Source organism: Physcomitrium patens, chromosome 18, assembly GCF_059467195.1.
Source record: "Physcomitrium patens ecotype Gransden chromosome 18, ASM5946719v1, whole genome shotgun sequence".
Taxonomy (NCBI): Eukaryota; Viridiplantae; Streptophyta; class Bryopsida; order Funariales; family Funariaceae; genus Physcomitrium; species Physcomitrium patens.
This window is the reverse complement of record NC_143427.1, coordinates 11291947-11364035: the sequence shown is the minus strand read 5'-3', so window position 1 is coordinate 11364035 and position 72089 is coordinate 11291947. Positions and strand designations below refer to the sequence as shown.

The 72089-nt window shown below is 34.4% G+C and overlaps 4 protein-coding genes and 1 long non-coding RNA gene across 12 annotated transcripts; 3 read left to right on the top strand and 2 right to left on the bottom strand.

Moving 5' to 3' along the window:
- The first annotated feature begins 26458 nt into the window (after nt 1-26458).
- LOC112295522 (palmitoyl-acyl carrier protein thioesterase, chloroplastic) lies at nt 26459-30071 on the top strand. Its single transcript, XM_024547247.3, has 7 exons — nt 26459-26762; nt 26950-28002; nt 28173-28306; nt 28554-28667; nt 28840-29014; nt 29147-29215; nt 29361-30071. The coding sequence occupies exons 2-7, from the start codon at nt 27412-27414 to the stop codon at nt 29715-29717; spliced, it is 1440 nt and encodes a 479-aa protein (XP_024403015.1). The 5' UTR covers nt 26459-26762; nt 26950-27411; the 3' UTR covers nt 29718-30071.
- A 502-nt stretch (nt 30072-30573) lies between these two features.
- On the bottom strand, nt 30574-33664 carry LOC112295523 (UPF0235 protein At5g63440). 7 transcript variants are annotated; one of them, XR_016498176.1, is made up of 8 exons: nt 33291-33633; nt 32664-32775; nt 32376-32529; nt 32123-32219; nt 31883-31971; nt 31584-31689; nt 31257-31319; nt 30574-30963 (listed from the first exon to the last, which is right to left on the bottom strand). XR_016498176.1 is itself a non-coding variant. In XM_024547248.3 (8 exons), the coding sequence occupies exons 1-7, from the start codon at nt 33403-33405 to the stop codon at nt 31260-31262; spliced, it is 696 nt and encodes a 231-aa protein (XP_024403016.1). In that variant the 5' UTR covers nt 33406-33664; the 3' UTR covers nt 30574-30963; nt 31257-31259. The 7 variants fall into 7 exon arrangements, 4 of the variants coding, with proteins under 4 accessions (XP_024403016.1, XP_024403018.1, XP_024403019.1 ...); XR_002973665.3 differs by having other exon boundaries at nt 31180-31319; nt 31584-31652; XM_024547248.3 differs by having other exon boundaries at nt 31584-31652; nt 33291-33664.
- On the top strand, nt 33638-39237 carry LOC112295521 (ubiquitin carboxyl-terminal hydrolase 2). Its single transcript, XM_024547246.3, has 3 exons — nt 33638-34284; nt 34930-38288; nt 38561-39237. Exons 2-3 carry the CDS (start codon nt 34951-34953, stop codon nt 38811-38813), a joined length of 3591 nt encoding a protein of 1196 aa, XP_024403014.1. The 5' UTR covers nt 33638-34284; nt 34930-34950; the 3' UTR covers nt 38814-39237.
- A 12375-nt stretch (nt 39238-51612) lies between these two features.
- Nucleotides 51613-54814, top strand: LOC112295406 (putative BOI-related E3 ubiquitin-protein ligase 2). Its single transcript, XM_024546944.3, has 4 exons — nt 51613-52895; nt 53041-53177; nt 53297-53691; nt 53862-54814. The coding sequence occupies exons 1-4, from the start codon at nt 52840-52842 to the stop codon at nt 54411-54413; spliced, it is 1140 nt and encodes a 379-aa protein (XP_024402712.1). The 5' UTR covers nt 51613-52839; the 3' UTR covers nt 54414-54814.
- Nucleotides 54815-61761: 6947 nt separating this feature from the next.
- LOC149987468 (uncharacterized) lies at nt 61762-64057 on the bottom strand. Of its 2 annotated transcripts, none has more exons than XR_016498289.1 (2): nt 62385-64057; nt 61762-62189 (listed from the first exon to the last, which is right to left on the bottom strand). It is a non-coding gene; the product is annotated as an uncharacterized LOC149987468 (long non-coding RNA). The 2 variants fall into 2 exon arrangements; XR_016498290.1 differs by having other exon boundaries at nt 62651-64057.
- Between the last annotated feature and the right edge of the window lie 8032 nt (nt 64058-72089).

The following is a 72089-nucleotide window of genomic DNA, read 5'->3' as shown; positions in this document are numbered from 1 at the left end:
TGTCAGATGATTGTATAAAATCTATTATCTTAGTAGCAGGCTTGATAGTCTCTGTGTAGGACTCGCATACATCGGCTATGAACTTATACATTCCTGTGAGGATCTCCTTCATCATCGATGCTTTAGAGCTCTTTAGAGCCCACTTCTTGGTGTCAAAAAAAAAAAAAAAAAAAAAAAATTATCTTGTCAAAGTTAGAGCATACAAACTTATCATTGTATATCACACAAAATATCTTTGAAGTGATAAGCTCAAGATTTTTAGGACATATGCATATTAAGTCCCTTACAACCTCTTTCTTTCTACCCTCTGAGCATTGTATACTGTAGATGTCGTAGGGCCATGTACGTGATATCTTCGCATACATATCTTTCTTGCCTCTCTCTTCAAGTTCTATAATCCATGTGGAATAAGCTTCTACCATCGTGCTGTAGTGCTTGCTCTTGTTACAGCTTAGACCAAGATATTGTACAGCATTATCAGCATCATCACAAGGGAAGCAGAACACTGCTTCTTCAACAACATAAGATTCGTTGGTTGAGAATACGGCACTAGAGCTATTGGAAGTAATAGTTGCTAATGATGATATCACCTTGTAGTCTGTAGGTACTATTGGAAAGAAGTAGACATAGGTGTTCTCTTCTGATGCTTTAAAGGCTACACACATCCTGTATACATCTTCTACAATATACTTTCCATTGTAGGCATCAAGAAACTATAACATTGGATCTTTAAGTTGACCTTGGAGAAGCCCAGAAAGCTTTATAAAGATTGATGCCATCGTGCTAGTACTGCAGTATCACGTACAACTGCGATTGAAAAGATATCACTTCCGCGATCGCCAGGTATTATTGCCTATACATTGCGACGTTGAATACCTGTGAAGATGACAAAGATGTATAAAGGAAAGATGTTCTATAGTACAATAAAAACAGGTCCGTTAAGTAATATCTTAATAGACAAGGATAGATGTATAGTTCAACAAGTAGATGATGATGATAGAAGGTACTTTGCTTTCTTTGAGAGCTGGGAGTACTTCTTACTATGGTACAAAAGACTGCTCCCTAGTGAGAGGAAGTTCTCAGAGGTCATAAGAGAAGGTCCTCAAAAGTTCAGTCTCGGCATAGATTGTCCTGCTGATAAGTAGAACGTGGAAACAAATGTTTTTATAGAACATATAACTTCTATCCTAGAAAAAATATTAAGAGAAAGAATAGATGTTCTTGTATATCAAAGTGTTGTCAATAGTAATACGAAAGTATCTTTTCATGTTGTTGTTTTGAATTTGTACTTTGTCTCATCGCAACAATGCTTAGCAGTTGCTTGCACTGTATGTAGTGCTATACACTTTGGTGACTTTATAGATATGAGAGTTTATAAAAGTTTACAATGCTTTAGACTTGAAGGTAGTACTAAGCAAAGGTCTGATAGATTTAAATACTTGGTTGGTGCATGTAACATATCAGAGAGATTTTTCAATGGTGTTATAAGCAACGTTAGCAGTTGTTCTTGCTCTATACTATATCATGTTCTTACTAAGCCCAGTGTACCCTATAGTTGCTACGGGAGTAAAGATAGCACAAACATACAAGTACGCTGTCGTATGGTGTGATTTACTATCTGGGAATACATTGGGTATCTAGCTATAGAGAGTGTACCTTAAACCTTTATATGATTCTTTTCTTGGCTTCCAAAACTCCTTTATTTTTGTATAAAACTCCAAATTTAACAAAATCCCTTCAAAACATATTTTTTCCGCGAAGGGTTTTCTCGCCTCGAACTTTAGAAATTCATAACTATTGATCTAACCGTTCAGTTTGTTTCAAATTTACAAAATAGGTAGAATTTACCCTTAACTTGTACCATAAAAAAAACCAACCGCAAATTCACTCCCGATCTTCTGGCATCTAAGAAACCCTAGCAGACACTCCAAACCCTAATTTACAAGCACCCGAAAACTATTTTCCTTATATCTCAAAAACCCGAACTTTAAATGTCATAAAACTTATGCACAAAGTTTACCAACATGAAATTACACATTCCTTGAAATTTTGAGCCAAAAACTCACAAAATTGCTCAAGATATAGCTCAAGAGACAAACACTAGTAAATCGGTTTACTTACTACCCTTAGATTGCATGTGCTGACTTCAAAATCCAATAACTCCTTTATCCCAACTTGGAATCCAGTAAGCAGTATGTGAAAAGTATAGCCGCAAAAGTGCTCTTTCCAGTCACGGTCGCCGATCCTCAATTGCCATTCGTACGCGTGCGTTATGCTCAAAAGAGTGACAGTAGGTCCAAAACTAACACCTTAACTTTGAGCGCCTATAACTTCTTTATAAAAACCCCAAATGACACAAAACTTGCACCAAAACCTTAACCAAAAACCTAAAACTTTTGACCCTAGCCTTCAAAGTTCGAATGGCCTCCAGAAACTAACCCTAATCCCTAATATGGCCTCAGGTAGCCTCCTCAAAGCCCATTGGTCATGATTTTTGACCAATAGGAATGGAGATTTTCATCATTCATCTCCATTCATCTATATTGGTGCCCTAATTACTCCCTTTGCTACCAAAATCCTTCTTCAATCCTTTTTCTTATAAGATTTACATAATGTATGTTCTAAACACCAAATAAAAGAACCAAAATAAGTTTTTAAATGTCACCAATGTCTAACAAAGGTGACTCTAAATATTTAGAAGTTACTATCAACCAAAACCAATCTTAAAAGCCACTATCAAAAGAAATTAAAGTTATAAAAATTTTATAGTAATCTTTTTAAACAACCTCTTCTCAAAGTAATAATCAAATTATATCCTACAACCAACTAAAATCTACTAACATGGCTCTTACCATGTTACTTAATAAATTATATATTAAGTACATAATTACATTATTTTCATATAGTAGCCGAACCACAACATGACAACGCTCTCTTAGCTAAAAAAAGATTATTACTACATTGTGACTGTATAGTAATCTTTTTTTTACTCAAAAAATAGTCCTGTTAGTTTCTTCAACACCCACTGGAGCGGATTATCCATATTGTGCACAAGCGTTTCTACCGCATACTTGATAAGATATTTAAGAGTTATTGCTACATGAATCCACAACTGCTTTGCACTCATGCGCAAAATTGCTGAATGCACTTCTGTGACTCCATATCCTTTCAGTTTATTCTTAAGATGTTTGAGCGACTTTGCTCTAAGTCCTTTATTAGATTATTTTCTTTCCTTATCTTCTTCAGATATAGAAGGAAAGTCCACAGCTATGAACCTCTCACACCCATCGTACTCACTCTTAATCTCTGTTATGTGGGTGTTAATCCAACGCTCAGTCGAGTTTGTGAATACCACAATGAAGTTTCTTTCACCACCCTCAAACACCTTCTTGAAGAGTTGCCATGTTAGCTTATGATGATGCTGCATCCTCTCTTGTTTGGCTACATAGATAATGTATGTGTAACCAGACTTCACATTAGTTAGAAACGAGTAAAGTTTTTCATTGGCTTTTTCAGTGGGCACGTTACCTGTCACTGGTTCTTCGAAGCCAATGGTGTCAGTCACCACCCATCTGTTATGTACCTTTATACTTACATCGCATGTGACTCCTATGAACCCGTCTCCTATTGGAAACCCTCCCGGAGGATCAGGTTGACCGAATAGCAAGATGTTACCCAATGTTGATTTTTCAGACCCGGTTAGACCAAACAGTATGATTTTTTCTATATTTGTAATAGCTTAGTCTGTACAACAAAGGTACAATAATGTACGAAAATTTGTTCATAATGAAAACAATACTATCTATAAACTTTCAATTGTTATCTTGATATGATCAAGCAACGTTCTTTGTTCTGTATTAGTCATCAGCAAACATAACAATTGTGCATATTTTTTGTATATATTTTTTTTCTATATAGTAAAAAATATTAATATACTAAATTTACTTAATGAAAATAAAAATATTTTTTTTACATATTATCTTTCTCATCTTTTATCTTTAATAAGTTCATATCCAGTGATGGAGTAGCTTTGTCTAGTAACTCCACTATAGCTTCTGAAAGCTTACACTATAGGGAAGCCCTACTACCAGACCAGAAGTACAAAGAGTCAAAGAGTAAAGCAGGATACATTTGACAATGAGTTCCTTCTAGAGACTTAGAGTCCACCTTGTTCTGTTTTGTATCGTAGAAGGTAGTCCATACCTTTGAATCTTTGTTACTTACAATAAGCTTTGCATACATTCGCATTGTTGTGATACCAACCTTTGTAAACTCTTTCAACGGATGCTTGAACATATCATCTATTGTATCCTTTGACACTTTGATACCAACATCCTTGGGATGCTTCATGATATATTCTTTACAGGGATCGTATATTGTATGGACATTGGTACAAAACACATTTTCATTGGTATCTTTATTATCTTCTACACTTATGCTAATGCACATACTCTTGCTTTCCTTGCTATTAGATCTTGAAAAAGAATCATCTTATATTCCAAATGAGTAGAACATACATCCTTTTGGTGCTAGTATCAAAGGATACTCTATTCCATTCTCTGCTTTGTATGATATACCAACTCTTTTTTCAGCAGATGGAATTGCGGACTTTTCTTTTGATCCAAAAGATTGGAATGTGTTTGTTATAGGTGTGAACATTATATTCAAAGGGTTCAAATCATATATAACTCTTCTTTTAGAGGCCATGATTGGTTGATGTTGATAATATATACTATAAGGTCGTACTATTTATCAGTTGATTATATACATATCATTCTTTGTTAAGATCTTAATCATGATATTTGCAAGTTCTTTTTTAGTTCTTGTAATTATCCATCCATATAATTTCTGTTTTACATTGCGAGGAAGTAGTAGCAGACTATCATACTTTAAATCTGTAAATGCTTTTATAGCATGTGTCTTCTTGATACTTATGAGATTTTCTTAATCTGAAAAATTATAGAATGTAGGTCCTACGATATCCATAATGCTTTCCTGCTTAGTTTCATATGTAAGCAAGTACAACAGTATGTCCATCATCATAGATCCGCTATGTGAATCTATGCATCTACCTCTATTGATGCTTCTTAGATCCTTAAGCGAACTTTCTTTATTCTCAAATAAAGAGTTACGTATTCTAAATCTATTATCTCCATTAGAGAATATAGCATATATCTTATGCTTTGTTTCCATTCTCTCTCTAGAGTGCTTTGACTTTGATATTATCTTTTGTATTATGTCAAGCTCATCTTCTGCGCTTACTGTTGTCTAAGTACCATCTAACATCCTTGTTTTCATACATGCTTTGAAAGATTCCAAAGATAAAGAGTATGAGTAATTATCTTCCGCTGTTCTATACGACAGTATGTGATAGTACTTGTCATTGATACAATCGAAGGAATTCTCAAAGAACAAACTAACATTCATGTTACCACTTAGTATTGCTGATTCAAGTAGATGTACCTTCTGCGACATCGCTATTGATGACACAATGTATATAAGATCTTTCTTGTCTTCATATATTACTTTCGTAAAGTAATTAATGCTTACATTAACACGTTGCTTGAAACTTGATAAGTGTGTATCTCTATTCGAAGTAGTAACAGGGTCTAAGTATATCATACCTTTTATCTCTTTAACTCTTGTTCTATTATCGAGACTAATGCCTTTTCTAATTAAAGCTTTTACTACGCTTTTCTTGGTGTTCAACAATGCACTTATAGTGCCTATCGAAGAACATCCATTGATCTAGTGACAATCTCTCGTATAGAAGCTTCTATATGATTGCAGTACCATAAGAGATATGTTGATATATCATCACCAAATCTACTTCTTATCGTTGTAGTATCAACATTCAAATAATAATCAACGCAGCAACTTCTTATAACGTTCTCTACATCTTCTATACGCTTTGATTTTTCTTCCGAGATCAAGTACTTGTACATGTCTATGCTTACAGATGGTACACACTTGTTACTCTTATGTGTAAGAGCCACATGTCTGTAAACATGTATTGACTTTTCTTCGATCTTCAAAAGATCATGTGATTGTCTTCTTACTACTCTTCCAATTGCTTGCACTATTGTCGACTTATTCCAATGAGGAGTAACAATATGAACTTATCTTACATTAGTTAAGCTTACACTCTCTCCACTAATTCTGCTACCAAATAATATCTTAACATACTCTCCATATTTGTTCTTTGGGGATCTAAACCCATCTAGTATCTTTTTTGGATTAGAGCAAGCAACCGTATCTCCTGTATATAACGTGTATCGCAAACCCTTCTCGATCTCATCGATGTTTTTACCATCGTAAAATTGGTATCCAAAGAGTTCAAATATACAACTCATCATGATCAATCCAGTCCCTTTAACTTCCTCACAAAATACAAATGCTAGCATGTCTTTGTTGCTTTCTATTATGTCTAGCATTTTTAAGTACTTGCAAGAGTACAAGTACAAATTGTCTCCTCTTAATTTCTGTATGACTTCTTTATTGAGTGTATACTTTACCTTATTATCTTGTTTGATTCTTACAATCTTTGTAAATGCTTCAGTACCATATATTCCATCCCAGAAGGTCATTAAAGAGTAGTATATGGAATTTCTGTACACATTGTCATCGAGATTATTAATATCTATTTTCTTATATGCTTCAAGCTGATATCCATCCATGTAAGATGGAACAACCTTGACTGAACAACCTTCTACAGTTACTCCTTCTTCTATTACTTTTGCCATATGTTGGTTATTGTTGAGATATGATATTCTACCCATTATGCTTTTTCTAAAGTCATCTTCGGTAGGAAAGAATGATGTATCAAATTGATGATTAACATCAAGTATTAAGTTAAGAATAGATAGGATCTCTTCAGCTTTGTCTATCATAGGAGTTGCACTTAAAAGAAGTATCTTACAGTTCCTAGCAAGGTGAGATAATCTCCACATTTGACCATATACAGTCTCTGCATCAAGGTCTGACATAGAATGCTTTAAATTATGAATTTCATCCATTATCATTATCCTATTACTGAAGCTTGACATTACTTGATTGTCGTCTAATCTCTTTAGCTTATTTGCAAAAGAGATATACTTTTTTATTTCATAGTCTTTTATTTCTCCACCTGGCCACTTACGAATCTGATCTTTAAAGTTGTCAGCAGATGTTCTACTTCTTACAAGTATGAGTGCTCTCTCTTTGCATGACTTATGAGACTCAACAACTGCTATAGATGTAAATGTCTTTCCTGATCTAATGTTGTGAAATAGCAATAGGTTATTGTATGGTGTCTGAGGTGACATAAATCTTCTTACAAACTCCTGGTGAGGATATAGTCTTGATTTGTTTATTTTTCTTGTCTCATAAAACTCTTTTTTCTTTCATAGATCATCAACGAAGTTGTTATCTGATACAACAGGGTATGATGGAATAAACTCTTCCATGGTGTTGTTATAAATGAATTAGCTAACATGGATAGCAAATGTAGCAAATGCTAAAGTCAGCATAGTTATTGTTTGAAGTACATTAATATTTTCTTGTTAAGCCATTGAATAGAGTGGTAACAATTTAGAGTTATAACTTTATAAAGTAAGTAATTAGAAAGTTGTTGAAGGGCTTTGACAAGAAGCAAGAAAAGAATTATTATTTTTTAATAACAAATGGCAACAGAGGCATAAAAATTCTATCCTATGATTTTTGAATTTTTTTTAAATGTATATTGGTTTTAAACTTATAGAACCACAAATTAAGATATTTATCCAATAATATTAAAATAAAAACAAATTAATATATTTTATAAAATAATTGGCAATTAAAAAGCTTAAGTTGGTGAAATTAAATAATTTGTTGAATGATTTGGTATTGATTAGTGAAAATATAAAATTATTTTGACATAAAATATTAAATTAAAAAAAATGATTTCAAATTTTTGAATTGGATTCCATTCATATTTCTTCTTTTTTATTTTAAAATATTTTTTCTATTTTCTAAAAAAAATAGTTTTTAGATACTAATTTGGTAGGAAGCATTATTAAAAAAAAATAATCACTTACTATAATTCCTCATCATACAATTGTAAAATACAACTAAACTTAGAATTATATAAAAACATAGGCAAATTTTATATCCATATTGAAATAAAAAAAAAATTAATTGAAGAAAATATAGAATTATTATTTTTTTAAAAAAATTAAAAACCAAATTAGAAAGGAGATTTGATAAAGAAAAGAAATGAAAGACTTTTCAATTTGAAAAATAAATGAAAGAAAGGAAAACACTTACCACTAACTATAAAGCAAAAACAATTAGAATGCCATAATAGTAAAATATTATGATAGTTTCAAGTTATTAAAAGAATTAAATATTATTATAATAAAATAACTAACATAAAGATAAAATGTTATCAATATCCACTATACTTTGTAGATCATGAAGTTAAACACATTCTTTACAAATACAACAATTGTGATCTTCTACTTACAACTATATAGAAAAATGGAGTATAAAATATAAACCAAAATTAAACAAACTACAAACTTCAAATTGAGATAACAACCACATGTCGAAAAAAATAAAAATCTTTAAATTATTCTATAATTAATACATCAAAAATTCAGACCTTAAAAAATATTATTTAAAAATAAATATGGATCCATTCATTTAGATGCTTTGATATATATTCACTCTTTAAAGTAGAGTAATTCTTATACATAATTAAACTACATATTACTTTAAAAGAATCTTCAATACTTATATTTAATTTTTAATATTATAATAAAAAAGACAAATGCCATAAGCAAAATTTAATCTAAAATAGAAATATAGTCCAAAAAAATGTTTTATTAATTAAGATATCAATTAAATTTAAAAAATATTTTAAAAATAAATTAATAGAAGAAATATCTTAAATGGATATTTATATGAATTTAAATTTTTTGATTTTAATTCTTTTGAATTACAATCAAAAATAATTCAAGATTGGAAATAATAATAATTTTAAGATTAGAATCTAAATTTTAGATTTTAGATTTTAGAATTGTGATTTAAGATTTAGATTTATAATTTATAATTTAAATTTAAGATTTATATTAAAATTTTAAGATTTAAAATTTAAGATTTAGAATTTTTATTTTTTTATCTTACTTTGATAAATATCTCACTTATTTATTTACATTCTTACAATTCTTGTCCTTGAAAAAATTTCAAGAATATATTTATAATATTATAATTTTTCTTTTTTTAATTAATAATATATTATTCTTTTATCTTAATAAAACATAAGTGTATTAGAAGTTGTAAAATATCCACTTCTAAACTAATATTATTCTTCAAATTTTCTTTGGTTTCAAGTCCTCTCTTCTACTTGTTTTGAGTGATATTAGACATCTTTTTTTTCACTTTTTTATTATAGCAAAGCTTATTAAAAGAAAGAGTGCAATAGAAAAAATATAAGAATAAATAAAAAAATTAATGCTTATAATGCATTAACTCAATTTACTACTACAAAGAGTAATAAGATTGAAAGAAAATAAAGATATAGAAATAATTGGAGTTACTTTAATATTTATATCAAATTATATTACTTCTTTAATTATAGAATATTCTTCAAATATTAAAAAACCTAGAATTACCTTCTTTGAAAAGTTTGATAGTATAAGATCAAAGTTTTAAGGATTCATCAATCAAGTATAATTTGTGATCCTCAAAGCTATTCAACTTTAGGATCAAAAATAAAGTTTATTATAACATTACTTTCAAATTTTATTTTTTGTAATTTTTATTTTTTTTTAAATGACATAATCTAATATTAGAAAATTACTTGATTGAAAATATTTTTCTATTGTACCTTCATTAATACTTTTGAGGTTGCCTTTGTCTAATATTTTCAAGTATAATGGCTTAAAGTTTCTATTTCTTTATCACTATAATCTTCAAAATTTACTTATTGATTATAACTATTTTTTTTATTTATTGAGTGCATGTAATAATTATCAACCTCTTCTTCATAATTGTATATCCTTGCATTAATTGCATGATTCATTCCAACATCACCTACTAATTGTCTCTTCTTTTTAATATTGTCAATAATAACATGATGAAATTCTTTCTTTGTAATTTCTAAAATCTCTTTCAATGTGAACTCCACCTTAACATTTAAAATACGTTCTTTCAACACCCTTGTTAAATCTATTATTACATCAATATAAAAAAATAATTTATTAATTTATCTTTATTTTTTAAAAATATTGTTGAAATATTTTTTGTTGAAAATTCTTGTCAAGTCGTCTCACAAGCCTTGTTTCTTCAAGGTTTGCTTCTTAAAAAATATTTCTTTTCTTGCATCATCAAAAAAAAAATCTTCTCTTTTTTTCTATCAAGGCTTCTTAGCAATATATAATAAATTGAAAGAACCTCTATATGATCTTTTCAACTTATTACTCCACATATTATAGTACTAGTTTTCAATAATTTTTTCTAAGGCATCTTCTCTTTATATACTGTAAAAATGAAAAAAGTCCAAAATTCACTTGTCTCTATGCTTCTATCTATTTTAGCACCATAACTTATACTTTCTTATATTGCTACTCTATACACTATCAAATAGTCTTAAATCAATGCTTTCATATCTTCCTTGCCAAAATTGGTTTGAAGATCTTTTATATCTTTTAATGCCACCTTTCAAACTTTCTAAAAAATAACTTTTTGTTGCACTATGTCATTAAATTCATTACAATCCTTCCTAGTATGAAAACCATTGTTACACCAAATGTATCTTTGTACATACCATTATTTAAAAATAGCCTTTAAATTATTTATAAAAATCTTCTCTTTAAATCTTATTAATTTTATTTAAATATTTTATATTCCACGTATAATTTTTTTAACTTCCATATCATTTTACTTTGATATAGATACTAAAAATTAAACAATAGGTATTGTCGATTATGCCATATAAACTTGAATTTTAGATGCTTGTATTACTCATGAAATACTAATCTTGTCTTTTTTTTTCTTATTTTGCAAGTAAATCTACAATATCTTCAATATTTCTCTACTTTGTTGTCAATCCTTTATCTTCTTTTTTATCTTCAAGAAACAATTCTAATTTTATTTTTAATTCACTATTAACAACTTGAGGAAATAATTTAATCTTATTTGGCTCCAATGTTAACTTTTTCACCTTTGATAATCAAGAATATTATCTTTAAAACTCCCTTAATAGCTTTATTGCTTGTAAATTCTTGTTAGACCACTCAATCTAGTCTAAAAAAGATTTCTTAGTAACATAATCAATGTCCTCTAAAAAACATTTGTTTTTAATGTATGTAAAAATGTCTTCTATCAACTTCCGTAATGCTTCATAATTGATGTAATATATTCTCTTATCTTTGATATTATAACAAGTCCAATTAATTAAATCATCTTCTTTTCAAAAATCCAATTTAGTTCTATTTTTCCAATATAACATCTTAAATGCTTTGAAATATCTCTTCCATTAAATTTGTCAATTTTGTTAACCATTGCTTCTAATACTTTAGTTGTCTAAGCTTTCCTACAATTATTGCTTTATTGTTACTATATAAACAATGTAAAAGCTTGAAACTTATTTTTTAATGATTGGATCTATATAGGAACCTTGTCTTTTAGTTGAAGTTCTATTTGCAACTATACTTGAAGCTCCTTCTATAGCTCCTTTAAATTTCTTGGTTTTTTTTATATAAAATAAAAATAAAAATAAACATATTTTAAAACCTTCTACTATAAGCTTTTATGTTGGATTCACCACTTATGTTGTATTAAATGTATTCTTATTTTAAAATGTACCAAATACCAAATAGAAGATAATTCCTAAAATCTACTTAGATATTCGCCAACCTCCTTTTCTAACCTTCATACTAATATTCCAAAGCCAAAATCTCTTAATCTCACCATTACTCACTCAAATCACTTAAAATTAATATTCAAAAAATATTTTTTTTATCTACTTTCAAATCCCATTCTTTAATTAATTAAAGAATTCCAAAATTTTCATAGATGCTCAATTTTGTACCTCAAGATTTGATTTCAACCTTAATTTATAATTCATACTTTTTAAATATCAATTCTTCATATTATAAAGAAATTTTTGCTAAAATCTATTTTTTATTTTTTTAATGTATCTATATTAATTACTTATTTTATTCACTTTAATTTGGCTCATTTATGCTCCTATAAAATAAATAGAAATCTCTTCTATAAAAAATTAACATGAAGATTAAATTTTTTACTACCTTCTCTCATAGATATACATATGTAAACCAATAATTATATATATGGTTTAGACAAAAGTAAGTAAAAGTAGGTTAATTCCATAATATCTTCTATAAAAGCTTCTTAGAAGCTTCATAGATGTTGCTTTGATTGTATAGATATCTATAATTGACTTTTTAGGTTAAAAATGTGATCAACAAGTTGGCCATGTGCCACACATGTTCATAGCTTGAAGAACAAGCTAATTATGTGGCCTATACATTAAAAAAATTTCTTTGTAAGCTAAGGCATGTGTCCTGCAAAGTCAACACATATAAGAGGTCTCATAGAACATCACCATATAGCTCCTAATTAGATAGGCAAGAATGAAGCCATCTTCACTGTTGTCAACTCTTTTCTTGTTTCTAGTATAGATTTAAGAATCTCTAGTTTCCTTCTCTTTTGGCATTAGCCATTCTAATTTTTTTTAATATACATATTACTTTATTACTATTTTGTCACTTTTCTTTTAACATAGATTTTTCAAATTTATGCATCTTCTTCCAATTCATGTCTTTGACACCTTCTTATTATTTATCCTTATTTTTTTTTGTTATATCTTTTTATTAAATTATTATATAATAATATCTATATTTTTAATTTTATCATATAATTATATTACCACATAATTTTATACAAGCACAATTTTGTGCCTAGAGGTTTGCTTTCAATCCTAATTTACAATTGGTCCTCTCTTGATATCAATTCTTAATTTTTGAAGGTAAATTTTGCTAAAAACTATTCTTAAATTTCTTGTAAATATAATTATATTATTTTATTTTTTAATATAATTTATTTTATCTTATTTATGGCCATATAAGATAAATAATTTTTTTATAGAAAGAAAATATCAATATTAAAATTTTTTATAACCTTTCCATCTTTTATCTATATTTTACTATTACATCTTTTTAATAGGATTTTTTATAATAAAATCCATATTTTTATCTTTTACCATATGATTTTGTTACAACATGATAATAATTGAAATCTTATGCAATACCAATTAAAAATTATATTTTCTCTTTAAATCTCTCTCTTTGTTTGATTTAGAACTAAAAATCACAAAGCATCTATCTTACTAATTCAAAAGCTTCAGCTTGCTTTTTAAATGAAGACTATATTAAAAGACATAGTATACTTTTAAAGTAAAAAAACAATAAAGATAATTGAACATGTGCATGCAAAAGTCATAGATGGTCATTTGTTGTCTTTTAGAAATATTATCCATAAAATCCTTTTAAATAGCAATAAATATATAAAATAGCTTTGTAATATTTAAATTATTTAAATCACTTTTTAATCTTAATATTTTAGATTTATTTTAGCTAAAAAAATACAATTCTTTGATAGATTGTATATCTTGTAGTCTTAACTTTTTTCAAAACATAACTAAGAATTTTTTTTAATCAAATAAAAAGTCATAAATCTAGTGTAACCAAAACTTTATTTATAGGTATAAGAGCTTTTTTTTAAGCTACAAAAAAAAGATCACCTTTTCTTATTTATACCACACCCAATTGTAATAGTAGAAAGACTTCAAATATCATTCTAATTCAATATCATGATTATTAAGGTATATATATATATATATATATATATATATATATATATAATATTTTGGAGTATTTTCTTTATGATTGTTCAATTAACCTTCAAAAAGAAACTCAACCACCATTTAAACTAATCTATTATTTATCACAAAATGAGTTTGCTAAAGTCAATAAGTACATTGATGATTACCAAACTAAAAAATTTATATACCATTCAAAATCTCTAATAGGAGCTCTTATTTTATTTGTGAAGAAAAAAGATGGATCATTACAAATGTTTTTAGATTATTAAAGATTCAACAAGATTATCATCAAAAATAGGTTTCATTTATTTTTAATCTTTGGACTATTTGATTTATTGAATCAAGCAAAGATTTATATAAAAATAGAGCTAAAAAAATAAAATTTAGTATATATTAAAATAAAATTAAAAAATTAATAAAAGACTATAAAATCAAGTATGAAAAATTTAAATACAATATCATGCTATTTGGACTTACCAATATAACAATTACTTTTTAATACTTTATGAATAATAATTTTTGAGATTTTTTAGATTTTTTTATTTTTTCTTATCTAAATAACATTTGAATCTATTTTTAAAATAGAAGAAATATAAATATTATATTTATGGTATATTATAAAAAATTAGACATCTAAGATTATATATTAAAAGAAAAAAATTGTATACTCTATATGATTCAAGTTGATTTCTTAGAACATATTACTTCAAATAATAGCTTGATAATAGATCCTAAGAAAATTAAGACTTTTGTAGATTCAAAGATTCCAAGTACAAAAAAAAATATATCTTATATTTTTTGGAATTTTTCAATTATTATCAATTTTTTAACAAGTTACAAATCTACTCACATATTTGATATATAAAGACAAATTTGAATGGAATAAAGAGGTTAAAAGAACATTTAAAGCTTTAAAAGTAGTTTTTATTCCTATATCAATTTTATATTGTGTTAATTTTTTAAATATATTTTTATAAAAATAGATACATTAGAATTTATCTTTGATATGGTATTATCACAAATAGGAGAAAATGACAAACTTCACCTAATAGCTTTTTATTTTAAAAAAAAATCAATAGCCAAGACCAACTATAAGATCCATAACAAAAAACTTCTTGCACATATAAATTCATTTCAAAAATGATGTTATTATCTAGAAGGCACTTCTAATCCAATTATTGTTTATATATGTCATAAGAATCTCAAATATTTTATGTCAGCATATGTTTTGAATCATTGATAAGTTCATTGAAACATTTCTTCGTTAAGATTTTTATTTAATATTATTTATTGGCTAAAGAATTTTAGATATAAAAAAATATTATAATTAATCTTGAAATATTTTTGGTGGCCTTAAATATAGAAGGTAATTAAGGACTTTATACAAACATATGATATTTATTCAATATCAAAAATTTCTTGACATTGACCTTCAAATTTTTCCAACCACTACCTATAGCATTACCATAATCTTTTGTTTCTATAGATTTTATTATAGATCTTTCAATTTTAAATTTTTATAACTTTATATTTATGACAGTAGATTGTTCTACTAGGATGACATATTTTTTACCATATACAAAATCTATCATAAGTAAAGAAACAACAAAAAATTTCTTCAACAATATTTTTTGCTATCATAGATTGTCAAGAGATATTATATTCAATAGAATATCCTAATTTATATCAAGGTTTAAAAAATATATTTTTCAAGATATTAAAAATAGATATAAAATTATCTTAGACTTTTTATCTTCAATTTTAGTATCATGGATTGTCAAGGGATATTATTAAGATTAATCACTTCTGTGAAAAGTTGGATTTTTATAGATTTAAATCACTTATTATTTATAAACAAATCAATTTACTTGCTTATCAATTACATCTACCAAAATCTATGAAGATCCATCTTATATTTTGTATGTTTCTTCTTAATTTATAAAAGACAATGAATATCCTAAAAAGAAGATAAATGCCATTTCTTCCTATAAAAATGAATAATAATAAAGAATCTAAAATCAAAGATATCTTTTATTTAAGGTAATTCTAAAATAGATTAAAATATTTTATGCATTGGCATGGATATGATATTAATAAATATACATGAGAGCCATATATAAATCTTGTAAACACAATAAAAAAAAGTCAAAGTTTTTTATTAATAACATCAATCAAAATCAAGATGAAGAATTAAAAAATTATTTGTTATAAAAAAAAAAGGTTCAATAAAGATTCTATTCCATCTTCTACTATTGATTTTAGTTTTATTATATTTCTACTTCTAAAGAGATAAAAAAAATTATTTCTAACAAATTCAATTCAAGAACTATTATTTAATGAATTATCAAATAAGACATTGTAATTGTTAAAGCCTTCAAGAGAATGTAATAGAGATTTTTTTGAAGAGGTCTTTCTACCTTGGTATAAGATACTATCAATGACGCAAAGGACCTATCAATTAATTTCAAAAAAAAAAAAAAAAAAAAAAAAAACTCAAATTATGTAAAAAATAAAATTTTTTGCATCTTAAGCTTTTTCAACATATAATCACTACTCTTTACTGGACTCATTTCTAAAAAATAATAATATCACAAATATATATATATTTATTTTAATTATTACTTAAATAATATAATTATATAAAAATAGATAAAAATAAATAAAATTGATAATATCTTGTGACCTTGTCTTTATACTTATCTACAAGTCATTGATAGGTTGAAAAATTAGCTAATAAGTTGGTCATATATTGCACATATTGGCTATTTGTAGTATAAGTTGGATATGTGGCATATACATGCAAAGCTTGTCTTAAAAATTAGATATGTATCCTACAAGTTAGACATGTATTGAAGGTTGTATAGAATGCTGATATGTAGTTCCTAATTAGATAGTAAATAATGGTAAGAATGAAACCTCCCTTATTTTTGTCAACAGTTCTTTTCTTCTTAGTTTAGTTTCAAAAGTTTATAGTTTCCTAATCTTTATCAATAATCATTTTGTCAACAAAATCAACCTACATTTATTGTTTTTTGTAGTTTAGTGGAGTAACTTTACTTACATAAGGCTAGATGTTTTTTATTTCTTAACTATTATTTATCTATGGTTTTTTTATTAAATTTTTTATGTATTTATTTATTTTTTAAATTTTTTAAAAAAAAATTATTTTATTTTATTTTATTTTATTTATTTTTATCTTTTATTTTTATATATTTTTTTATTTTTTATTTTGTTTTTTTATTATTTATTTAAGATGCCTAGTAATTAACTCATGAGAATTTCATTTGCATTACTTTCTTTAAAAAAGAAATAACCATACTAAACATTGATCACAACACCACTATTTTTTATTATCATGCCAAAAATATATATAAAAATCCTTTCAAACTTGTATTACTACTGGAAATCAACTATCACCTTATAACAATATTGCAAATCACAACCAATCTACTATAATCATCAATTTCCAAGCCATATCTTGTCCTTGTCACTACCAGATTGTTTCCACGTCCTTGCAACACCACTGCTATGATTCTTTTTTATAAAAATGCCTTGATCTTACCGCCTCCTCTAAACGGCCGTATAGCTTAGATCCATCAATACCAACTCAATACAACACCATTGTTGCTTCTCTTTTAGTCAATTCAAGCTCCTCTAAAATTGGCACTCCCTTCTTCTTCTAATTGAAAACCTTCTCTATTGATCTGGATCTACTTTTATGCCCAAGACCAATAACTTCTTGTTGTTATAACACTCACATTTTTCTTCTTAGATTCTCTCATTCACCCTCTAACTAAATCATAATTTGATCTTCTATGCAACTTTAGTATAAATTGCCACCCTATCCTATAATCTCTACTTTTTTTTTTAGCACAAAATTCTCTAAGCAACATACATGTACCTGACCAAATCCATCGTCGCTCGACTTCTTCATCTTTTACATACTACACCTTGCATTGCCTTGCTTTGCTCATTAATTCTGCCGCATTCAAATTTTAGCGCTCCATACCTCATCCGCCCAATATTGTTGACATAACCTACTTAGTCTCAAATCGTCTAAACCAAAACATGTGCAACCCAAACCGATCTAGCAAAGTATGTCACCAATCAGTGGATTCTTTTTTTTTGTTTGTTTGTTTTTTGTAAGTCCTGAACACACCATATGAGAGATTATTAGGAGTCATTTTAGAATTCTTTCTTATTCTATTTTTACTTTAAAATAGTATGTATTTTTTAAAATATATTTTTAATATATTTTTTTAGTTTTAAAGATCCAAGTAATCAATTTTCTATTATTTATCCCTTTCTTTACCACTTTATCAATATGACACCACTATTCCAATTTAATCTAATTTTAAACTACAATTATTTCACCTACCATTATAATTGTAGTCAACTCTTAATACCTAAATGAGACTTTTTTTCAATAATTTATCTTACTTAACTACATCCAAACTTTTTTCTTCCTAACTCCATTGATTTATTCTAATATTTATTCTAACTGCATTGTGAGTCATAAAATTTGGCTCACATATTCTAATTTATTTTTGAAAATATATATCTACTTGTTTTTGTTCTTTCCTCTATCTTTGAAAAATGTCTCACTTATATATTTATATTCTTCAAATTCTTCTTGTTGATAGATATTTAAACTACAAAATTAATCTTTAAGGCTTGTATTTTATTCCTATCTATCTTTTGCAAGATTGTTGAGTAACTAAACCATTCTTCAATCCTTTCAAAATCTAATCAAATTATACATATTGTAAATAATACATATAATAAAATTAACAAAAATCAAAATCAATTGAATAGATACGATGTATAAAAAAATATTAAAAATATTACCTTTGTAACATAAGTAATTGGGATATTATATGATTTGTAATCACTCATGTTTTAATTCAATATAAAGAATTTATTTAATATTTTTTAAAAAATAAATACAATAATGTATTTATATATAGATATATATATATTTATATTTTTATTTTTATTCTAAAAAAATGATGCTTAATTATATATATTATATTTATTAAACTACATCAAAGTTTTTAAAATGATGGTAGTAATAAGAAATAGTAAAAATGCAATCAAACCATGTATTAAGAGGGTCATCTACAACCAAAGTCCATCATATGAAGGAATGCTTGAAGATGGAAGAAAAACCTAGATAAAGAAGAAAGAGGCAAGCAAGGTAGGATGAAATCCAACATAAACAAAATGGAGTAAAAGAAAAAAAAATAAAAAAATAAAAAGCATCCCAAAACAAAGAAAGGCATAGAGGCTTTGGAAAAGTATCATTGTTGACCAATCTTTTTTCTTCATGAAGATTGGAGTGTCCATAGATGTGGAATATAGGATGATAATCATCCATTTGCTCCAATGGCCTCTCATAACTGCGCCAAATGAATAGAATATATATATATATATATATATATATATATTATTGTAAATGAACAAATGGATTCAAGTTGTAAAGATTATTGGTTGGGAGAAGTTTTTATAATAAAAAGAAATGGAATAATATGAAAAAATAAAAATAAAAATAGTAATAATATTATTATTAAATTTTGAGGTAACCACCCAAAACCAATATTTGATTATAATGTTAGAAGACATGCAAAAATCTCTCTCATAAAGTTTTTTGATGACAGTTTGATATAAACTAGATTGAATACATCTAATATTTGTTTAATCATGGACAATTGTATCGATCATTATCTCACAAAATATTTATAGATGCATACTTTATTATATTTATAATTTATAAAGACATTGTAATTGATATTAAGATAATATTGGTGGCTATCAAAGTAAAGAATGAATCAAAATATATTAGATAAATAAAATAATTCATAAGCTCCAAGCTTGAAAGAAGTTATGAATTATAAATATTCAATTTAAAGAATGCAATCCCACATTGGAACTTTGACTACGTTTGGAATCAAAATAGCTCGTCATGCCTTTTTGGTGTTCAAAATATGGACGTTTCAATGTAATCATTTGAATTACTTTCAACTTTTTTATACTATTTTAAATTAAAGATTGCATAGTCATATTAAGTTATTGTTAAACAACTCTTTAAATATTTAAACATGTTTTTCTTTTGCTTTATCAACTATATTTTTACTTCTATTTTATTTTGACCAAAACATTTTTAAAAAAAAAATTCAAATGTGCATATAAACTGATAACTTTGTTTTATAAACTAGAGTATTATATTATTTCTTCCAAAGGAAAAACTTTTAAAGAAAGGAAGTGATAATTTGAGTTCATATAGATTTCTGCACGAGAGCTCTTATAAACAGAAGATGTTTCGAAAATGAGTGCTTAATAGGAGTTTAGTTGAGTCACTTTTTAATTCTATAACACAACTTTATATAAGTGTGTACATTTATAACAATAGATTTTATTTTATTATCATTTTTTTGATTCCCTGTATGTGTGTATGCATGTATATAATCGAATAATTTTCATTAGTTTTTAGTCCCTTTTATATAATTTTTTCTCATAATTTAAAAATAAAAAACACATTTAAAATATATGAAAAATATAAAACCAAATCACAAAAATCTTACCAAATTAAAAAATGCAAAAAAAAATTGAGTTACAATTCAATAAACTACTTTGATATTTTTTTAATTATTTTTTTCCGGTTTCGTTTTTTTCTCTTTTTTTTTTTGTTACACTAATAAAACCCACTCTAAATATCCATTTCACGATTCCTTTATTAGTTTGACAAATTACTTCATCCTAAATTTTAGTTCAAAGTCATACTACAATTACTCATACCAACAAATAGTAAGAACTAGGAACATGGTGCCTCCCTTTCCAATCTCAAAAGCAATGAAAGAAACGGGAAAAAGGATACAGAAAGTAAAGTAAAGAAAGTAAAGAAAGTAAATAAAGTAAAAGTACGGAAAGTAAAGAGAGGCGAACAGGGGGGTAGACGAAGGAAAGAAAGAAGAAAGATCAGTAAATCTTTTAGTGACCTGGCATGGGTTTTTTTGGCAGTTGCCATGAACTCTTTCCATATATAGTAACGACAACCAGGTGGGATCGAAGGAGGGCCGCTATTTGAAGTAGACCACCAGTTCCAGAACCCCAAACTGCTCCCAGCCAATTATAGAAGCTCTTCAATTTTAGCGGCCCTGACGGACTATCCCACACAACCAAGTTAGGCTCCTGTTCTCACGGCCACAAAGTAGAGGTACTCCCAAACTGGTGGCTGGAGTTCACTCCTTCTCTCGCCCCGTGTGAATGGGTCCACAGATGCTTCCAGACTCACTAAGGGCTCTCCCAAGGCCAAACTGCCCCTTTCAGGGACAGAATCTGTCGCCCTCTGGTATAGAATCTGCACCACCACTGATGGGGGAGACTTTTCTCCGATCTTGTCGCTCTGGAACTGTCGCCTTGCGGCCATGTGTCTGCACGGAGGGGTGGGGGGGGTGCAGGGAGCTGTGTGAATGTGAATCTCTTGCACTGTTCATGGCATTTCAAATTTGAAAGGGATTTGTGTGTGTATTATGGTGCAGAGTGTTCAAGGGGGGTATATTTGCTCAATCAAACTTGTACAGGTTTAGGGTTGACTTTTTTGGACTTAGAGTTAATTTCAGAACTGAATTCTGTCAATTTTTACTTTTCATTATCTGTATCTATATATATGTATTGTATTTTATCCCATGATTTGTTGACTACTATACATTGGATGTAGATTTGTCCAAATTGTTTTTGAGGATTAAATTATATTAATGCTTGAGTTATCATCTGAATGGAGAATTATTGGGTAAAGGTCTCTGTACTGTGTATGTGCCTACGTAAAGTTAGTTTAATAAAAGTTGTATTATATTTGATGAAATATATGTATTCACATCAATATGGTATATAAATTACTAATAGATTTGATTGAAAAATAATAATAATAGTAGTTGAAGAAAAAAATTGCAAGGATAAAAGAATTCTATAAAAATAATGCCATGTGTAATCATGTGTAATCATGTGTATTTATTTATCTATTTGAATGATTTAAACATATATACATACATACACAAATATTCACTTTTTTATTGGCCAAATTAAAAGTCTAATTATATTTTTGGCAACTAGCTTTGTATAATATACTTATGTTCTTTATTTGTAAACAATAAGTTAGACAAAAAAGCATGAAAATCAGGGCATTAAACATGTTTATTACATATTTGAAAAATTAGCACACTCTTTTTCTATTGCTTATGGATACTCATTTCCCAACTAATACTCTCATTAATTTTTGCCACCTCGTTCAAACCATCACTATATTTATATATATATATATATATATATATACATACTATTTTCTTCCAATAACACAACTCCTTGCCACCTTGTAAATGCAAACGTTGGATTGGACTGGAATATTGGCACATGTAAGAAAGATAATATACTCCACTGGTAGATAAGTTGATTGTTGTTCTTTATTTGTTGATGATAGAGCTTCAATGATTTGCAAGACTGTTGCCATAATTTTATATGCCATTATTGTTATCATGATATGAGAGTTAGTTTAAAATAATTTTTGATCAAATACACTAATTATGTTTATGGTATGTATTATAATCTACAACCAAGAAAAACTAATTTGAGATGATAAGAGATTTTACATCGAAATAATATATCATTGGAATTTTAAATGTAATTGGTAATTTATAAATAATAAATTGATAGAATCCAATTCCTAAAAATAATTTACTTGGAGAAATAATGTTTTTCTTTATATTTTTTGTGGTACATAACTTGAAATTGAATTAATAACATGCAAGTAGGAATTTTTATAAATCAATGGTTGATTCAACAAAAAAAAACAAACAAACAAACAAACAAACAAACAGTCAAAGTGATTTTTATGAAAGCATAAAAATCTATTAACATGGCATAATTTTCATTTTTATTTTATATTATAATGAAACAATAAAAAACAACTATTAGAAATGCAGTAAAAAATTATATTTAATTTGTACTCTATAAAATTGGCAATAATTGGTTGTATTGTAAATTAATTGGAAAAAATTGTAGGTGCCACTTTAAATATAACATACCATGAAGAAAAATGACATAGTTGTATTTGGTGCAATAATGTACTTGATTTTTAAAGATGGAGATAACATGTATCTTGTAGATTTATGTTAAAATAACCCAAAAGTTAAAAGCTACCTTCTAGATTGTATCCATGTCCATAGGCCCAATTAAGGTTATTATTTTTTGTAGAATTTATTTTCAAAATTGACCAATTTTTTTGAAGCAACATACCTATTTATGATAACTGGCAATTAATATATAATAGAGAAAAGATATATATATATATATATATATATATATATGTGTGTGTGAGTATGTTTTTTCTAGTTTAAAATTATTTAATTATAATAATTAAAAATTAATATAATCCAATAAAAAGTATAAACATAATAATTATTCAAATGCATATTTTAATCTTTAATTTTCGTTATTAATGTAACTATTTTTAACAATGTTTAAAAAATATATGTAGCTACAATTATTATTATTATTATTATTATTATATTTTTTTAATTCAAAAAGTATGGAATAAATATTTACTTCTAAAAAATATTTTGCATAACTTGAATATTTGATAGAAAATGAAAAGAACTGGTTGTTGAGGAAACAAACATAAAATCACAAATGCACAGCAAAATTGATATAAAAAATTAAAAATGAATGAATTATATTAAATTAAAAATTTTATTTTTTAAGATGTAGACCCACATCAAACTAAACACTAGGGCTAGTAAAATTTCTAAAGATTGTCAAATAGTTATTTTAAATGCTTATCAAATAAAACATACATTGTATTAGGTGGCTACTACTCCCATCTCTTGTAGAATTTGTACAAAGACAATTATCAATAATTGACAAATCTACCATACTATATGTATATATATATATATATATATATATATATATTAAGTAGGAAAAATACAATATTAACCATTATATATATATATATATATATATATTAAAACTTTGTAATGTCATGTTGCAATCTTCGTTAATACTGCAATAAAACCTTTAATTTTTTAAAATTTATCTGTGTAACGTATCTATATAAATATTTGATTTAAAAATATTATTTTTTAAAATCAACATGTTTTAATTTTTATTTTTTAATAAAAAAAATTTAAAATTAATAATAAATTTCTACACATGTTTAGAAATGATTTTACTTCATTTTATGACCAAATATACTTGGACTTATTATTGCTCTATTATTTACTACTATTAGTGACAACAAGTAATCTATATTTTACTCCATAGACATTACAAGGATAACAATATTAATAAATATTGAAATTATGATACAAGCTATGCCCTTGCTAGATTTTTAAATACTGTAATAGTATCAAGCAAAAGTATAGAAGTCATATTATTTCTTATTTAGTACATTATGTAGGATTTAAAGTGTCTTATATCTTTAATTTTAGTTTTGAATTTTAAAGATGTTTTAGTTCTTATATTTCTTCTTCTATAAGACCTCACATTGTTCTTAACAGCTCTCTTAGTTATTCTTAAAATACATGATTTTAGCTATATTTTAGCTTATAGGTTTTGTTTTTATTCTCTCTCTCTCTCTCTCTCTCTCTCTCTCTCTATATATATATATATATACATATATATGCATACATCAAATTTATTTAGATCACAAATAATATATATATATATATATATATATATATATATATGTTAACATGGTATCTCAAAAAATATTTTAATCTTTAAAAAAATTAAATTATTGTATTTTCTATTTTATTAATATCATTGATGATTTAAACTGCTCAATTAAAAAAAATAATTGAAATATTTATTTTTTAATTGTAATTTTATATCCATATATTATATATTTTTATGTCCATATTGATTAAAATGTAATTAATCTTAGATGTATTACTTTGTAATTTATTATTCATTGTTCATTTATCATAGAAACTCATTACAGGCATATGTATATTATCACTTTGAAAATTTATAAACATAAAAGTAAAATATATATATATATATATATATATATATATGTGTGTGTGTGTGTGTGTGTGTGTGTTTATAGAAATTAATCATTTTTTTTATATATTTAAAATCCAATCCAACATCAATTTTTGGTTATTTTGTTATTATTCTTTTGAACATAAATAAATTGCTTTTTCATAAGTGGTTGCTTTAGAGCCTTGAGTAATAAGTCTTTATATATATATATATATATATATATATATTTATAGGAAAAGTCTTCTTGTGACCAAAACTATGTTTTTTTTTTTAAATTACACATATACATATTCTGAGTTACAAAACATAAATTATTTTATTGTCTAATGTTTCTGAAAGTTTTTTTTTTTTTTTTTTTTTTTTTTAGTATTTGTTTTTATTCTTCCAGTTTTAGACTACTCTTATTTTTTAATATTATTTTTTCATACAAAAAAAAGTCCAAAAAATTCAAAAACATTAACATACAGGTTGTATGTATGTGTGTATATATTTTAAACTATTTTTATAGTAATGTATTAAAGTAGAATAAATGTTTTAGATTGAAGCTAAGAATGTGATTAGAAGTGCAAATGTAAAAATGAGAGGCGTGCATTATATCAATTTATTTTCACAAATTTATTATTCTAATATTTTTTTTCTATAATATGCAACATGACAATACATACAAAGTATTATGATTTGAAAGTTTGTGTTATAAATCAGAAGTTACAAGGCCACTAAATAAATTTTAATTTAATTATAATTTATTTGTTTGAAAAAAATACACATATAATTAAACATCTGATAATATCTAAAAATTAAAATATATATCCCAAACGGACAAGAAAGTCTATTGTTGAATGCTGGAATATAAAAGTATAATACACATCAATAAACCAATATATAAATATTGAAATTATAAAAAACTGACGATAATGATATAATTTGTTGTTAATTATTTTATTTTACATTTTTTTTCTTTCTATATTAGATAGTCAAAGAAAGAAAAACACTAATAAATGTCCTCAATACTGAAAGCAACATAAATGTAGAAGTCATGTGCGTCCTTGTGTCAAGCATCAATGTGTTTGTTTGTGACTCTATACATACGTACAAATATACTCATACATATATACATATATATCTCTGCATGTATGTATATAAGTAATAAAAGCATTTCAGTACGAAAAACCCAACTAACAACGTACCATAAAACAATCACATGGAAACAGATGCTAATTCAGGGAGTCAAGCTGATGATAGATGGATGAATGAAGACGGACGAATTACAAGGGATGGAAGTACTAACAGAACTGGCTTTACCGCCTGGCCATATGCCGAGGTCCTGCCGCGACGTGACACGACCAAACGTGGACAGACGCGCGGCGCAGTTGCGTCGCGAAAGTGGCCAGCGGGCTAAAAATAAATATTATAAAAAAGTGACTCAAGACGCAAAGCTGTCATGGCAGCACACAGACGCGGCCTGTGGACGGGTGGGACCTGGTCTCCCAGTCATAGCCCGGCCCGGCCCGGCCCGGCCCGGCCGCCCGTGCCGCCTTCCTCATACCTCGCGAGGCTCCACCACCTCCTTGAATGCTCCGCTGCCGCTGCTACTGGCGCTGCCGATGATGGCCCTCTCGCAGCAAATGTCAAGACCCAATTGATTATGCTCGCAGAGGAGCCAGCCAGCCAGCCAGCCAGGCTGATCATCTCAACTGGGTCGCGTCTCGTTTAGCCTCGAAGCAACCCACCACGCACCACCAGCATCATCCACGCTCCGTCACGAAACAGCAAAGTCTTGCTAGAAGGGAGGGAATATGCAAATTGAGTCATAGTGCACAGTTGTCTATGCCGGTTGTACAGTGATTCGTCCCAAGAGGTACGTGGGAGTGCTTAGTTAGTGTTGGGTATGCAGCAAGGGGGAAGGACGGGAAAGGCATTGGGGGCCTCTTTCCAATTTGTTCGCAGTAATCCATTCTGTTGGTAGTGTCAGTGGGTGCTGCTGCTGCTGTTGGTGGCGCTGACAATGATCCCGCATGGCTTGTGATGTGTTGTGGAGTCCACAGGGGGAGAGAGCAGCAGGGGAGGAGTTTTGGTGTGCGGATGAGCGAGCAGCGAGGATGAGAGAGTGCTCGGTGCTACGTTTTCTTTGAGATCGTTCCGTTGGTTGGAATGTGGATTTTGGTTTTGCGGGTGATTTTGTATTGCCTTCACTAGGAGGAGCGGGAGCTGGGTCTTCGGTTTGGAAGAAAAAGGTTCCGGGAGTGCGAAAGATGTAGATCGAGATCGGGGGCGGTGGGGCTGAGGTTGCTCGCGTAGATCTGGGTTGGGAAGGTTGGCATCTGAGGAGGGCGCCGATCTTTGAGTGAGAGTGTGGATTAATTTGGTGAGGTAAAGATCACATTTTCTCTGATTATGTAAGTGTGTTGCAAACTGCTCTCGAGCGCGGCAGATCGTTACGAAGGGGTATTGGTAACTGTGCCACGCTCCATCTCGCATGTGAAAACGCACAGGTGTAGACAGAGTCGATGGAGATGATTACAGGAACAGGTTTAGTTAGAACAAACTTTTGTGGGGTAGATGTAGGAAGAAGCAGTCCAGCGATTAGCTCTTCTCTGTGCAATCATTGCGAGTCGCTCACGTCCACATTGAGAACTCCTGGAGCGTGCCATGCTCTGAAATCGAGATTAGGATATTGCTTCTCCAGTTCGTTCTCGGTTGGCGACGGGCAAGCTCCGCTTAAGGTATCGGCAGGGTTGAATGGCGCAACGAGGGATCTCAATGCTGCAGCGGCTACAGGAAATGGAGCCTTCACGGGGGGCAACAGGGCCGAGGACGTGAACGAGCCTCTTTCTAATGTAGTGCCACGTTCTCTCCTTGAGAAAGACAGTGAAGCGTTTAGGGCAGTCCTTGCCGCCATAGCCAGTGTGGCACTGGCGGCGGAGACCCAGAGGCGGCATGAAGTTTTCTCTGGAAAAACAAGAGTCCCCGTTGATGCTCTTCGGCAGGGTAGACTTGTGGAAAGTAGGCTAGTTTATCGACAGACTTTCGTGATTCGGTCATATGAGATTGGAGCTGATCGAACGGCTTCTATTGAGACTATGATGAATCATTTCCAGGTAATTGGACAATCTGGCGGTTCACTGTCTCACATATTCATGGCTGGCAGGTTCACTTGCTGGTTATTGGCGTGGAGATTCCGTAGTTAGTAATGGATGTGTTGACTTCATAAGTTTTGTTAATTGTACGAGTAGAGCTCAACAAGAGTTTTGTGCCGGTCCTTGTGCAGGAGACGGCTTTGAATCATGTGTGGATGTCGGGAATTGCTGGAGATGGTTTTGGAGCAACGCGTGCAATGTCTTGCAGGAATCTAATTTGGGTCGTCAGCCGGATGCAAGTCCACGTTGAGCAGTATCCTGCGTGGTACGCAACGAGACAGACGATCTCCCTCTTTATGCTATGCCAATTTGACTTCGTGGCCTATTAAATACTCATATTTCGTAAAATCGTCAATAGGATCCGAGTGAATGTGCCACACATGTTCTAGATCTTTTAATGATAAGTGTAAAGAAGGCGCTACATGGAAATGCTTCTAGATTGTGCCCTGATTAGGTAGAAGAACAGAGTGGCTGTGAAGAGTTATTAACGTTGGTCTCTTGTGTGTGAACAGGGGCGATGCTGTTGAGATGGATACGTGGGTGGCAGCGTCCGGTAAGAACGGGATGCGTAGAGACTGGCTTGTGCGAGATTACAAAACAGGACAAATTCTAGCCCGTGCCACCAGGTGTGCATCTTCACATACCTGAAGAGTCGCTTCATTTTGAAGACTTGAAATGAGATTTTACTCATGAATCTTTATTGTTCTCATCTACATGTCTTCAATCAATTTTCTGTGGTCATTTTGTATTGGCTAGAGCTGCATTGTGGTGATTGTGTGCGGTCTTGGTTGTGTGCAGCACGTGGGTGATGATGCACAGAAAGACGAGAAAGCTTTCCAAGATGCCTGAGGAAGTCAGAACCGAGATATCTCCCTATTTTCTGGACAGATCAGCAATTAAACACGAGAGCATGTTGACGCAGAAGATCATCAGGCTCGATGGCAATGCTGAGTTTGTTCGCTCGGGGCTAACGGTCAGCTTATTTTCGATTGGTTGAACTAGTTCCGTGGTTCATTTGATTTGTTGTTTTTGATATCATTTGGTTTTAGAGCAATTCGTGGCTTCTGATTCCGACAACATCTAAATGATTTTCGTGTTCTTACAGCCAAGACGCAGTGACTTGGATATGAACCAGCATGTGAACAACGTGAAGTACATTGGTTGGATGATGGAGGTAAAATCATATGGATAATTTTTCTGGAAGTATTGGTTTGTGTACCCTATTCTGTGAATTCCTACGTAATCTTCTACCAGCCAGCATTCTATTTTCGTTTCGTTTATCTATGACACTGAATACATTATTTGATGTGCTTATGCAGAGTGTACCACCTACAATTTTGGATAATTACGAGTTGGTTAGTATGAACCTGGAGTATAGGAGAGAGTGTGGACAGTCTGACGTGGTGCAATCAATGGCCAGTCTTGAGCCATCAACCTCGGGCTCATTGGAGTCGAATGGAATGACAAATAGGGCACGCAATGGTGCTTCTAATAGGGCAATGCATACCTTCTCTCACGCAGCAGAGCTACCGACAATCACGTCTCAGATAAAAATTGCGGATGCCAGTGTAGGATTTTTACAATTTGTACACTTGTTGCGGATGGAAAGTGATGGAGCAGAAATAGTTCGAGGGAGAACTTGTTGGAGACCAAAAAATATCCTGCTTCCTTCATAGCATATACGCTACTGAATCCACTTCATTACTTCGACTGTAAAGGCCGTTGATTGACAGGTTAGGTGCTCACATCATGAAATTACACTGGTACTTCTATGTCCATAGAGTTGTTTGCCTCTATGGTATGTGCAAGAATAGGTTGGGGCAAATCTGGCATTGATTATAACACTTAAAATCAACGATAATCATCAAGCCTAATTCGTTACAATAACTATCCAATATTTGTACAGAAAAGTCGTAGTTCAACTTCTCGCTCGCTTTTATTCTCTAAAAGTGAGTTTCGCAGATGTTCTTTTCCCCACAGCTTGTACAGGTGTATGATTGTAATACAGGATGTCTTCCTTTTTGGACCAATGATTGGCTCTGGTTTCCCGTCTTCTTTTGCGCATTTATGGTTGTCAGCTTTGTAGCTTGCTAGTTGACTGATGGATACAAATCCCAACTAGTTAGTTAAGTGATGTACGTATGCATAAGGTCTGCAGTGTATGGTGTACCTGAACGTCTCTGTTATATTGTTTTCAACTGGTACTTAGTAATTTTGCGTGACGTAGCTCGAGACAGGAATGGCAGTTTTATGCCTTTGAAGCAACATGTCTAACTCGTTGACACCTTTCAGAATATCAACAAATTAACTGCATCCAATGCCTTAAAATCCAGGTTAACTCAATTATCAAATTATGAAGAATGCATGTAGATTACTATTTTGGCATACTCCTGAAAAGTTAACAAGCTGTGATGTCGTAACTGCTATTGAATCTAGTTCATGATTGCTGTAAAATCTAATATAATATTATTGGATTTATTGGAGTCAATATTCTTATAATCATTGGGTTCAATCGAGCAAAATTGGAGATAATAACCAGAATATAACAATAAGCTGCCAATTTGATTTACAAACATTCAAAGTTTTTCAATTTTACCCCTAGATATTAAATAAACACCTAAACGTCAACGTGGGTTTTAAAGCCACGATCGTGCAACTCTGAATTCGATTAAATCAAATAATTTCAACGGCTAATAACCGTTTAGTACTCGTCTTCAAAAAAGATCTTGAATGCTGTGCAATTACACCAGCAAAGTTTTCATTAACCAGACTTTGGATGAAGATTCTATAGATGTATCTCAAATATTGGGTCCCAAAACCTTTTTTTACGGTTGGGTATGTTTCTTTAGTATAAGTTTCTTCACCCGAATCTACGACACTTCCGGGATCATATGGAAACAAATATTTCCTGGTCTCGCTTTGCTGCACTAGGAAACACCATTCTTGTTACAAAAGGATACCTGATATTTTCTACTAACCAGTCCAATACAGAAATAAAATAAGGTGCTTCTAAAAGCTACTTCTTTTTGAGAACAATTAACTGATTACATGAATAACTATCTTAAACCACCGACAGAGCAACTGGAATATCACGACACTACATATACACACATGCGTCCAGGACAGATATCAGCCTACCCTATCTTTAAATTCATTGCTTCGGAATCTCAATTTATTGGGTTGCAGATCCAAAAACATGCACCAGAGCTGAATACCTTTCAAATCTGCACAGCTGCAAGAAGCTTTTCATAGACTTCACGGACACTCAGGTCTTCGACCTAGATTTCCCATGCCACATTCGCAACCACAAAAATACTTCAAAATCAACAAATAAATAAAAAAATAGAAATATACCGTGTTGGTGTACATGTTCATAAATACGATTATGACTCATGTGTCGAATGTATGTTTCCGTATGGAGATTCAACTCCCACATGAATCATGAGTGCAAAGCAGGTGCACTTTGTTTCACATTAACGCCAGATAGTAATACACTTCATTTCGGCACCAAGAAAGAGGAAGGTGTAGGAATCGAAGCTTACTGCAAGAAGTTTAGATTTATTGTTCCAACCTCGCTGGAGAGTCATTTGTGTCAATCTTAGTCCCAGCACCTGTAACTTAAATATACCAGTCACCATCCATTCCGCCCTAGAAACATATATGCATAATGTTCTTCAAATTGTTGGGTCTCCGTCCAGCTAATAGACCTACCTCATTTGAAGCATGCGAAGGAGTGTAAATCAAATATCTAAATAGTTGATTGGCACGTGACCTGTTACGAATCTTCCCAACACCATCAGTTCACAAAACGCAAAGGAGATAAGTGTAAGTGAAGCGACACCTTTCCCATGTACTCTAGAAGCTCGTTGTTTGCTTCACCACGTGCTGCTGGTGCGGCCACAGTTACACGGACATCATCAGCGTTCACACCTGTGCAGATAGCCTTGTTAATGGCGTCTTTCATAATTCTGACTAACGCTAGGTAATCAAGGAATATACATTTAGATGAGAGGAACTAATTGGCACATCAGGGTTACACCAAGTTGCTACCAAAAAGAGGGCGATTGTCAGGACAGCATACGTGTAATTTGTGAACGTTGTGCGCGATCCTCAACTTCAATAGCAACCTGGACCAAGCCACCATCTATTTGTGATATGCACGGTGGAACTGGTGCATCCTGCACATTCACGCCAATACAATATTCACATCGACTTTGTGTAAGTCCACTTACTTTCAAGAACCAAACAAAGCAAATAAAGGTGGTTATTGACCACACACACTAGGTCCTTCTGTCGGCAACCCTTGGGACAACCACAGGTCAGACTCTGAATACCTGAGGATTGGTTTCTGCAGCAACAGAGCTGAGAGCACCATCTGCCACGTACAGGTAAGGACCTGCGTCCATGTCTTCCTCACAACGATAGCAAACAAATAACCCACACCCGCCACACTTCATGCGATACTGTTTCTCCACTTTCCCTTCGCCTCTGCATCACAGTACTCCAAAATGTGAAGGTGGGAACATATTACCTACTGAACATGAAAATAATTGTAGCTATCTGGTTGACTCACTCGCATGTACTGGGCTCAGTACTTGATTTTTAGAGAGAAATTGAAGTACCTCTTGAGCAAGTGTTTCCCAGCCTCAACAACATTAAGGCGAGTAAGGTGCTTCGTACGATCCAATACATAAGCTTTATCTGTCCTCTTGGGCATTTTCTGCAGCTGAGTGTCTGCAAAACAAAATTCACGATGTCATGTCATCATGATCGGATACAAGCGAAGATCAAACCCAAATCTGGACGAAGGGAAAGAAAAAACCAAAAGTTAAGCTAAACGTGAGCGTTGTTTCAATGCCCTCTAAAACCCTGAAATGATCTTCGACAGGAGGTTTCAAAACTGCGCCTGGGATTCGTAAGTTTAAGCGACTTGCAGGAGCTAGTAAACTTGATTTTGCATTAATAGAGCATGTAGAGTGAGTATTTACCCCTTCTTCGCCACATTTGAAACCCTACAATTAGACTAGCTGTGGCACAGAACTCTGCTAAAATCTTACACAAGAATACCGCGTTTCTGTAACGAGCTGATGTACTTTGCCGTGAGAATTGCACAGCTACTCTCAAAGGTTGAATTCATCACGAATGTAACCTAAAATACACCTAAGAAAAGAAAAATGAACGTGGATCAACAAAATCACATCATAACGAAGCGCCAGAGGGAAAATAATGAGCTGGGTTGCACTCGGCACCCGTGATCAAGACGTGAGCACCACAATGCTTGCAGTAGTACACGAAAAGCTCAGATTCTGGCCCATCCGGTGCCGCATCCTCGCTGGAGTACGTGTGAGTAGTGCGCTTGGGCATCCTCTCCTTCCCGTATATCAACGAGGGCGTTCGTTATCTCACTAGCGCCACGATCCGAAGACAATCAAAAGGAACGCCGCGCTTACAGAGGATTAGATATCCTTGACGAGGACAATACGTTCGATGAAATTTCAGTGAAGTCAGTTGCAGCTGGTGAGATTCTCTCGCACGTACGAAGCGCATGGACATGCGCAAGATAGAGGAAACGTGCTTCCCTGCTACGGATTGCGAAGTTTGACTGATTCTTCAAGCATCTTGAAGATTGCGGCGTCTTTTTATAGAGCGTCCACGTTTCGTCATCTGTGTCGGTGGTCTCTTTTGGGAACCTTTGTTGGGAACGAAGCTGAGTGTCAAACTTAGGGTTTGATGTTTGCCTCAGTGGGGTTTCTGCCGTCGGAGAGAGTTTGCCGTTGTCGTCTTTTCCTACAATTTCAAACCCAAGTGCTTCTCAGGATAGTCTTGTCTTCATAGGATGTGGGGAGAGGAGTAGCCTTCTCACTCGGGTGTGGTCGGGGGGAAGGGGGGAGGTGACCTCGATGTTGCTTCTCGCTGGGACTTGGTGGAAACCAAGACTTAGGTTACGCACGCAATCTTTGATCACACGGTTCCCGATGCCATTTTCGGTGATCGCACCACTGTTTGGTCGGGAGTGAGATTATTGCCCACATTGGTGAATGTTGATTCGCCTCAGAATCAACCGAAAAGATTGGGATAGATGTGTTTTCGCCGATTGTGCGTGAAAATTTTGTCTGCACGTGACTTGAGCTGAGAGTGCGATAAGAACTCATGGATTTTGCCCTTGAGATGGGCTCAGATTTTGGAGTATTTATTGTTCAACAAGTTTCCTCTACGAACGGACTTCGTTTTCCTGGCCTTTGGGTAATATTCTGCTTATGTGACACTGATTTCTGGTTGTTTTTCTGTTTCTTTTTGCCTGCTTTGTTGAGATGTAGAAGGTAGTACTGGACACGAAGGTCTTTCTCTTCTATTTGGCGTCCAGGTCGAGTTGGAGTTTACGCTTTCGGCAGTTTTGATTATGCTCGAGAGGGGGTTGAAAACTATTTTTCATGTTTAAAACCTGGTTCTGAGACATTTGCATAGAATGAACTCTACAGTTTTTGAGATGACGACGTTGAACATGTCTATCGGCAGTTTGGTGTTATTCGTTTTATCCCCGCATTTCGTCTGGACCGGGGATAGTCGTAATGGTTGTGCATTTGGGATCTAGGTTTTGAACGTATTTAACGCATTTCTTAGCTGATGTGACAATGGTATCCGATAAGCATTTGAGCAGTGTAATGGGTTTTATTTTATACAGACACAAGCTTCAATAGATCTGCGTCCTTTTTACTGGCAGTTTACTTGCGTACTCAACTTCATCGTTACTCCGAAGTGCTGGAACTTCTTCCTTTCGTTTAGGGTTTGGGAAATTTGCTTAAGTATCCACTTACCGTGATCGAATTCATCCGAAATCAGCTCTCTAAATTTCCAGCGTTGCTTTCGTTACCTTGTTGCAATTTGCAGAACTCAGAGCAGAGATAGGTCATGGGCAAGAGACAGAAGAAGAAACAAAGCAACAGCAGGTCAACCCCACAATCGCAGAGAGTAGGTGCATTGAAGAAGGATACTGCATCGGTATCGACTATGACGCCTGTGCAATTATCACTGGGAGAGACAACAGGAGATGACTCCACTTGTGGATCTCCTGTTTCGAAAGCTGAGGGAACGGTCTGCCCACACATTGAGAATGGAATCAGCGTGGAAAAGTTACGCGTTCGGTTTACTATAGCTCCTCTACAGCAATGCCAGGACTGTCTAAAACGGGTTAGTAATAAGGGAAAACAAGCTAAAGCGAAAATAGCGACTAAGGTTCTGTGGATATGTCTTGGTTGCGGTCACATTGGTTGCGGATCGCACGTATCGACGCATCACATGGAGTCCAGCATTTGCGTTGTTGGTGGTCCGCATGCAAGGAAACACTGGACTGAGTCGCAGCACCCTCTTGTAATGCAATGGCGTCAGTCTTTGGATTGCTGGTGTCTTGAATGCAAGCTGCAGATGAAGCATTCAGGTATTCCTGATGCACCTAAAAGTTTGAGTTTGGACGAGAGTTCGAATGCGGCAAGCAATCTCGAATTGCTATACAGAGCAGCAACTGTATTGCAAGAAAGTTTATTTGGCCGTTCTAGCTCATTCAAGGTCCATCGCAGTGAATTGCGTCAAGTCGCTGATGTGGAAAGAGGCCCCACGCCATTTAACAAGGACGCCGCGCAAACAATCAGTTTATCAGGAAGTAGGCGGACGATCAAGGGGTTGATGAATTTGGGAAACACTTGCTTTTTTAATTCGGTGATGCAGAATTTGGTTGGCGTGAGTATGCTTCGGGAGTATTTCAGTAAAGAACCATCTGTACAAGAAGGTCCGTTGAAGGTAGCACTCCGAAAATTCTTTCAGGAAATGGATGTCACTGTTCTTGATAGAGGAGACGGAGATGACGACAGTAAGAGTGCATCAGCCAGAACGATGAGGACTAGGTCCTTTGGAGCCAATGTCGGTAATGCTGTAAGTCCGACAAGACTATTCTCTGCTATTTGTGCAAAAGCTCCAAGGTTTAAGGGGTTCCAGCAGCAAGACAGTCATGAGCTCTTAAGATGCTTGTTAGATGGACTGCACATGGAGGAAGAGAGCGCGCGGAAGGCCCAACTTAGTGCAGAATCACCCACTGAACCTAATGGCACAGTGAAAGAGGAAGGAAGCCATGGAAACCCAATCAAGGTGCCCGTTACGTTTGTAGAGCACGTGTTTGGGGGTCAGTTTTCAAGCACCGTGTCTTGTTGTGTATGTGGTCACTCGTCGGTTGTTTACGAGCCTTTTCTAGATTTGTCTTTGCCAATTCCGTCGAAACAGGAAAGAAAGGCTGGATCTATCAGAGATCAGTTGTCGAAGTCGATCTCAGAGCGAAGCCGACGAGGGAATCTATCTAGCAACGGAGTTTTAAGCATCAAACCAGCTGGATTGTCATTTTCCACTTCCCAGACAGTAGATAATAAACCTGCCATTATGGAGGGCTCAACGAAATCGGAGAAAGATCCTGTTTCTGGGTGCAGCTTAGATGGTGGTGCTGAGAACTCCAAATCCCTTAATGAACCTGCTTCATCGGGCTCTGGAGAGGAAAAGGGAGGCTTTCCGACTGGTGACACAGATCAAACTGGTCAAGCAGTTGATCCTCCTGTTACCTCTTTGCCCTGTGAAACTGTATCAAAAGGTGTTGCGTGTTCTAGCGAAACCCATGTGGCTGACGCATGGGAAGACCTCGTGGACGGAAGCATTAAGGGGACTTTCAAAGAGTGTGCTGGTGGTCTGGTAATGGATGTTAAACGTAACAATTTGGATAACAAAGCAACGACAAGCGGAACACCAGATGGTCCTCAATCAATTCCTGTTGTCGAGACTAATCCTCTAGAGGAGTCCTCAACCGAGAGTGGAGAAGGAGTAGCTGAGAATTCACCCAGAGAGATTCTTTCGCCACATGGAGTCACAGATTACCAAGCTGAAGGTGGTGTTGTTGAGCAACTGGATAATAGTTGTCAAACGGATGAGGTCATCTCTCAGTATGGTCCTCAGCCTGTGCATGGCCCTCAGTTACCTGAAGTTCATGAGCGTTCAGATGATAAACAGGATTGTCTTGATATGGTCCCGCCCACTTCTAGTACCCCAGGTACTAGTAATCGCCCTTTGGAGGTAAATGACCAAGCAAGTACATCGACAAGCAATAGCAAGGTTGCTGTAAACGATGATTCCGCGTGGGATGACGCTGCATCTGAATGCAAGTTTAGAGGTCAAAGTAAGGACCCCAGCAGCCTCAGTAGGTCAGGATCACTTAGGAGTGCTCGTGAAGTGTACACTTATCCCATGATGTCACTTGAAGGCTGTTTGCAGGCTTTCACAAAGACTGAGGTCCTGTCGGGAGAGAATGCTTGGGGTTGTGAAAACTGCGCCAAGGTTGAGCGTAGTCAGCGGAATGTCAACCAAACTGATGCGCTCGAGGAGGAGAATGTATGTTGCTTAAAACAATCACCAGAAACTGAAGGGCATAGTAACGAAGATGTGCCAACTTCGATTAGTAATACTGAAGCGGCAACCTATGACACTGATAGAGAGTGGAATTTCGTGGATGATTTGAGCCATTCGACTAATTCTACGAGCATTGCAGTAGTTTCAGATGTTAGAGACGTACCTGTTGAAAAGACGGATCAACAGAACAATGACAGCATTATTGAATCTTCTGCTAAGGAGAAGTTTTGTCAACTAAATAGTGAGCAGAATGGTGAAGTAGCAGCTAGTAGAGTTGATGTAAATTTGGCGGAACCCATCATTGTTGAGCCCTCATCGTTGAGCAAGTTGCACGAAGGAGCCAGTTCTATGCCCCCGCAATTACAAAGTTTAGATTGTTTTGATGAGTCGGCGGGTGTTAGACCTGTTGAAGCAGACGATTCGCAGATTTCAAGTCATCATAAAGGGAAAGAGGATATTGAAGACCCATATATCATGGTGGAAGGCGCACCTGCAGTCGCAGATGAATCCGAGGACGATAGTACATCACCTACCGGTAGAAGACGCGGAAAACCTCGCGCTAAAGCAGGTGCATCCAAGCCTAAGGAGGTTATTGGAAAGGCCGAGAAGAGGAAGTTGGAGAATGATACTTCTAAAGTGGCCACAGTGAAAAGAGATGCAACTAAAAGGTTCCTTATTAGTAAAGCCCCACGCGTTCTCACTGTGCATTTAAAACGATTTGCCCAAGATTTGCATGGGCGACTGAGCAAGCTAAGTGGCCATATTACCTTTCATGAGCAGCTCGATCTTGGCCCTTTCACAGACAAAGGGTGGGTGCTATATTCCCGTTTGCTTATACTCCAGTTTATTCATGTCCTCGTCAACCTCGTGTACATTGGTATTCCTTTGTTCTCCTCAACATGAAAGGCTTAAGAGTGTGGATTTTAGATGATTCTGATGAATTGTATTTCACGGTTAGGAACCAATCGATGAGGGTTCCAAGCACAGAACACGTTGGTTGCCAACCTTAGCACTGGCTATGATTGTGGTGGTAGCTGAATCTTGAAGCCAGCATTGATCTACTTGTTTCGATTGGTTACAGGGATGGTACCAAACAGGATGGCGTGTACCAATTAATTGGTACTGTGGAGCACTCGGGAACAATGCGAGGTGGGCATTACGTCGCTTATGTGAAAGGTTCTGTTAATTACGAGGAGAGTGAGGCAGACGATTCTCCTAAGGGAGCCTCGACATGGTACTACATCAGTGATTCACATGTCCGGAAAACAAGTTTGGAAGCCGTGCTGCAAAGTGAAGCCTATCTGCTGTTTTACGAAAGGCGAACTTTTGAGTAGAGAGCACCTGTCGGTGAAGCCATTGAACTTTCACCTGGCAGGGCTCCCTAAGGTTCGACCTAAATGTGTGTGGGTGAAGATTTTTCAGCCGCATTGCTAGAGTGGAGTCTTGTATCTATTACGCTGCAGAGGATTGGTGACTCTCATTTATATCCCTTTACTCCGCAGATGTCTTGGCATTTGCAAGCCCCGTTAATGGAAGAAGTCCAAGGATATGTTCAACATCCTTCTATTATGAATTCTGAACTTGTGTAGCAAGTGGGTCTTCCGTAAAATATGGCGAGTTTCAGAAATAGTAAAGAGTGTCGATCAGGAAAGGTTAGAAACCGCATTGCATTAATCCTAATTTGTACACATCATGGTTTCCCTAACTAATGAGCAGTTTGTGAGATGCCCATCTCGTGCTGAAAATATTTTCAATGCAGCACTGTTTTATATGGTCCTTGAATTAAATTCGTAAAGCACCATTCAATGGTGCGCGTTGAACACTACACATCTCTGTGAGTCCGGAAACGTTCTGTTCGAGCAGCCTGGAGATTTCAACATGTGCTGTCTTCCATGCAAGATATTTACACCAACTGGTACGGTACCACTCGTCTCGTTCGAATTTTAAACCAGATTGCTGAGCCCAGGTTGTCATCACCCCATGTATCAAACGCTAAGCTTCCCCTCCAGCTCATCCGAAGTCGCTTCTCATCTGCCGAAGCAAACAAGCGAAAAGTCTTCGATGCTGTACTGAACAAGAAAAGCATGGAAACTTTAACAAATAATGGAAGACGACTGTAGCCTTAAACCTCTTCGCAGCCAAAAGTGGCTGCGTCCAATTCGCCTGCTGCTCCTACGCGCAGTAGAGTGTGAGTCCGATGACATTCAAAGTTTCCTTGACGGATGGGTTAGATAATTAAGTTGTTCTGTAGAATGCCGAACACAGCTTCCAGCTCCATTTGATGCAAGCAATCTGCACAAACGAACCAAGGATCTTAAACGCAGACCATTCTAAACCCCCAATCAACGTCAATTTTCAAGCTGGTGAAGGACCAAATGTGAAGCAAAGTGTGGTCTCATCCTGCTTCATTAGTGTAGTTTCTTGAGGTGGGTACTCAGCCTTCTCTTCAAACTCTACAAACGATAATATACATAATGCTTTATGTACACTGCATGATTGAGCAATTCCAGTACTGACGGCTGACAGTATCCCCAGCCTGCTTGTAAATCAAACCAAACATTACAATCAAGTCTTCACAAGAAATCTTCAGAGTTTGAATGTGTAGTACAGAGTCCAAGTATACAAAGCCTTTATCCATGTCTTTCTTTTATCTTTTCAAGTACAGTTTACTGTGAGTTTCACAATCAATGTGTGCATGTATGCATGTGTGTATATATATATATTTATATATATAATGTACACATTTATTTATTTTGTTTATTTAACCTCCTTTCAAGACAAGTTTCAGAGACTACTATTGTGAATTTACAGTCTCTAGACTGTTACTGACAAAGGCTGTTGACTTCACACAATAAGAGGAAACTGCAAGAGCTATAAATCAGATTTTAGGGTTCACAGTGAGTACTTGGATTCACTGCCACCACCAAGTAAATTAACCCATTGACATGGGTTTAAGGTTTGCACATGCAGAATCTCTGTGTACAGCTCTTCATTGGGTATTGAAATGTGTGCAGATTTACATGACTGATGGTGTGGATACAGCAACAATCCTTCCACAATGAATGTGGGTTTTGTTGTGTCTTTCAATGGACAATACTAGACAACACACACAAGACATGGGCTTTAGATTGTTTTTTTTTTTTTTTTTTTTTTTTTTTTGCTATGGGATAGATGATGATAGCATGTCTTTTAATGCACTATGTTACCCTTCTTGAATGTTTTGGTGTGTGTGTGTACATTGAAATAGTAATTTTCAATTTGATTCATGTTAACATTCAAATAAAATAAAAAATAAAAAAACAAAGTAAGAGAGATGCCTTACTTTACATAATCCATTTACAAAGTTTTTGCAACTTTTATGCAAAGGTTTCTATCAAATATTTTTAACAACTCTCTTGCAAAACACATAGTCTGTTACTGTCTTAGAGAAAGACATTTTATGTAGGAAAATTTAAAGTTAATAAGAATTTATTGTGTTTTTAATAAATTTTGATTTTTGTGTAAATATATCCATAAACTTTTTTGCAATTCAAAACCATGAGAATCATATAGTTATATTATATTATACATGTATATCCTCTTTGCTTATAGCATTTTTACAATTACATGTATTTATTAATAGATGTTTGTATATATATATATATATATATATATATATCAACTCGTTGACAAAATAATATGTGTGAATGAAATATAAATTCAAGAAAAATATATGTATGGGTTTTGATAGGTAGTCTATGCATGAAGGTCATTTTGGATTTTAAGATACTGAAATACAGAATTGGAATTTGAAAAAATCCAATTATGTTATCACAGCAATTTTTAACTGTCTCATTATTTGATATGGTCACTAGTAGAAAGTATGTGTATGTATGTCTCTCTCTCTATACATCTATATATATATATGCATTGACAGTGATGAATTGTAAATGGTTGAAACTATTCTACGAATTTGTGTAAAAGTTTTTATTTATTCTCCAATTTTTACAAATATTTTATTTCTCCGTTTCAAAAAATGTATATATATATATATATATATAGGATAGTAATAAATTATCGAGGTCAGAAATGATATGAAAATGTTTGTACAATGTAACTCTTCTTTCTTTTTTGTAAGAAACAAATTAAAACATACATAAACGGTATGATTCTTTTTAGGTACAGATACGCAATCAAACAAATATTTCCAACAAATCACACTTGGAAAAAAAAAGTGCACAATATCATAAAATTATTTATATTTACATTTATTTAATTTTTGAATAAGGTTGATAGGTTTCTTAAATCAGCGCTGTCGATTCAAAGGTGTCATTTGATGGCCAATTTGTGATTTGATGATAAATTGATCTTTAAAAGCACCTTTTGCACTTAATTCTTAGAATCTATTTTGGGTAGGTTTCCACATTAAATGCAAAACCTTGAAATAACCAACAATAAATTCATATCATGTGTCGTGATTACTGTCAATTGAAAGTAGTGGCATAACTTATTTTTACTTGATGTTGAAGGCATTATAGATCTCTTAAAGAAAAGTTAAATGAAAAAGTGAAGTTATGAGAATAGAAAATTTATATATATATATATATAGAGAGAGAGAGAGAGAGAGAGAGAGAGAGCTTAAGGAATTTACTAACAGTTTGATAGTGGATATTAATTAATTTTGCATACTTTTTTGTAAAAGCCACACTCAAACTTCAATCTTAAGATATAATTTGGGTTTACAACAGTGGTTAGTATAGTAAATTCACATTTTCAAATTTTCATACTTTGTGGGGCAAACAATAATGCAGCTTGATTGAAAGCAGAATGTGTAATATAATAAAACAATACAATTTATAATAAACTGCAAAACATACAAACATATAACAAAGAAAAGCATTAACTTTGGAATCTTGGTATTTTTTTCATTCAAACAAAACATTACGAAATATATATATATATATATATATATATATAAATAGTCAATTTTAAAAAAAATTAATAAAAATATTAATCAGGATAATAACAACTAAAAAAAAACATATGAAATGGGTGAACTTTTTTGGTAGGAGTAGCAAAAACTACAGTGGCATCATGTATATATATATATATATATAAAGTAATTTTTTAAATAGAATATATTTGTATATTATAAATAATTTAAATATATATTTAACAACGAATTAATCGAAATCTGAAAATATATTTTTAAATTATTATTTATGCAATACAATTTTTTTATAGAATACAATTACTTATAATTCTTTTTGACTGGGATTCTGTAACAACTCCTGAATAAGCTCAAAGTGTGGTTTTACAGACTGTGGTTAAAAACATTAAGTTACCTGTATAGATTATATTGGGTATAAATTTGTGAATAGTTAAATACTCTGTTATCAATCATGGTAATTTAGTATGCAAAATAAGTTGATCACATAATTATACATTAAAAGTAGCCTTTGGATTCAACATGCGGCTTAATAATTTAAATTGTTTGTAATGATCCTTAATGAATAGCTTTGTAAATAAAGTAATACTCTTGAAAAGTCTATGTTGCTAGATTATTAGATTTTGGTTTGAAATCATATTTTTTTTAGCTATGAATAGCCAACTTTAACATGGGAACTGCATAAATTCAAAATGAACTACAGATATTGAATAAAAACTCGAAAATGTATGTTCAATCAAGCATTTTTCAATTTCATTAATTTGTCATAAACTTTTTAAACACATTCAATAATTATATTTATTTTATAATAATAATAAAATCCAAAAATTATATATGATCCATATACTTCCAAATAAACAAATTATTCTGCTAAAGTATGTTCCAACCATCTAATTTCAAATTTCCAATGCCACAAACAAACCTTAATAAGCTTTAGATAATAATCCTTGCAATGTAAAGACTTTGAAGCTTTTGATAGTTTAAAAAATAAATTTTAATATCAAATCTCAAAATTTAATATATATATATATATATATATATATATACATATAAACATAAAGGAGAAAATAATAATAATAATAATAATGACAACAACAATAATAAAACTAATTCATGTTATTTAATGTAAAACTTTCAACACTATTTATTAACAGGATTATAACTGTATTGTATATTGATGATTGAAGAATTTAGATCATTCATGTTACAAGACGTAGCTAGTGATCTAAATTGTTATAGTCATCGAATATGCAAGATTTAATTAAGAAAAAACAATAAAGATTTTATCTAAGATTTTTCAATGAAGCATTTTTTGTATAATAAATCCCTATTGTGTTGATTCACTTGTTTTTTTTTGGTTGTAGATTGTTTTGTTCAAAGATTTGATATGATTGTATCATTATTAATTAATTTAATAGAATTATTTTTTTTAATATAAAATTTTACAATAAGTATTGATATGGTTCAAATTATTCAAAACATTGATAATATTCACACGGACAGAGAGGATCCAACACCAAAAACAGTCTAACAACATGCATTTTACATGTGTTATAAAGTCTACTACTTTATCTCTTTATCTTTTACCAATAGCATGTTTTTATTATTTATAAAATATGATTCTAAATTAAATATACACTCAAATAATCTTTACATTTTTGTTCGTGGTGAGGCATACTCTTTCACATTTTTGTTTATTTTCACCTCTACAATTCTTAATCTGGCCAATGTGCCCATAACCCATGTGGGCTTGGTATTTATTTATTTAATTATGAGGAAGCTATTTCATATTGCATGTGTTACCAACTCTTCTAAAGTCCATTTTCTTTTAATTATTTTTTTTCTGTACCTTTTCTATTATTTGAATTACATTCGTTTTTAGTTCAGCATATTTTTTTTTAACCAACCTCTTCAAAATAAGGCTGGGCATTAACTGTTCAAGATCTCACATCTAATTTGCCTCCAAACTATTGAAATCATCCTAATGTTTTGTATTTTTTTTATTTTATTTTGACATTATTTTGATTTTATTTTATGATGAAAACATCTGCATTTGATCAAACAGATGTAAACTTATTCATGACAAAGTTTATGTATTCCTCCTATTCCCGCCACTCATTCTTCACTTCATTGTTCAAATACGTCCAATTATTCCTATGTATTTCTATTACAATTAGCAAGGCTCCATGCATGCAAAACCATTCCATAACAAGGAAAAGAAGTTGATTTGTTTCCAAAACGTGAATGGAGCCAAGTGTAAAAGAATTCTAAGTTACTTTTAACATTGAAACCCACATGACTAAAAGCACAAGAGATGAACCATTATGCTTTTATCTCTTTAAATTGTCCTTATGCCAATGGAAAATTCTCAACTTTTGACCATGCTAAGACAAAGCTATTTGCATCTTAATGTCATGACTCTTGTCACGGTCACTGATCCATAGTTGCAATAAAATCATTGCAACTATAAAGTGATGTGCTCAACTACAAAGTTGGTTTGAAATAGATGGAAACAAAATTCTCACCATACCATTGAATAGAATGATTGGAAAAATACACATAGTATATTTTTAAATAGGAACTTTCACACTGAAAGGGAACTTCACATTGAGACTTGATCATTCATTAAGTCAAAATGACATCTCTTGATATATTCATATATATATATATATATATATACATACATAATGTGTGGACCCACGTCTTTAATACTTTGAAATGATATGATGGAGATCATCACCATCAAGTTGATCACTCACACTTGGATGATTGGTGTGAACTAAAAAAAGGAAAGCTTAAGAAAGCATGAGAAAGCATAAGACAAGATTTGATTAAATTTGAGTGGGCATTTGTGGAGATATATTGATCCACACCTAAAGTTGTAATTCTAGGTTGTTTTTTCTTCAAACTTGTCACGACACTTTCAACATGATCTTTGACATTCTTCACCCATAAACCTTTGTTTGATCAATCCTTCCTTTTTGCTCTTACTTGTCATTATATATTATCCATTTTAACACAAATTTTTCTTTTTCATATGTAATCACAAGTGTCTACCTAAATCATTATTATTTTTATAAATAATGTTTTTGGTAGAAATATGTCTAGATTATTGAAGACCACAAGAATAGCATCTCCACTAGACTCATTGCTCATTGTGCTCCAATTTAAGAGGTTTCAATAATAACTTTGGATCCCATTTTTTTATATTTCATATGTAGAGAATATGTTAGAATTTGTTTCTTATTTGCTTACTTGGTTGAATTTCCTTGTTTTATTCTCTATTGTCAATTTGTTTTGTTTTGTTTTTGTTTTTTTAATTTTTAAATAGAAGAACTTAAAGAGTTTGCTTGAATGGGCTCAATGCAAGCTATAGAAGGCAAGGATTTAGGCATAGGGAGTATGGCAAGTCTTCAAAGCCATGTGGAAATCATGAATTTTTTGGTGAACTGTTTTAAACCTCCAAACAAACAAAGGGTTGTGTTGGGAATACTTTATTTTTTTTTTTTCTCTTTGGGGGACAAACAGCTTATTGTAAACACAATTTATTTGACAAAATTGACTAATATAATATAGGCAACAACATGACTTGTTTTACATCTATATATATATATATATATATTTATAGTGTGTGTGTGTGAATTTTTGTGTTGATGGGCAACTTTTGGAACTTTAAAGGTAAATGCAAAAAATATATATATATGAGACAAAGGTCATGGATGGTTCAATGAGAGAATATGAATTCGACATAAACCCTTGTGGAACATTTCAATTATCAAGACACCATGCAAACATTGTTTTTCTAACAACAGGCACACAAAGGCAACCATTGTTTTCATCCAATGTGAAGTATGACCCACAAATCCATGGCAACACAACCCACAATGCATTCCAAAACACTCCAAAACAAACATTAAAACAAGTGGTAGCAAGATGATGCAATCAACACCAGAATGTTTTCACCATCTCCACCATCATCAAAACCAGCATCAAAAACACCAACAACTAAACAGAAACCCAAGCAACAATAGAAAAAACTTATTGAAAAAAACAGGAAAAAGAACAGGAGAAGAAGAAGTTTATAGAAAGCAGAGAGTTGAGAAAATGGGGACTTAAAGGTCAGCATAGACTTTGGCAGAGTCCAAGAGTCAGCTTTCAAGGTTCGAATGGATCAAGAATCTGGCGTTGTTTTGGCTGATTCTAAAATTGTGCTATTCATGGCTATTTTTATATATATTTATATATATATACATATATATACATATAATTTCTTCTTCTTCTTCTTCTTCTTCTTCTCATTATTATCATGAGTGTAATAAAATGGGGAGCGGGGTTAAGGAATCCACACACAATGATAGAAGAGACAGTGATGGATTTGCTCCCCACAAGTGGGGAGCTCGAAGCTTGCACGACATGATCGGCTGTTTTTGCTCGATGGTGACGATGACGACGATGTTGTTGATTATGACGAGGAGATGGAGATGGAGCTGGAAGAAGAAAGACGACGAAGAGGAGCAGAGAGATGGGTAGGAAAGGGGAAGAAAAAAACAGAAGGAAAAAAAAAAGGGAGTTGAAGGTGGAAGCAGCATGCTCAGCGGTGCGAGTGGGCATGATCAGCAGTTTGATTCTACGCCACGTTTCCGAAGCAGTGATGAAAGGCACCGGAGATTCTTGCAAGAGGGGGGTGGGGATCGGAATCATGGAGGAGGATGAGGAGGAGCACCGTGCCATCTTTCTTTCAATCTCTGGCACACACACTCACTCACTCTCTCACTCTCTCTCAGAGTCGATCAAACAAACCCAAAGTGACGCACTGGCGCTTGCTATTTCTTGCTTGACTGCTCACAATCGCCACGCTCTCTCTCTATGCCGTGCTTTTTGCGCACCATCTGCATGCGAAACGCTTGCTCATGCTTTTTCTTTTTTCCCTTGTTTCAGATGCATCTGAAATATAAAAAGCATTACATTATTAGTGGGTGTTATTTCGGCGATGTAGTCTTTGGCATGACGGAATGTTTTGGTCATTCGCTGGGGGATCGCACTTATTGATCCTGTAGTTGGGGTCAGTCGGGTTCGCCTCGCGGTCAGTGGCAAAGTCAGTGGGTGGGGTGTTCGCCCTGAAGGATTCTACGACACCCTAGGAGATGGTGCATCCCATCATCCCCCTTGACCTTGGCTATCTATAGCCCGTGGTACTGTGCACACCTCAGCTTCGTCGCCACTCTTCTTCTTTTTTAATCTTTATCTTTTCTCCCCCCTCCCCGATGACTTCGTTGCATTTCTGGGGTATAATCTAAGGTTTTATTTTGGGGTTTTATTTTTTTATGGTTTTCTCACAAGAAGTTATCTTGCTCACCTGGTTGCTTCTCCATGAGTTGCCTCGTATTGGACTAGGCCGTGTTGGCTGAATAATCCTGCATGCTTTTGTGTGCGTGAACGCAACCCCCTTCGATTCTGTTGAGCTCATGTGGACCGAGTGATGACCGGATCATACCGTGGACTTGCAAACAGACCCACAGAGTTTACCCTGCTCTGGAACTTTCCCTCACTTTCGCATGTGCTTAAATTTGTCCCAGGGAGGATATCCTGTTTCTGGGATAAAGATATTTTTTAAAACCTGTGTTTTACTCTTCACACGCGGGTTCATCCTGTTTCAGTAAAAAACAATCTATGAAGAATGAGCGCCTTACGTTTACGCTGCTTGACCTGTGGAGGAGCGCAGCAGGAAGCCAGGAGGTAGCAGGCGTCGCAGTCGCTGGACAAGTGTAACATGGGGACGAACAGAAGTTGTCAATGCAATTGAATTCTAATTGTCAAAAAAAATCCTGACGATCTAGTAACTTGGAAAACACTGCCATTCGGAAAAATCTCCCCCTTTTAATGGGTTGTTTTTTTCCCAAGTTATACATCCTTCATAATGTTGCTACACGCTGGTTTTGCCCGAGTCGATTGAATGCTCACGCATGCGAGGCCACTTGTTGCAGAAATTCCAATGAAACCTGCACTGCGTTCCTGACGTGGTCATGAGTTACAGGGGTCATGCTGCACCCTGATCATGCCCACATGCTCTTCGCCAACTCTGTGAGCTATCGCCCAAGGTCCGTGTAGTGTATTTTTATTTTTGTTCTTCTTCCATCCCACCGTTTCGCAGCCCCTTTTTCATCAGACTCCATTTAATGGATAATTAACCAAAGTCATTTCAGGGAAAAGAGTGATCTGTTTGTTACTAAATGTTGAAAAGATATATCTAGATCTGGTGCAGGGACTTATAGCCAGCCACATTCAAAAAGATGGGATTGGGTGCACAACTATTACTGAGAAAATCTCCGTTTTCCTTTCAAATTAGGTGGACAACAAAGCCATCACCTACCCTGTTTATTAATGCGAGTGCCCGTAGCCCAAGGACTTTTCTGTCATTGCTTGAGTAGCACACTCCAATCTCTGAAAGTAGACATGCAAAGCCATTACAGGGCTTCACTGTTTTAAACAAATAGCAAACCCCCCTTATTTTAATGCCGAATCAAGTTACCTAACCTGGAATCCCATCATTATTCAAACTCGGAGGGAGGGAGAGACCGAGTGAGAGTGAGAGACAAAGCGACGCTTGAAAGGACGATGGTGGCTTGGGTTAAAGTAGGAGCCGAAATCCTACTCGCCTGCAACTTTCCATGATTGCCTACTTCACGCTGCCTGGAAACAGAAGGGATTGAATGTAGTGACTTGTGGGACAATCCAGTTAATTCAGTCTCATTTATCACCGTTACCCTCAACCCTAAGTTACCACCAAACCTTTATTTGAAACCAGGAAGTTTGAATCTGACTATTTCCACCTTCCAAAGCAGGCGAAAGTAAACCATGGGGTAAAGATTTCCAAGCTCTAGGAAGAAAATATCCTTAACAAGCTCCCCTGCTCTCCACACGGTTTCTTATTTATGACCGTTGCTGAGCTTGTGGGGCCTGCGCTTCGGCGTGGGCTGCGCTGGCAGCCATGTCTCCGCCTTCGCCCTTACACGTGGTCATCATTCTGCAGCGGCGAGTGCCTGCTTCTGTGGGTCTCTCGCATCACCCAGCTCATCGGCTGCTGCTTCTGCTCTGGTCGCCAGACACCATGAGGCGGAGATGGAGGACCCATCGGGGCTCAGCGACGACTCTCCCTGAAACCATTCCGTGATAGTCCGGTATTGCATGGTAAAACCCAAAACCCAAGACTCAAAAACCATATCTTTATAAATAAGAACACCTCCAATAGTAGCAAAAAAAAAAAAAAAAAAAAAAAAAAAAAAAAACACACATTACACAGTGGTTAGAGTACCAGGAGGCTAGAAGTGCGGAAGAGTCAGTTTAGACTGGTTTTTTTTTATTTGTTTTGTTGAGAACATGCCAAACCAAGCAGAGGCAATGAAAGCAACACCCTAGTGCCAAAGCCCCTTTTTTTCTTTGTTTGCAAGAGAGTCACCACAGGAAGCTTATCTCTCAGCTGATCACACATAAGTGGTGAGTCCTCCATTGTCCCATACTGTTTTGCCAGCAACCCTCCTTTGACCTCTCTTCCTCCCTACAAGCTGCCCATGCTTTTCCTATCTTATGAGCCCCCAACCACTTCTTCATTCACTGCCTAACAACTTGCCATCCCAAAGTCTCTTTTCCCTTTATAGCAATAAGGTTGAGGTTAGCCTAAAGTTGAGCCTGATTAGGTTAGAAAAGGGGGTTTGAGATGTGTAGGTTGCATGATACAAGCCCCTTGGTTTTCATGTGTTAGAGTGGGGAACACACTTTTTTGACTTGTGGCATACGTTGTCACATGCCATGGAGTGAATTGTGGAGGACAAAGAAGGATGCTTGAATACAGCAAGAATAAGTAAAATACTTTTTTAGGTTTTAATTCTACTGGGTTGATTGGATGCTCCACTAGTGTTGTCATTGTTGTTGATTAGATGCTCCACTTGTGTTGTCATTGTTGTTGTTATTGTTGTGTAAATGTGAAACACAAGGCAAATTCACTGTTACTGTTTTAAAATAGTGGCAAGCATGACAGTGATGTGCCTACAATAACATGGAATCTAAATTTAGGGTTCACTTGGGTTTTATGTGGAACAAAAATATCGACTTCTACTTAAATTTAAGCTTTCCTAAAGAGAGAGGTTGTTCTCATGCCATTTGACTGCAACAAAATTCAACATGGAATTATTTGGAGCCATTTGGGCAGCTGAGTGATATAGCCCCATCAAGGATGATGTGGATTTGACAATCTGGTTTACATCCACCAAAAAGGAGTGTTGCTTCCAACACATGGTTCTTAGGGATGAAGGTAATAAGACAGACCCTTAAAAGTGAAAAATATTTAACAAGAAATAAACTCTGACATTGATTGCATGCCCATGTGAATGAGAAGAATAAGAACATACCAAAATGAACTAAAATCTTACACCATCTTTCTGCACACATAATTATTCTGATAGAAAGTCTTTGCACAATGAACTTTATTATCCACTGTAGTTATTTGATGCTGTAACTGTGTGTGTGTGTGTGTGCATATATATATATATATATATATATATATATCTTTGGATCAAAGAAATTAAAGTAACATTACAAAAACCATCCATATATTTTGATGGTTACCTTTGGATTACCCTTATGCAATATTCTAACTCATTGAAATTTACAGAAGGGGAAGGTACTTTTCAGTTAGAACGGAGCTTGGATTCGAACCCTAGACGCATCAATAGAGCGAACGTCAGGGAGGGGGCGAGTGAACGTGGCCGTATGGTGGGACCGGTAATACGCAGGTTGAGGCAGGCAGACCCTAGTGTAGCGCCGGGGGTGGGCTCCCCGCTCGGCCAGCGTCGTCAATGCGCGGCTCCCCCTACTTCGTCGCCTGCCCGCCCGCCCTCTCGATCGCTCGCTCGCTCCATCAGCAGTGAAACAGGAACCCTCGCGGTAGGTGGGGCGAAGGTAGGTGGCCAGGCAGGGAGACAGGCGAGGCCGCCGTCGGCCGGTGGAAGGGGAGAATGAGGATCGAGGAGGATCGAGGAGGATCGAGGGAGGGCGGGGAATGGAAGGAAGAAATGAATGAAATGAACGGGGTGAAGGAAGGAGGTGGGGTCAACTAGTTTGCGTATGAATTTGTGAGTAGTTTCTATCTGGGAGCTCATTGACTGGGATAGAAATTCCCTCTCTGTCATCACACACACACCCTTCAGGGCCCAGTGCCCAGCAGTCGTCGGGTGGGGGTAGGGGGCTTGGAGCGTACATCCAATTTTCAACAATCTCGCACACACACACACACTGTCACTGTCGTCGGGTGTCAGGGATTGATTCTAGAGGGGGAGAATTAGCACATGCGTTAATGTTAGTCAGACCGGGAGGAGGCCAGGCATCGCGGGGACCTTTTCGTGGAATGTGACAAAGAGGGCGGATGGGGGAACGGACAAAGTGAGGCGCGGATGAAGTGGGGAGAAAGAGTGCGTGAGTGAGTGAGAGAAAGAGAGCTAGAAGAGAGCGAGCCAGAGAGGAGAACATATGAAATCATGTTGCTTCTTTCATGGTGGTCAAGCATCGAGCAATCGAACGAGTGAGTGAGTGAGTGTTTGAGTGAGTGAGTGAATGAGTGAATGAACGTGATCATGAAGCTGTCTTGCTGTTGATGCCTGACGATTTCAACAAGGTTGAAACTTGAGTGGGAGTGGGTAGAAGTCGTAGAACAAGTGGGTGACGAGAGCCAACGAGTGATGAGGATGACGATGGGGCTTGTACTTGTGTCGACCTGAGAAAGGGATACAGAGCGAGACAGATAGACAGACAGACAGAGAAAGAGGGAGTGAGAGAGAGAGAGAGAGAGAGAGAGAGATGGGGTGCCAGGCCAAGATGTTGTGCGCATCCTGCTAATTTCACTGCGGAAAGAAATGAATCCCACTGGTCATGTTTTATCATTACACGCCGTTCCTCTTCTGTCTCCCCGCCTGCCCTCTGCAATTATCAGCCGTCTGTCGCTCTTATTCTCCTCTGGTACCGATGGTGCTGTAGTTTCTGCCATGCCTTTCTGTCTACCTTCCCCATACCTCTCAATTCCGGGGGTGTTTTGAGTTCCTCAACTATATGCACCTTTCCTCCGGGTATTACTACTTGCTCGCCAAGATCTCCACCAAGCCATCCTTACCTGGATCACACTTTCAACAAGGTCTTTTGACGTCCCAGTACTTCTCCGGCGGAGGGATGTGATGTGATTAGTCGCGAATTACGCACACAAACAGGGAACCTTTCGTCACAGCAGTGTTCCGTAACCAGCTATTGGTAGGACGAGCCTCAGGTCCTTACATATCAAGGACGTGGGGATAGGATTGACGCTGTACACCGTATCCTCAGAAGTGAGTTAAGGCATCTAGATTGGTAACTGAAGTTGGGATTTGTGAATACGCGGACAGGCATTTGCAATGGCAGTGCAATCACAGTATCCGGCTAACGTCGTTCTTCCCGATGGAAGCAACAGGTATAGACCGATTCTACATTCTGAGCGGCTTTCGCCACAGCGGGCGTGGAAACTCAACTTTCATTGTGGCTGTTGGTAGCCTTTTTTCATGCGGAGGGGCTTGTTCCGGATGATCAAGCTGATTTTGTTCTCTGATTTGGATCAGGTCTGGAGCTGCTGGTGGGAATGAAGATCATCGCACCTTCTTGGCGGCAGGGCTCAATCAGAGCTCATATTTCGGGAAGTTCCAGAATCCGTCCCCTGTAGTGACCGGATCGAATCGTTATCGCCTGTTCAACCAATGTGAGATTTTAGACACTAAAACCCTTTAAATTTACCTGCCCCGAATCAGCCTCTTTTTCACAGATGAACGTTCGAGAGATTGGGGCTCACTTAAGTATCGGATGTACTCGGTTTTGCAGTAGTAGGTGGGCGGCAAGGTTACACGCTGCAGCTGGATTCATCACTGAACGGCGGCGACAAAGAGATTGCTGCTGTTCCTCTCTCGAATTCCCGCAAGAGGGCACGAGAAGGAGACGACCTACGCAGTCAATGGCAACAGCAATGTCCACAGACATTGATCGTGTCCGACTTCCCCCAGACTGGCCCCGGATCTGTGGTTAACCCTCAATCTACAGGTGTTTCGACAGGTTTGCGGCTTACCTTCGAGGATGATCGGCTGCGCTCTACTTCTCCAGTTTCCACGAGCGGGAGAGTCGAGGTAACGAAGAACTTCGCCTCCAACATGCCCGACGGTCTCGCTGCACCTTTGCAGCAAGATAGAGACGATGAAATTGAGCAACTTCTAAAGATTCAGGTAATCATCCCACAGTCATGCTGCACTCCACCTAGCAGCGCAATGTACAATAATTTTGTTTCTGCTACTCTATTTGTGTGTGTAATGGGACCTCTCAATTAATTAAGTAATAAGCGTAATTCTGGCCGATAACTTAATCTTCTTCATTTGTTCTGCTTTGACTCTCTCAGAATGACCAGCTCAAGTCTTTTTTCGAAGAGAAAAGACAGCGGTACTCTCGCCATCTTGTTGCAACAATGGAGGAAGGATTCGCTAGTAGACTGCGAGAGAAGGATGCTGAAATGGATAAGGTGAAGCGCCATAATCAAGACTTGATGAAGCGGTACACACAGTTCAATGCTGAACTGCATCACTGGCAAACTAAGGCTCGGGAGATGGAATCTATGGTGAGCATCTTGAGGTCCAATTTGCAACATGCTCAGCAGCAAGCTCAGTTTCCCTTGAGCCTAAATCAAAGTAAAGAAGGGTGTGGAGACAGTGAAGCGGATGACTGTGCCTCGTCTTATGTTGATAATATCAACGATGCTCATACTCGAACCTTCAATGAAAACAAGGAGCTTCGTGAGCAGCGCACTTGCAGGGTGTGCAGATGCAATGATGTCTCCATGCTCCTTCTGCCATGCCGGCATCTGTGCTTGTGTCAGGATTGCGAGGGCCAGCTTCACGCTTGCCCCCTTTGCCGCACACCCAAGAATGCCAGCGTCCAAGTATTCATGTCATGAGCTCCCAACTCAAACACCAACAAACCATATCCTCGGTGGGTGCCACAAAGGGCACCGACATCAGACCCATTTATACAATTGTACACAGGCTTGTGTCTAGTTACAGGAGATTTTCACCCTTAGTTCTGGGGTGGTGACTCAGGTAGGGGCTTTAGGAGGCCGCTCCTTTGCGAGCGAAGGAAGAGCGAATGTGGATACCATTGTTGATGGTTCTCTGTGGATGTCGAGTTGCTATGGGGCCTATGGTAACTCCCTGAAACTAGTCAGGGCGACTACATCACCGATCAACTCATCTTCAGTTGAGCTGTATATGCACCCTATTCGTACTTTTGTTGATGTTGTGTTATGTTGATTTTTTTATTTTTTATTTTATTTTTAAAAAAAATAATTTTTTGTGGGTAGTTATCGCTGAGTTACATTTTTGTGACCTCCACTTCCATGCTGATACGAATCTTAGCAATTAAGAACAGTTTTGTTCCCTTCTTCTGAACTGTAACCTGCCTTTTACGGGTGTGAGGGTCATTATCTGCAATAGCCTGTCCTGAGTTCGTCGAAGGTGTAGTGGGGACATCATCAAAACTCCTTCTAGGTCCAAGCACTGCCCTTAGAAATGTGGGGTTATTTAGAGATTTCTAGACAGTGAAGGCATGACACTCTAGTGCATGCAATTCGCGATCAGCCTTTGTGATGACAATTTCCGATGCAAGTAGCTTCACATAATTATCATTGCACCGTCGATTGTTTTGCCTACTTACCACAACACTTCCCGTTCCAGGTCGCTTACATGTAAGCCCTAACATTTCCAAATTTTCTTCACACAAACAACTTTAACAGGAAGTGCACGCTCCATTCATTCTAGTCATACCGCAAACTTCTTCGTGTGCGAATAATTTAATACCACTCACAATACCTAACTATCTACTGTACCCATGTACAAATTAACCTGAAACAGTTTCTCCTCATTATAAGCACATTCCGGATAATATAATATCTAGAACATTCCTTCACGTTAGCACACGGATTTGTAGCAAATCACGTCCACCGCGTCGAGGAAACAGCTTTGACGAGCAAGCGAGCATGCACCTGCCAATAGTTACCATCCCTCGAATCCTCTTCTGATTCCACCTCCACCATACTCACCTTTCACGGTGCTGAATGAAGCATATCCATACCGCTGCTATACGCCAGAAATAGCACTTACTCCAGAACTGACACCATTGCCCTGCTTTACTCTATCTCCATCTGATCTTCATCTACTTTGTTTTGCAACGCAATGCCCTCCCCCCCCCCACTTTCTTCGAGCTGCAACACCTGTTGCAGCTAAAGTGAATCACGTTCACTGATGCTCTAACCTTCACTTTTCTATGCAATTTTGTAAGCCAAGTGTCACTCTTAAAGAGTTACCCAACTAAATCAACTGACAGTGCAGCAACCCCCTAAACCCTAATTCGAAGCCCTAAATTCTCTTTTTCACCTTCAGTTACAGGTAACTATCGTTTATTATTAGCATATTGACTGCCATGGACTTGAAAGTGTGAGGTGGGTTTTAGGGCAAGGGTGCCAATTGTGCTTGGGAGCCAACACACACCCCCTTATTCTCCCATAATGGGGTGTCCATGAGCTCATCAATCATATGTTCCAAACTGGATAAATGGGGAAGAAGGGATCATGTGTGTGATCAAATAAAATTGATGAATCATTGGATCCTTTGGGCCATCTTGATTGGCTTCTTGGGTTGTCGCATCCCATGATGGTTTGTTGATTCTCATAATTTCTTGACGCTCTTGGTGCCATTTCATTATTGTTGTGTATGTGCCTTTGTGGTGGTTGAGGTCATCATAGTCTTTGTTAATTGGTGTTTCTGTTATTGTTATCCATTGTTGGTTGTGTGATAATGTGTGATAATGTGTGATCTATATATATATATATATATAAATATGTGTGTATGTGTATTCATGTAAATGTGTTGTTATTATTGTCCTGAATAAAAGCACATTTTTTATTGGCAATTGTATTACTTTTGAGGTTTGTTTTTATGCTTGATATTACTTGATTGTGATTGGAACATGTCTTTTTAAATCATTTATGGATTTTTATGGATTTTTATGAAGTAATTTTTTTGAAGTGGGTTTACTCATAATATGATGAGTTTATTTATTTATTTCTTTCTTAATATAGATATGTGTCATATCTTTCAATCTGGGATACTGCAATGATCATTTCAAGAAAATTCACTTTTATGATTTCAGGATATACTTTGACTCACAGAGATTCTATGTTTCTTATTTTTACAAAATATAACTACAATTCAATGATTTAATTAAAATTTACTAAATTTAAATTTAATTATGTAAGTAATAAATGTCTCTGATAAACCTTCAACTGCCCTGTTGGTTATTGCTCTATTCACATGTGTCTACTCAAACATGAGAATAATGATAAATTCATCAAGCTTAAGTTGATTAATAACCTGTAATGTTCAAAAATTATTGTAAAATAAATATTACGCTTATTACTATTATTTATCAGTATTACCTTACTGGAATTTACAATGCATGCATCAACTCTATAATTTAATTTAATTTAATTTTTTGATACTGGGATTTAATTTAAGTTTTTAAAGTTTTGAATTCAAATTTAACTTTTAAATATCTAATAACAGGAATAAATTATTCTTTGATTCTCCACTGATATTTATATATCATAATATTATTTTTTTAATAAAAATATTAATTCTTTTGAAATAAACCTCTAATTTGGCTTTGACTCTTAAAAAGCTCAGGCTATCACATTTTATTAGAACAAGCTATAGGATTGAAGATTAACTCACAATTATGATTTTATTTGTTGACTTTATACTAAATTTCATTATTAAAAAATTAAATTAACTATTTTAAAATTAGAATAATAAGAATATTTTTAAATTTCTGTTTGCATTATTATCAAAGATTTATATATATATATTTTTAATGTTACATAAAGGAAGTAATTCTATGGTTCACTATATCAATTTTTATGTCTCATTAATATATATATATATATATATATATATATTAAAGAGACATAAAAATTGATATAGAGACATAATAATTGATATAGTGATAAAAATTGATATATATATATATATATATATATATATATATAATTTGTCAAAATCCTACTTAAGATTTTTGGTGCATCTTATACTCGTTTTGATTTCAATGTTTAAATATATGTATACATTTATATTTAATTTTTTACATCATCTTTTAATGTAATTGTTATGATTTTGTAGATTTAAAAAAAATATAGAAAACTTTTGATTTATTTATTGATTACAATTATATATGATATTAATAATTAATAGATTTAAATTTTATTTATAAAAAAATATACATTTCATTAAGGACGTAAAGACCACAAAAAACATAATGTAGAAAAAAATTATTTTCTGTAAAATTTTTTAATTGTATAATCATATTTTAAAATCATTGTAAGAATAATTGTACTAGTGTAGATTAAACTATGATAATTTTACAAAAATTTAAATTAAATCAGCATTTTTTTGTAATTTAATTTAGTTTAGTTTTTTTTTTTTTTTTTTTTTTTTTTTTGATTTTTTTTTGATTTTTTTATAAATGTTGTATAAGTTGCAACAAAATAAATGTACTTAACTTAATTACTTCAAAATATATAATATAGATGTTTTTTAAAATAAAGATCATTATTTTTATTTTTTTTGAAGTGGTGATAATAATTAGTTAAGATGTCTCTAGTTTAAAACAAACTCAAACAAGTTTTAAAGACCAAATATTCTAATTTTAATATTTAAAAAATATTCAAATCTTTTCAACATGCTATTTATATATATTTATAGTTTTAATATCCAAAATCATTTAATTTTTTACTTAATTTTTACTTAATTTTTTATAAATAAATATCATGAAATATTTAACTTTATTAACAAAAATTTACTAATGAAGAAAAAGTGATATTTGAAACTCAAAAGTTTTACTAGTCATGTATTTTTTAAAATTATTTAATAGTAGACTACTTGTTCAAATTTAAATCATGTATTGAATGTGATTTTTTTGTAGAAAATCTTAATTAAAAAAATAGTGATTATACTATAACTATCTTTAATTTAAAATTTCTATTATCGACAACCAAGAACTATAGTAACAAATGTGTTACTAATTCAAATTATTTTAGCAAATCATGCAAATCATATTTTATAATATGATTCTATACACATACTTTCAAAAACATAATAATGAGTTAAATTTAATCATATATATATATATATATATATATACATACATATTTATTAATCATTGGATTTTGAAAAGGATTCTCTTTAAAAATATCATGACAAAAATTATCTTATTAATGATTGCAACAATGCCAATTATAGACTAGTACATGTTTATGTTAATGATATAAGTATGAGTATTATAACTCTTATTAACTTAAGAATTGTATCTTATTTTTGCCAAATTTTTTTCTGTTTATGGCAAGATTATTAACTAGAGTTAATATAAAATTTCGAAGAGGTTTATTTAAAGCAAGATGATTTTGGATCAAAAAGAATAATTTTTATGTACTATGATATTAGAATTGTTATTAATAGATAAAAAATTAGTTATGATAATTAAGCTCTTATTGAAATTCTACTAAATATTATTTTTTCAATTCTTAATATATACAATAACTTATATTTAAAACATCACATTTTAGTCAAAAAATTTAGACAGTCAAGATGTGTTTTAAGTGTATATATTAAAATTATAAATACAATTTGAATAATTATTTTCTATAAGTCACGTGTTGTCAGTATTTGCTAATTTTAAATTTTATTAAATTTTTCAATAAAATTATGCATGCTTATATTTTTAAAAGCTTGAATTTAAACTTATCACATATTTAGTAATATGTATTTAGAAGTAATAGTCAAGCTGCATTAAATGTCATCTAAGGTAAATGTAAAGATATGTGTAAATCTATAACTTCTAATTTTAACACAAAATACTGTAAACTTTTTAAGATATATTTTTAAACATAAGACAAATAAGTTTTGACCAAAAAAATAAATCATAAATCGAATAATTCATAAAATGATTTTAGTTTAATTTGATTTTTAAGTACACTTTGACAATAATTAATGCTTAAAAATGCAAGATCACTATTTTAATTCATTATTAATGTATTTTTAGTTTTAACATGATTTTTTAAATTTAAATTAAATTTAAATTAATCTAATCAAATATCTTAAGAAACATAGACTTAGGCAAATTACATGAATTGTTCTATAAAGATTATCTTGATTTTCAAAAATGTAAGACTAATAAATCTTTAAATCTTATATCTATATCAAAGTAGTAAATGTATACATAACTTAGTATGAAAGTCTAGTAATTAGAAAGAAAATACACAAAATAAATGTTATTTTCAATTTTTATATTTTTGGTTTTCTTATATGTTTATTTTATCCGAGTTTTGTGCATTGTGTTTTGAAGAATAAATAAACAAATATTTTTAATAAAAATTAGTTTTTCTTATTTTTTCTTATTATAATTTTTTTTCATATATATATATATATATATATAATTTTATTATTATTGAAAATGCACTTTACCAATCTGAATACTGCATAATTGTACAATTTAGATATTCTAAAAATATTTTTATAAACACAAGAAGTTAGATTATTAGTGTAATATTAAAAAAAAGTACAATTTATATTTTTTTATAATATTTTATGAACGCAAAGGATTTAAAAAAATAGGGCTCAAATATTAAAAGAAAAAAAAATAAAGCAGTAAAGATAACAGGTTTTGTTATTACCAAAACAAAAGCACAGAAATAATATTTTAAAATTTTTAATACTTGTTCACTTACAAAACTATTAAATTCAAGAAATATTTAATCTGTTGTTAAACAATTCAGGTTTTATTCGAGATTCTGCTCTCTCCCTCTCTCTCTCTCTCTCTCGATAGATATATATATATTACAATATACAGTCTTACTTATAAAGAAACCATTTGTATTTATTAATAGGTTTGACATTTGTGCAAAATAAATTTAAACAACAAACATCAAATTTGTTGCCTTTGTACACTTTCAGAATTAAACTATACTTTCCTCATTTGATTCCATTTACTAACACAAACAAATTTCTAAAGAAAGCCATCACTTCAAGGTCGTTAAACATTCATCTACTTCAAGCGGCTTTGCTAAACATGGTCTTCAAATCATCACTTTGCACTACTTCAAAAAAACAAAGCTACTAGATACTACACTCTAATTTACTCCTTTTTTATACACTTCCTACTCATCGTTTTTTTTTTTTTTTTTTTTTTTTTTTTCAAACATAAACATGCTTAATCCATTCTTGCAACGACAAAAATCGTCTTTTGCTGAAATCAAACTCAACACCACTTTTTAGGATTAAGAAATTAGGGAGCAAAATTACACATCTATCCACAGATAATCACTGTCTTCCATTTGATTCAGTTGTTTTGTGGCACTGGAACCCCACTTCTGATAAATGCATGCATCAGGAGGGTCTTAGTTTAATGACTTTTTCCTACATCAACGCTGTTTTCAATCATCTCACGATGTGGGTAGTCTTTGGTTTTCGTTTTTTTTTTTTTTTCAGTGTTTGCAAAATCACTTAATTCCATGAAGTAGATGCTCACTTGGGTATTGTCCAACTTTAGCGGATGTGAGAACCTGAAGTGACTCAGCAGTGGTAGATGCTCACCCAGCAATTGCTTATCTCACAATCTGTAAGAAGAACCTAGTTGCTTTACTACAGTTGTTGTACAAGATGTGGCAGATCATGAGGAGAAGCATGTTAATGAAAAAGCAGTGGAGAGTGTGTGTGTATTTGGTGGAGATTTGCAGTGCCAGGAGTGGAGGTTCGTTGCAGTGATGTAATCACACTATCTTGTCGTGGTTCTGTGAAGGAAAGATAACGAGAGCTGGGTTTCCCATGTTTCTGCAGAATGCTCATCCAGTTTTTTCTGCCGGCATTCTATCTCACTCAAATCATCTTCTCACACCTTATGTTTTAACAAATTCGCATGTCTGCAATGTGTCCTGTAGTAGTAATAGTAGTAGTAGTAGTAGTAGTACAAATGCTTCTTCTGCCTGCAGATTGCCTCCGGATTCTTATCAGCTATGGTGCTGCAGAGTCATATGCGAAGGGAGGGAAGGTAGGGTCACCCTTTGACGGTGGCCAGGACAGCCAGTTAGCCAGCCTTTGGATACTCCCAAGTGATGACCACATAACCATAACGTCTACGTGCGGCTGCTTGTCCCTTGGATGCGCCTTGCTTGCATGCAGATTTTCAGGATCTGACAAGAGTTGGGGTGTTATCATTGTTTTTATTTATGTTTTTTGATGTGTATGTGTATGTGTATGTGTCTGCGTGTGGGTGTGTGTGTTCAATTGTGGTCTATAAGTCACAAGGTGGCCAGAGTTCCAATTACTGTACAAGCACAACAACACGGATGGATGCAACGCCATGGGCTTGACAGCAAGCCGAGAGAGCAGTTTGTCGTCATTGGCTTCATTTCAATCTTATTTGTCGTGGCACCATTGAAGGCTGTATGTATGACTGCTTCCTTCCTGATCGCTGCATGTGCTGATGGTGTGTTGATTGCACTTGAGGTGGGAAATGTTGGAGTCTCATAGTAAGTTCCATGATTTGCTTGCATGTTGTAACTTATGCACAGTTGGTGATTGGAAACTTTCAAACCCCTTTCTTAGTGCAAGGTCTGATGAATTCCTTCCTACAACAATTAAAACCATGGTGTGTGTAAGGTGCACCCAATGGATTCGAACCAAATCATACCACGCAGCAGTCTGCTACGAGACTCTCTCTTGCAAACATTACAGAGCCAGTGTTGCTGTAACACCACATGATCTCTTTTGCAGACAGAAAAAATTAATAAATTAATAAATTAATAAAAAGAAGATCTAATCACCTCAGATGAGACTCATTGTTGCCATCTGTGATGTGCCTAATTACTTCTAATGTACCGTATCAGCAAAGAAGAGAAATGCCTGGGTTGTCTTCTTTTATCAGCGCAATTTAATTTTTGCCGATTTTTTCACTTAAGCTGTGATGGAATGCAATTGTTGACATTGTTTCATCTGAATCCGTCGTATGTTCATACATGTGACAGTATTCAACTCAATCGCATGTGACGAGATATCCTGTAGCCCTAGCAGCTGATGGAGGATGACTTACACGCTGATTTGCTTAATAACCATCGCGATACAAATAATGCCGAAGTGATTTCGTTAATGTCGTTGCAGGCTAAGGTGCGAGTAGGGGTTCCATCAGCACCAAACCCTTCATCACTTTGAAATCCTCGATGGTTGCCACTCCTCGAAGCCCATCGGCTCACAACTACGAACTCTCAACGCTCTATCTTCGGAGGGATGGCGTCTGTCGTCACAGCAATCGTCACAGCAATCGTTGCAGCATTACCAAGACAGCACAAATCCTCGTCAAATTTCACAGCCTTCAAACCCTAAAATCTGAAGACATGCCTTTTCCCCCCTCTCTCTCTCTCTTTCTCTCACTCTGAGTAAAAGGATTCCTTTTCTTCTCAGACAGCATGCGCTTTGTTGACTTCAACTTCTTCATTAACTCCTCCTTCTTCTTCTTCTTCTTCTTCAATTTCCTTCTCTCTTCTCTCTTCTCACCGTGGTTCTAAGGAAACTAGAGTCCAGATCACAGACTGGTGACCTCACATTATGGCAGTTGGTGTCAGTGGCAGCAACCCCGTGGTTTCAGTTATAATTGTCCACGACGAAGCAGAATTAGACCGGCACGGGGTGAGATTCCTTGATTGGAGTGATTTGAGCGTGACGACGACGGCGACTGGGTGTGTTTGGGCGAGGAATTTGACTGTCTGTGTCTCTGCATCCAGCCAGCCAGCCCTGCTGCACCCACCCATCCTCAAAGGCTGCTACTGATTCTACTGCGCAGTCAGAGTACGTCAGAAATATCCAGTTTTCTGCTCCTTCTTCTTCTGCTTCTTCGTAATCTGTTGCTGGTGCTGCTTCTTCTGCAGCGACTGCTACTCCGCTCATGAGGTTCTGCTCCGCTTCGGACAAAACCCGAAGTCTCAGAAAGCTGCTGGTTCAAGGCCCCCCCCCCACCATCACCAGTGTGCGAAAAAACATTCGTCCGTGCGACAGTTTGTCATTCGTCTGTTTTTCCTTCGTCCATTTGAACATATTCGTTCATTTGTCCATCTGCATGTCTGTCTGTCTGTCTGTCTGTCTGTCTATTGGTGTGAATACGTGAATTTAAATTTGTTATGATTTGTGATTTAATTGTTCGTTTTTATTTAAGCCATTCTATTGCATTAAATTGGTGATTTGTTGAGTTGACGAGTTTTGGATTGTATGTGTAGTGGGATTGAGGAAAAAATTAAAATTGGTGTGCCATGGTATTTGATGGTAAAAAACCGTTATTATTTATTTACTTATTTATTTAAAGTCAATATTTTTTTTGACAGAATGGGAGTGTCATGTTCTTACACCTTAGCTTATTAAAACATTGAGTCCTGGAATGAGAAAACAAAAGGCACTATAGTAGATGAAAACCGTTTATCAATTTTATGTGAATACGACATTTATTTACTTTTTACATGATATCCATAAATACGCCCTGTTTTTACCTATTTTATTTGTTACTTTTATCAGAAAAAAATAAAAGAAAAGAAAAAAGCTTGGCGATCTATACAATGCAAGAACACACAATCAGTTTAAAAGAATCATGGCACCCATTTCATAAAAATCCTTTCGAAATATACATAATATGTATATATATATATTAATATAATGTTTTATGTATTCTATTTATTTTTTGGTGCAAAGTTAGCTATATTGAGACCCTTCTTAAAGCACAATATTACTTTGACCCAGCAAGGAACTGCATCATACCATTATCATCATCGGACATACCTTTTTTTATTTTTTTCCTTTTTCATTCTTCTTACTTCTCTTATAGTCACTATTATTGAAAATTTATTATATATGGAATCAAAAATTTCCAAATACAGTTACCATAATTACTTCCCTCTAGAATATACTACATTACATAGAACAACGAATAGCCTATCGATTCTTGGCATATCCACGTGTCCAGAAGAAATAATATAATAAAAGGAGGTGGGCATTGCTTGGTCCCCAAAAGGCCCATCTCGGGCAGCGCGCATAAATAATAACTTCATCTATTTAATTATTCATTCATCCATTTCGTGGTTTGATGGAATTGGGAGGGGGAAGTGAGAGGGGGTTAGAAGCTGTTGGAACCTTCCGCTGACGTGGAATTCATTGCAATATTTTTATATTTTTACGTATTTATCCCCCTTCAAAATTAATTCTCCGCAAGCAAGCAGTAAATTCCTTTTCATAATTGATATTTCATGGGGATTCTCTCACTACAACGGCTTCTTTGTATCTGTCACGTGGCAGACTTTCCTTGGACGTGCCTCTACACCGGGCCTTGGTCATCCCACGTGGCATCAGAGGCCCTCCATCTCCTCAGAAAGAGGGCTCGTGATTGCTTGTATTGTTTCATTGTGCCTTTAATGACCGACCTTTGCCGAGTCTTTGAGGCTTGGCCATTTCTTCACTCATGAGCTCTCCCTCGTCAATTCAAAGTTTGACCCGTTTTCCGCTTGTCTCTCTCTCTCTCTCACGGCCATGATCTCCATGCTGCTGTAAAAATACTGCAGAAGTAAGTGAAGGAACATTAATTATTTTTTTGGGTGTGTTAAATCTGGGGTTGCGCGTATTGAGAATTCAAGCTTTCGCACGGCGTGCAACAGGAGAGAGTGGCTGTGATCTGCAGCTGCGGATGAGAGCACAGTGAAGGCTGAGAAAAAGTTGTCTTTCGTTCTCATCCTGTGGTAAGAAGGTTGGAGAAATGGATCCACCAAACCCTACCCCAGGACACACAGAGAGAGGTTTGTCTCCTCGCTGTCCCGTCTCCTTTCTGATGCGCACTGCTGCAACGGTACCACTTCACCGTCCTCCTCGGGAACACCGCCAGGTTCCATCTGCAAGTATCGCTGCCCTCAGCGTGACTGTGCGCGGAGGGATCAAAGAACACTTGTGGGGTGTGTAGAGTTTTCGATATTCTACTCGGCGATGAAATACAGACGCTGGGTTTATGTCCCCCCCAGCGACAAAGTTCCAAGCAGTAGGGCTAGATCCTCTCCGAAAGCCTCTCTCCCTATGAAAAGAGCCCAGCTCTGAACCTATTTTTGTGCTCGTAACTGTTTTCGGCATCCACTTTTGATAGACACATGTCCACACGATGGGAGCAACTTGACCCCCCCCCCCCCCCAAGAGCCTCCAGATCCGCGCCAACCTGACACTGTGCCATCAGGTTTTGAACGACAAGTAGGATAAGCGGAAGAGACTAGTCACCGGACTGCACACCATCTTCAAAGGGGAATCAAACTCCAGGAGATTAACCAGAGGAAGACGAAGAGACTAAGCATAAGCTTATCAAATGATGGCGGATCATTATTGATCCAAAGCCTCAGTTCTCAACAGTCATCCAATCTGTCAGAGGAAGTAAGATGTTCAGAGCATGTGAAAAAACAATCGCGCTTCACTTCCGGGAAAACAAACCAACACGTCAAAAACCCATTAACCCAAAAAAAACCCAAATATTAAAAATAGGGGGATTATAAACGTGCACAGGATGTTGTCAATTCTCACTTCACAAACCTCCTGCAGTTCCAGCGGTCTGGCTGCCAATCCAGCACAGTTGTGACGGACGGTTCCATGGCTCACATTTGTGGACCAGGGCTTGGACGAGAATACTCCCTTCACTGCAGCACTCTGGTCAGACGACAGCGCAACGATGCCCTTTGTTACACGCGTTTACAGAGTCCACCTCAAGGCCAGTCCACAAAACAGTAACAAATTGACTTATGAGCGAGATGTGATGCTGCCGGTGGAGCAATTCTCCCTTCAAAACGGAGGTGGGGGGAAAGAGCAATTCGCCCGGATTCTAGTTCCTGTGTCAGACTGTGCTGCTGGGGTAATTAAAGGCAGCGGGAATCCTCGTCCCAATTTTATACTCTTATTCATCTGTAAGTCCAGCCTCATTGATTGCCCCACTTGGGGCGATCTGTCTGCCACATGCAACAGTATATCATTATTTTGCATTTTGCAATTTTGTTCGCATCAGTGAGAACTCATTCGCAAGGGGAGCTGTGCGCTCTGGTAGATCAGCCCTTCCTCTTCTTCATTCTTCACCCTTTGCCTGATCCATCTCTTTCTTGTCTTCCTTCGTGGTCCCTCTCCAGCTCTTCCGCTCTCTCTTTCCACCCTTGTGTAGTGTTGTGAGCTCACTTGTCATGCCTTCCTTGGATATTAGGGCCTCCTTCCATGCTCAATAGGTGGGCAATGTTATTCTTAGACTTTGCTTACATTGAGTGACCCTGCAAGGCAAAGTCCACCCATTTTCAAACTTTGTACTTTCATGTGGAATGGAATAAAGCAGTTTATGATCTTTCATAGGAGATCATAAAAAGATCTAATAAATTCCTATTACAAGTCAAATGTCCAGTGATACATCAATACATTGCTCCACTCACATTTTTTGATCTCCAAAGTCGGTTAAGACCAAGTTGCTAGCCCCATTGTTAAAACTAATGATGTGTCAAAAAATTGGGAGAGGGTTTTGAATTCTAACTTTAATTTTTCCCAACAATCAAGCACGGAAGGAGGCCCTTAACCTAGTAGTGTCATGCCTTCCAAGTAATGGAAATTTCAAAATATAGGACTGGGCTTCTTAACCATATCCACTCAATTTGATGTTTCTTGCTTTCATAGCTAAAATCCTAAACTCCAAACTCTAAAACATGGTGCCTAAGGTGAATTGATGAGGATGTGCACATTTGTGTAGTAAAATCCTAGTTTAAAAAATAGCCCACATACACAATGCTTGTGTGTATATTTAAATGTTTGTGTATGTTTGTATGGTGATGACATTCTTCACTTGTTAGTATGTGTACATCTTCAGTATGTGGATGGTTTATTAAACAAAATAATGAGTTTGTAATCTATACATGATAAACATATATTTTTCTAGGTGTTTTTTTTTCTATAGAAGTCCATTCTTGATTTTCCTTCAGTTTTTTGTTGGAAACTTGTTTGTCTAATTATCAATTTTGGTTGCATTCTATGACATTTTGTACTGCTTTTTGTTATGTATTTAAATCTTTATGAACAATAAATACTTCTCATATATTGTATGTAAAGTATAAGAATGTTTTGTATAGAACTATGTGACATTTGCAATTGCATTTTTTGAACTTATTTATGCACCTACAATATTTTAATCATATTTTATAAATCAATAAATACTATGATATCTTGCAAAAAATAAAAGTAAAAATATGTATTATTTTTTATTTTTGTTAATGTTATTATTTCAATATTATTGCTTATGTTTTTTTTTTAATTTTTAAAAATTGAGTGTATTGGAACAAAATTATGAATATATTTATTCATCACTCCAAATTTTATAAAATTTTGATTTAAAAACCTAATTGCATAATTGATTATTCATATAATAAAATATATTATGTATAATACATGTATTTACACATATACACACACACACACACACATATATTTTTATATGAGAAAATAATAATAATAACCTAAAAATACTAAATATCATATATATATATATATATATATATATATATATAATTGCAAGACTATGTGTCAGATTATTTTTGCTTCTTTGCAATGAATGTCTACAATAATAAAAGAAGTTAAATAACATACTTTGTTGTTTATAGACATTGACAAAAAAAATAAAATGTATGGATGTTTAGAAATAATGGAAATTTAATGCAACATGCAACTATCTTCTTGGGATTGCTAAACCTAAAGATGGATAAAAATTGATTACAATCCATTGGGATAGAATAAGTGCATACTCTATTTGCGTCTACCCATTGAATAAATTACTATTGAGTGGTTATGTGTGCAAACTGAAGTCACATTAATAGTAGGAAGAATATATTCTTTTTACTTCCTATGTGTTTACTTAGTTTTATTTTTTATGATTTTTTAAAGAAATTTAGAAAAGTTAAGATAGTGTGATGAGTATTGATGTTTCATTGTTGAACATGTTTGTACACTTCTAACCCAATAAGGTGGTCATGTTTGCATACAAGTGCTTAAAATAGAAATTAATTACAAGTAGTGTCAACCAACTAATATCTTTGCATTAGTTCAAACCTATCTTGAACAAATTGAAATTAACAGGAGAATTTACGATTAATATGGATAGATGTTAATTTGAATTGCATATACAAACTAATGTTAGAAATTTATGTTTACTGTAAATAACTGACCATTTAATTTAATAAATCTATACTTTGTATTAGACAACATTGTAAAAGATCACAAACATATCGATTAAAAATTCTAAACCATTTATAAAATGAAACAAGATTGTTTATATAAAATGAATTTATCTCATAATAATCTTAATGAAATTAAACCCAAACAATCCTACCTACAGTACCCTTGAAAAATATTATAAACAATTTGTTCATAAAGAAAAACTTGTTTACTGATTGATTGGTTTATTTAAAAAAATTGACTTACTATTCATTGATTCTTTTTAATCTGAACTGAATACATTTTTTTGAACAACAAGTACATGTTATCAAAAGGATGTCAAATAATCTACAATCCCACACAAGCATCTCCATTTCACATTGGTGTGCATAATCTTTACTTTTAATGCCTTCATTTCGTGAATCAATGTAATTTAATACTTAATCTGGGATAAATTTTATTTTTGTATTTTGATTAGTACCAGCAATCGTTACAAATATTTAAGTACATGTGTATTTACTTAAATATGATTAAATTTATAATTTATTGAAAAAATTTATCAAAAATTAATTCGATGTTTTTTTGATACCAACCATAATAAACAGACTACACATGATACACCATTAACAGTAAAGTCATGCTTGGGCCGGACCAAAATTGGCGTGGCCGATTGCTCCATCCATGGCCCGGTAACTGCCAAATAGATACAGAGCCCGCCACATGAAGACACAACCCCACCAGATTTGGCGTGGGGGATGGAGCCCCGTCAAATTTCACCCTCCAATCATCGTTCCTATCTCACTATTGATAGTCACTGTAAAATGGGCCCCTCGGATATATACGGCGGTGTGGCAGCTACCCTTGCTTCCAGGCCACTGTACCGGGTGGACCGGTGGGGCCAGCACTGGGAACAAGACTGGGTTCAACTATAGACCCCACCATTTTGACCGGTGGCCTTAAGGCAGGCCCATTCAGAGGGGCACGGGTGGGGATGCTCCTCGGAACCCCTGCAACACTGCAGCTGGAGCTCCACAATCCCTGAGCCTGCAGCGCTAGAAGGCTTGGTCTCCGGCGATAACCAAGTCATCGATCACTAGACTACCGCGCCACACTGATTCCACACACACGCACTCTGTGGGTACTGAGTCGATGCAACAATGCGTCGATTGTGTGTCTGATCTAGCTCACAAATGGACGAACAATTGGTTGTGATTCCATGTGCTTCAGCAGATTGAAAATCTCCGGACAATGTATTCCAGTCACCGAGTTGTTGGTGGTAAGTGGCTTCACAACAGTTCATGTTGATGAGACTCGGTCTCTTCTTCTTCGCCAGGAGGGAATCGCCTTCACTTCTCACTAGAAGGATCATGGACCACGAGGAACCGGCGACGGCTGTGGAAAGGAGATGCTGCTTTGCGCACAGCAGTGTCTGGTCAGAATACTATTTGTTACCTTCCGCCCACGAGTATGAGCAACTGGGCGATGTTCTCCGCTCTCTGCAGCAATGGTTTGATGGAGAAAGGGCTTCAGAGTGTGTCGCATTTCGATGAGACACTTCATAGTGATGCTACTTGAATCGACTCCTGCAAGCGTTCGGGTCGAGTTGTGCTTCACACGAAGCAGCTCTTCGGGACGTGATGAACAGATTGTGACTAAGCTTGCCATTCGACGCAACCGTTGAAACTTCAGCAGTTGATTCATGCAATGCGAGCAGCTCTTCATAATTCTGCTGCAACGTTCAGGCATCGAATACTCCTTCTCGGCCGCGTTCTGAGCACCGCTGGTGTATCAACCGCCTAAACTCAGCAATGCCGACGTTTCTGTTTTTTAATATGATCACCGTGTATTTGTAGATGTAATCAGTTCACAATCATGCGCAGACAAATACAATGACAACCTCCAACATTGTCGAATCTTCTTAAGAGCGATCAGTTGATTAAGAGATGTGCCAAATTTCTGGTATTTGATGTACAGTTGAAGATGATGAAGCCAACCCATCTTCTCTACCTGCATTCGTAGATGAAAATATTCAAAATAAAGACTTACTCTGTGCAGTTTGAAGGAGGAGGTTGCAATTCATTGGTTTCGGGTTGGGGTAGATCTTGGAAGGCACAGCGAACCTAGATTCTCTGAATCTCACCGAAGTTTTATTGTTGAGTACTTTGTTACTCTTATAATTTGGTTTTATTGTTGTTTTTGTCGTTATTTATTTATTTATTTATTATTGACTAGATTATCCTTTGGGAAAAATTAGCTCCATGTACATACTTCAAGAGAAACCACAAGATACCCTGTGGGGAGACATTATCCTAGCCAAAACAAAGTATGTGTGGTCACTGATATATCCCCACCTGGATTCAGTTTAATAAATACAAATTATAAAAATTTAAGATTTTGACTACTTGCAAAAATACCATGCAATTTTTATTTTATTTTGATATTTCAAGTAAGATGTATGGGCTCTTGACTTTGAAGCAATACTCATTATGCATCCAAGAGAATACCTCCAAAACAATATACAAAACATCATCATTTTGCAAGGAGCATGGTCATGGAAGTGGCATGTCACCTCTTCTTGTCTTTTTTCTTACTGAATTCCTTCCTTAATCTTTCTCCTTCTTTCAGAAAATTGGTGTGTGTGTGTGTGTGCACCATGTGGGCCTTCACTCATAATGCAAACTCTTGTAGAACAAGCTTCAATTCTCCCCCCATTCACATCCCCACACGTCTACACATCATGTATGGCTAAGAGAGCCCTTCTCCCTGTGCAACAACTCATCACAAGTTGTTGTAAACCACACCAAGTCATCCATGCCACAAGAAAAAACACAAGGACTCTTTCATGATGTGTTACAATTGTACACCTACATCATCTTCAAAATGGGCTAAATGCCACTCATTCCACCACTCAGAAATCCCCAAATCACCATGTCCCCAGGTTGCAAGATCAGCACCATTTCATCACTGTATACCACTGCAACCTAAGGAAACTAATATCATTCCCATCACTGTCAGTGTTGTTTTTTCCCCACTCACTGAAAAAGGGTAACAAAGCATGAGAGGGCAGTAGCGAGAGGGCAGTAGCGAGTTTGATCTTCACATGTCTAGTAAGAATGTCAGGGTTTGTGTAATATTTTTGTGTGGTGTTGAAAGGGGCCTCCCCAAGTCAGCCAAAGATCAGGCACTCAAGAAGCATCCAAGGCCACAGGCTGAAGAGGGACTGGCTGCAGGGGCACCAAGGCCAGCATGAGCCCTACGGCCCTGTGGTTTGCCACAGTCAATGTCACTCA

What these genes read in the sequence shown, in the direction of transcription:
- LOC112295523 (XM_024547248.3), bottom strand. Translation starts at nt 33,405, where the DNA reads ATGCCCAAGCGCACTACTCACACGTACTCCAGCGAGGATGCGGCACCG. An exon ending in TGCTCACGTCTTGATCACGG is followed by an intron (nt 32,776 to 33,290) that starts GTGCCGAGTGCA and finishes TTTGTTTTGCAG; the next exon opens with ACACTCAGCTGCAGAAAATG. An exon ending in TTCTAGAGTACATGGGAAAG is followed by an intron (nt 31,653 to 31,882) that starts GTGTCGCTTCAC and finishes TTTAAGTTACAG; the next exon opens with GTGCTGGGACTAAGATTGAC.
- LOC112295521 (XM_024547246.3), top strand. Translation starts at nt 34,951, where the DNA reads ATGGGCAAGAGACAGAAGAAGAAACAAAGCAACAGCAGGTCAACCCCA. An exon ending in GGCCCTTTCACAGACAAAGG is followed by an intron (nt 38,289 to 38,560) that starts GTGGGTGCTATA and finishes GATTGGTTACAG; the next exon opens with GGATGGTACCAAACAGGATG.
- LOC112295522 (XM_024547247.3), top strand. Translation starts at nt 27,412, where the DNA reads ATGGAGATGATTACAGGAACAGGTTTAGTTAGAACAAACTTTTGTGGG. An exon ending in CTATGATGAATCATTTCCAG is followed by an intron (nt 28,003 to 28,172) that starts GTAATTGGACAA and finishes GTCCTTGTGCAG; the next exon opens with GAGACGGCTTTGAATCATGT. An exon ending in ACATTGGTTGGATGATGGAG is followed by an intron (nt 29,216 to 29,360) that starts GTAAAATCATAT and finishes GTGCTTATGCAG; the next exon opens with AGTGTACCACCTACAATTTT.
- LOC112295406 (XM_024546944.3), top strand. Translation starts at nt 52,840, where the DNA reads ATGGCAGTGCAATCACAGTATCCGGCTAACGTCGTTCTTCCCGATGGA. An exon ending in CTTCCCGATGGAAGCAACAG is followed by an intron (nt 52,896 to 53,040) that starts GTATAGACCGAT and finishes GATTTGGATCAG; the next exon opens with GTCTGGAGCTGCTGGTGGGA. An exon ending in AGCAACTTCTAAAGATTCAG is followed by an intron (nt 53,692 to 53,861) that starts GTAATCATCCCA and finishes TGACTCTCTCAG; the next exon opens with AATGACCAGCTCAAGTCTTT.